Below are 65,423 nucleotides of genomic sequence, written 5' to 3' on the forward strand. Positions count from 1 at the left end.
TGGGCATCTACCTTTCCGTCTGTTTTCAAATCTCTTCAAATACTTCAGAATAAAGCAATGAGGATTCTTTTTAATGTTGATTGCAGAACTTCAGTTAGACACCTATATGGGACTTCAGGAATTTTCTCTTTGGACCAACTTCATTTAATTTCTATCTCTAGTATTTGTCATGATTATCAATATAGTAATTTACCTGTAAATTTCTGCGCTATATTTTCAGCGCTAAAGTATGCCACCAGGCATGTGCGCTGTTTTGTGACATTTATTTATGTACGTGTTATAAATAAAAATATTCTACTCTATATATATATATATATATATATATATATATATATATATATATATATATATATATATATATATATATATATATATATATATATATATATATATATATATATATGTATTTATGTATATATATATATAAATATATAAATATAAATATAAATATAAATATATATATATATATATATATATATATATATATATATATATATATATATATATATATATATATATATATATATATGTTGGATTTGAATTTTATTTTAAAATGTAATATATAGAGGGGGGCCCGCAAAAAATTTCCGTTTGGGTCCCACACTTAGTCTACCTGGCCCTGGAGGTTGCCCTGGCCCAACAGCTTAAAAATATAAGTATCAAGCTCATTAGAAAAAATATCTTTTTTTTGCGATTGAAACATTCTCTTTAACAATCAATGTTGTACATTAGTTTTGTATTGGCCCGAAGACTTAGGCTATAAGTTGAAAACTATATATTGCATTTTCATGTAGCCTTTAGCAAAGCCGTTTTTTGTCTCACAATATTTCTTCCAAGAGATCTATTGGGTTACAACTGATTTAATGATTTAAAAGATCTCCATTCGGGTCTGAAAAGTACATTTGGCCATATGAATATGGCTCAAAATCACCTTCAGGGGTCTGTCATGGGTGTGCTGCTAAATTAATTTTGTGATAAATTTGTCCAGCTGTTTTGAAGCTTAAAAAATTACAACTGTTTTGCTTTGATCATTGCTTATGTTGAATAAAGTTAAAGCAAAACATGAGTTCCAGTTTTGTATTTGTAAGTGGAACTCTTTAGAGAGCAAGTGATGCCCTATAACATGCCAAACAAATTCATTTGGGAATTGTTGTTGCAGGAATACAATTAGACTAAGCAGGAAGCAGTCCCCAAGTAACCCATCTTTGTTGACTACTTTTACTGCAGGATAATAGAGGACTCCATAGTGAATACATACAGAGTTGAAGGGCCCTAAAATTTGTAAATAACACATGCGTAATTTACGGCATCTTTATAGGTTTTTACTGGGTTTAACGCAACAGTTAGTTAGCATCGAAGATGGTGATGGTGCTGTTCTTCTAACATAATATTTCTTTCTTCTGCACTTTCATTTTTGACACTTTCTGATACTCATTTTAGCATGTCTACTAAGCATACAATTCTTTGTTCTTCCCTTTCCTTTTGACATGTTCTGTTGCTTGTAATTCTTGCTGCTGACTATCTTCTAAATGCAAATTTCTTGGTTCATGCAGTTGTATATCTTCTGACCACACATTTCTCTGTTCTTTATTTTCATTTTCATTTGTTCTGATCCTCATTGTCATATGTCTAGTAACTGCATATTTTGTTGTTCTTTACTTTTGTTTTTGTGTTATTGAGATTCTTCCTGCCACTTATCTTTTAACTGCATATTTGTATGCTCTTCAATTTCGTTTTTGACTTGTTTTAATTGTTGGTTTTGCTAATATTCTAACTACATATCTCTTTGATCTTTATTTTCGTTTATCATTGCTTTGGACATTTTTTGGTGCCTTTTGCCTTAGCTGCTTGGATTGGTATTGTCACTTTTGATGGTCTAAGCTTTTCATTATTGCCTGTCATAAATTTACATTTCTAAGGTTGTTCTCTGGATCTTGTCTCACTTGACAGTCTAAGTTGTTCATTTTGAGATTATGATTTTGTCCTCCTTTCTTCTTTTGTGCTTAGCTTAATTTACATTTATGTCCCCTAGATATTATGAAAATGCCTTTTGAAATTTACATCAGTAAATATGGGCAAGTGAATTTACAAATAAATTTTGGTTTTGCAAATGTGCCTTCACTTTTAATCAACATAATTCCTTAACTATTTAGTCTATCCTGATTATTGTTGATATCAGGAAGTTTTTTTTTATTATTGGTTTTAGCCTGGAAAATGATCTCATTTTGTGCTTACTTTAATTTACATTTGTGTCCCCTAAATAATATGAAAATGCCTTTTAAAATTTACATAAGTGAATATGGGCATGTGAATGTACATAAAAATCCTTCTAAAAAAAATTTTAAAATCTATTTTCCTTGTGTCCTCACTTTTAATCCTTGTAATTGCTCGACTATTTAGTCTATCTTAATTATTGTTGATATCAGGTATTTTTTTCATTGGTTTTAGCCTGAAAAATGATCTAATTTTGTGCTTACCTTAATTTACATTTGTGTCCCCTAGATATTATGAAAATGCCTTTTGAAATTTACATCAGCAAATATGGGGATGTAAATGAACATATTTCAAATTTTTGTTCTGCAAATGCTTCTAAAACTTTTATTAAATCTATTTTCCTTGTGCCTTCCCTTTTAATCAACATAATTGCTTAACTATGTAGTCTATCCTGATTATTGTTGATATCAGGTAGTTTTTTTTATTGGTTTTAGCCTGGAGAATGATCTCATTTAGCAATTACCTTAATTTACGTTTGTGTCCCCTACATATTATGAAAATGCCTTTTGAAATTTACATCAGGAGATATGGGCATGTGAATGTACACATTTTTAAATTTTTGTTCTGCAGATGCTTCAAAAACTTTAGTAAAATCTATTTTCCTTGTGTCTTCACTTTTCATCAACATAATTGCTTAACAATTTAGTCTATCCTGATTATTGTTGATATCAGGTAGTTTTTTTTATTGGTTTGAGCCTGGAAAACGATCTCATTTTGTGCTTACCTTAATTTACATTTGTGTCCCTAGATGTTATGAAAATGCCTTTTGAAATTTATATCAGCAAATATGGGCATGTGAATGTAAATATTTCTAAACTTTTGTTCTGCAAATGTTTCTAAAACTTTTTTAAAATCTATTTTCTGTGTCTTTACTTTTAATCAACATAATTGCTTAACTATTTAGTTCTATCCAGATTATTGTTGATATCAGGTAGTTTTTTTATGGGTTTTAGCCTGGAAATGATCTCTCTCCAGAAGCAATGCTTACTGGAATTGTTAAGAACATTTCACAATATCAAAAATCAATTGTTTGTTTTGATGGCAGTGTGGGGTCCCTTCAAACGTGGGGCCCAATTGCTACAATCACCCATTCCCTCAAAACAGCACACAAAACAAGGGCCTGATGAAGGCCCAAAAAACTTTTTTCCAGGGGTCCTTCATACAAAAGGGGTGGTAGCAGATGCTTAGGATGAGGCTCATCCAACTGGAAATTGAAAGTTCTAGTGGCCTTTTTAAGGACTGAAAGTAATTGGAGGGCAACCAGCCTCCCTCTTATACCATATTCTTCTAACTGGTTTGTTCCCACAATATCAAATCAAAATTTTGGGATAGCCATTTTGATCAGAAATGTTAACATCCTACCATAGCCCCATAATTTAAGCCATAGCCATAATTTAAGATAACTGTTCAGTTATCTTAAATTATGTAAATAACCTATTATTCATTTATAGGTTTTAGTAGAAAAGGTGATTTTCCAACCAGCTAAAAGCTCTTAGGGACCATTAATAACACCAAGGCCCTGGAGCTGGGAAATGACATGCATACAACTGGAAATGACACAAAACTTATAGCAAGTCAGTTATTACCTTTAAAGCTGAAGAAGCTAATCTTGTGTCTTAGCTAATCTGTTGGGTAATAGGCTAAATATACTTTGTCTCTGGACAACCTGAACTTTTTTGCCCTTTAAGCTGCTATGGGACTTAAAATCTATAGAAAGTTGTAGCAATGTAAATCAAAAGACACTAGGCCTATGTTCTCCCAGGCAATCTAAACAGTTCATCTACAATATCTTGGGAATGGCTTTGGTGATTAAGAGTGGGGATTAAGATGGGGCAGAGGGTGAGATTCCAGATTTTCTTGTAACTCATCTGTTTTAAAATTTTGGAACTGTGAGTCCTTGTTAGATATCAATCTATTGCCATGGAAGTAGCAATGTAGACTGAAAGAAACCATGTGTACCTGGTAAAGTTCTACCAAATCATATTATTGAGTTAGGACAAAAGTGAATACACCATTTGATGCCTTTTTTTTATGCTGATATCAAATATAAAAACCATTTCTCGTAGAAATTACTTTTCGCCCCCCTCCCCTATATCGGCCAAGTCAGGGTTAGGTGGGGTTAGGTAGATATAGGGGGGGGGGAGGGGCTGAAATTCATTTCCGATAGAAATGATTATTATATTTATAATCAGCATAAAAAAAAAGGCATCAAATGGTGTATTCACTTTATTTTTAACTCAATAATATGATTTGGTAGAACTTTACCGTGTACCCAGCTTATTAAAACAGTGTATCTACATTGCATTATCTTAAGAAGAGCCAGAGAGATTGATTTAAAGTTTTCAAAGGGGGTGGGGGTAGAGGGACAGTACCTGTAATTTTAATTTCACTTGGGGTTTGTGAAATGAATTGAATTTAGTTTAATAGAAAAGTTACTTCATATAAATGTGAAGTAAATATAGCAGTCATCATACCTTGTGTTTGGTTGTGTGAATTATTATAGTGGACTTGTTTAAAAGCAACAACCATACTTCATGAAATTAGAGTTTTTTTCTCAATGTTTTTGCATAGCACTTGTGTTTTTTCTCATTTTTTTCTGTATTTATGCATCTGTTTAAGCTAGATTTTGTTTCCTTTCCCTTTTTTTCCTGTTGATAAGGGCTTCTATATGTTAAGTTAAAATATTTGAACTTTTATTATTATTTGCATAAAAAATTTCAGTTGTTTTTATTTGAAAGTTCACTGTCTTCTTAAAAGTTTTACCCATTTTCCATTATTTTCATTTCACTTCAAGCATAAATGGAAAGCCATTGTGGTCTAAGACATTATCTATGAATCTATACAGACCAAGAAGACCTTAACAAAGATAATGCGTTGTGGAAGAAATAATTCTGATTATATTGATCCTTAACATTAAAAATTTGGAATTTTTATGGTCATCTGCCTTAAAATTTCAGGTCATTAACTTCATATGAATAAGTAGCCTACTGCAGGAAATTTTTAACAAAATCAACTTGAGCAAGAAACAAGTGATATATATATATTTATACAGATATCCCAAAATTACAAGTAAATGGTCATGGCACCCAAAAAGAATCAGGGTTTTTATCAGTCTTATAGTCTGTGGAGATTTTATTTGTATAAGCAGGTCACTGTTAAGTCTCAAAATGAACAACAGATTTTTTAATTAACCTGGAAAATAGCACAATTTTTGTGGAACTTTATAAGACATACTACAAGTTTTTGGGTAAAGTTCTACAAAATCATATTATTGAGTTAGGACTAAAGTGAATACACTATTCAATGCCTTCTTTTATGCTGATTACGAATATAATAAGCATTTCTATCGGAAATGAATTTCAGCCCCCCCCCCTATATAGGCCTATGCCAATTCAGGGTTAGGTTAGGTATAGCCTATATAAGGGGGGGGGGGGGCTGAAATTCATTTCCGATAGAAATGCTTATTATATTTGTAATAAGCAAAAAAAAAATGCAACGAATGGTTTATTCACTTTAGTCCTAACTCAATAATATGATTTCGTAGAACTTAACCAGTTTTTGCATGCGACCAAAATTGTTTTGTTTCTATTCTAACTTTTATTGCAGTTGGCTTGAAATATAAAAAATCTCATCCCTTAAGTCATGTTTCAATTAAATCAAATGTTATTAAAATATATCTTGCATGGTACCCAAGAAAATTGTAATCACAGCACAAAATTGGCAGTCAAAATTTAGGCTCTGCATTATGCTGCCAATTTCCCCTACCTTTGCAGAATGTTATTGCAAAAACAAAATTCCCTGAAGCTTATTTAGTTAAATAAAATTTCTTACAGAGCTGAGCTACTGAAATGTAGTCGTACCTCTCTTTTCCAGCTAATCCATCTCAAATCCACAAGACATCAGTAGTCAGTACTAGTCAGTAGGACAAAACTTATTCATATAGAAAAAAAATCTTAGATAAGTCAGTGTTGCCGCTCTGGCCAAGAAGAATTTAATAAAACTGAGAGCAAAAATTTACTAAGTCGCATCTGTTTTTACTAAATGCGCAGAAAAAAGTTTTGCGCATGCGGCTACCGCCGCACGTGCACCATCAAGCATCGATTTTTACTATAGGAAGATAATCAATAGGATTTCAAGAATCTTTTTTAATTTTTTTTTCTTTTTTCACTTTTCCTCTTTTCTTTCGTTTTCATATTATCATTGAAAATTCCGGAAACCTAAAAGTTCAAAAATCCTTTTTTTTTATTATTTGGATGGACTACTGGATAGGCTTCATATTCCAGATGTTGTGTATCCAAGACGTCAACCAATAGTCTGGAATCTTAGATTCTGGAAATCCTGCTGGTGAAGCCCGGCTTTAATTTAGTAATGGTCTTCAGGTCTTAAAATTCAAATATATTGAAAAATTAAAAAACAATCAAACAGCTTCAACTCATATTCACGAAGCAATACAGGCAATGGAGTGCTTAGAATCTGAAGTGTGTTTGAAAGCGACGGCTTTTGAAATTTGTCCCCCAGTCTCCGTTTTTAGGTTTTAAATCTAAACCCTTCAATTTTCCATTTTTAAGAGGAAATTTCCCACTTTTAAGATACTAATTGGGTTGGTCTTTAAACAAGGGATAAGATGATTACAAGGATTTCTGGCAAATTTGAAAGAAACTAATTTAGGATTTTTTTTAAAACTGATTTTTTCTGGATTCTCTCTCGTTCGTATTCAAGGGAATCAAAAACCAGTAAAATCTATGTCACTTCAAAACGGAAATGACGTAATCGGCTACCGGTTTAGTTGTAAAAATATGTAAATTAGAAAGTGATCCTCAAATTGGACTAGGGCTGCCAAGAAAAAGAAAACTTATATAACATACAATAATTAATTTTTATAACATTGTGTCAATATAAAACGAAAGGTAAATCATACAAATTGAAAAGTAAGAAGAAAAGTATGTAGTCACATTTAAAAAAAAGTCACCCTTATAAGGCTTTGATCATCCTCAGCCTCATCCGAATTTAAAGTAGCCACTAGTGTCAAATTCTGACTGAAGGGATCTACTTGTTTCCATTTCTTGATAGCCCGAGTTAAATTCCTGGGGATCACCCAATCCTATACTCCACTTGACGACATGAGAACAAGTTGCTTCGTTTTTATCAGGGACAAACACTCGAGACATTTAGTCTATTCGGGTTTTTTAGTTTTGATGACCGACAAAATCAAGAACTATCTTTCTGATCCAGCACTTGAATGGAGCAAGCTGCAAAGAGTCAGAAAGAACTTGAGCCGGTATGGAAAAAGTTCGTTTCCAGCAGCGTCTATAAAAAGTTACAAGGCTAACTAACAAACGAAGGAACTGTTATAAGCCAGTCTCCATTTGGCAGATTCTGCGATTCTGCCATCTTGCAGAAAAAGCAACGTCGAAGGTTGCAGTATCTGCAAATTTCCAATAAGGATCCGCAAAAGAAGTCTCTATTGAAATGAAATATGCAGATTGGCGCTGCAGATTGGCCGAATCTGCCAAATGGAGACTGACTTTTATGAGAGTCTGGGAAAATTTTCTGAAAAAATTAAGCCGGCATACCAGTCCTGATTTCAAACAGTTTGCCTTTCAAAGCGAGTATCAAGAAGAAGCCGAGAGAATAGTAGAGATTTTTTAGCGCTAGGGTTGACGCTAAATCGCAAAAATGAGAGCAACAGTAGCTATAATATCTAACGTAATCGAAATCAGATTTTGTAATGAATGGATCCTAATTTTTTCCCTGAGTTCATGGAAAATAACAAAAGTTTTGTTTACTACAAATCATGACTTTTTACTAGATTTCGGGAAATTTACTACATCCTATAAATTTACTAGATTTTTATTTTTACCAGATCTAGTAAAATCCTATTGACAGTGGCAACCTTGGCTGAGATTCATATTTTGTTTCTGGTGATGAGTTTTTATGTAACCGTTGCAAAAAAAAAATCCAAAAAGAAGAAGAAGAAAGGAGAAAACACTAGTGGTCCTGTAATGGCGCAATGACATTAATTTTGCTTGGCAATACAGAACCCAGAGCTTCCATTCTGCTGCAGCTACCCACTTAAGGTCCGGATTTGATTCCAGTGAGTAAATAAGGAGTTAAGCAGGGTTGTGTTCTGTCCCCCTTTATGTGGATCATTTTGAGGGACTTTGCCTTAAGGAGCAGAGGAAAGGCAAAGGGAGATCACGGAATCAATTGGGGAGGGAAACTTCTCCTGGACTTAATCATGCTGATGATTTTAGCATCCTAGATGAAAGCGTGAGCAAAATGAATGAACTTTTAGATGTTTTGCGAGTTTAGGGTGCTAGAATAGATCTAAAAATTAATGTTAAGAAGACTAAGTCGCCAAGGCTAAGAATAAGTGAAGATGAAAAGGTGGCATTGGGTAACGAAAAGATTGATCAGGTGGACACCTTCACTTACCTTAGTAGTATTATTAGTAAAGACGGTGAGAGCAGTGAAGATGTTAAAAGTAGAATAGCCAAGGCTCAGGGTGTTTTATAACAGTTAAAAAAAGTTTGGAAGAATAGGAAGATAAGTCTGCAAACCAAGATCATAATACTGGAAGCTACAGTGATGACAGTGGTCAAATATGGTTCTGAAGCATGGGCCTTGCGAAAAGCGGATGAAGATTTGCTAGATGTTTTTCAGAGAAATTACCTACGGATTGTTCTGGGTACCCAGCTCACTTACTGTATTTCAAACAGTAGGCTGTAAGAAAAGTGCGGTTCAATCCCGCTTTCTTAGGCTATAATGAGAGAAAGGTTGAGATAGCTAGGGCACGTTCTGTGGATTAAGGATGACAGATTGCCGAAAATTGTCCTTTTTGGCCAACCGTCTAGGGCTAAATAGAAAGCGGGTTGTCTGTGGTTGGGGTGGGAGAATATCATAAAGAAATATTTAAAGGAAATGGGAACTTCATGAGAGGGTATAAAGAGGGAGGCTTTGATAAATTGGGATGGAGGAGGAGCGTGCGTAGCTAGGTTGGCCTCAGGTGGCTTGGTGCTGCGTTGACTTGTTAGTAGCAGTAGTAGATTTCACAAAATCATCTTTATACTAATCCAAACAAGAAGATGACGAAATAATATGATGACGTGTCGGGAAGGCCGTTTCAAGTAGTAATCCTCGTTACAATATAGATGCCTCGGCGAATAACAACACTTGTCAAGTGTTATCCAATGTAAACATAGCTTGTTTGAAAATCCCTGAAGGTGTGCAAAATTTCACAATTACTGTCTCGTTGTGTTCCCTGCATTTAACTTCCTAAAATTTTGTCATTTTAGAAATGGTAGGATTGTTTGTTTGCATGTAACAACTCCATTTATTTTTGTTAACTCCAGCTATTCTAAGTTATCCTTCATTTTCAGTGGTCACAAGATGTGACTTAACCGGCAGCTGATACAGACCGTTTCAAGTAGTAATCTTCTTAATCTCTGATCTCATTTACATATAGTGAAACACTAAAGATAAGTGATCACGCTTGCCAGATCAGTAGTCGTGGAATGTTTGAACGCGCTGTAAAGTATAACTGCACATGTATAAGAACGCACTATGATGCTTATTCAAGTTATAGTTAGTTCACACGGATGGGATTCCCATCATCCTCAAAGGAATTCCTTTCAGGATTGATCGTTTCCCCTTCATGTCTTTATGTTGGATTTTTTTTCAATTGTTCTCCTTGGAACCCGATGGGTTTCATGGGAATTCCAAGACAAAATATTCAAAAGTTAGAATCATGCCGAGGTTAAATCATCCGCAGACCCATAATCTTATAGCCATGGTGGAGAATTATCAGTTTTTATTTGACACTTGTCACAAAGAATATAAAAACATAAAGAAAAAACGACAAACATGGCAGGAAACCTCCTGAAATTGGAAATTATGAAAGGAAAATGATGGACAGACATGCCATCTTCTTTTATTTTTTCTTGATTAATTAATTCCTCAGATTTTAGCAAACTGGAGCTAACTAAAACTACTGAAAACGCTGCCAAGGCTAAAGCGTCTGAGTCTGAATCGTTCATGCTGTATTGATTTAAAATGTTTGCTTCCCTTCATGACGTTTGGTACATTCTGAACACCATCCCATGAGTGTGAGCAGTTTCCCATACATCCTTGATTTCAGCGCTTAGGAAGTGTAACTTATCTGATATCTATATCTGTTACTTACAGACCGTTTTAAAGTAGTAATCCTCTTAGCCTATGACGTCATGTGCGTCTTGTGAAACACTAAGGATAGGTAATCGAGATTTCGGGATAAAAATTTTTGATATTCTCGAAAGCACTATATAATTAAATTGGTGTTTGCGTGGTCATTGCTGTTATTCGCATTTTTGTCAAAAAGTACTTAAGCTGGCATTTGGCTGGATAGGTAATTGTTGTTATCTTTGACAGATTAAATCCATGAAAGTTAATTTTAGCCAAGATAGATACGGAATGCTTGAACGCAAATCAAATCGGTTATTTTCGTGATAAACAGAGGGTCAGTCGTAAAAGTACCTGGTTAATGAACAAACACTCGTTAAGTGCAAGAGTTTTTCTTACTCTCATAACCGAAGAGTGTATGTAAGAAAACATCCGTGAGATATATATTCTAACCTTCAACAGGAAATGTTGCTTTTAGTATTTTCCATAGCATGTTGAATTGGATTTCTATATTACGGTACCTTTACCATTATAAACTTTGTCTAAAGACTGCCAAATCAGAACATAATTAGGGCGTATACCACACATATTGCTTTGTCTCTGCTTTGTACTTTGCCACGTTGGGGTTTGTTCGTAGGTTTTATTTCCCTTTTTCTTTGTGGTTAAGAGGTTGGAAATAAGTTACAGAAAATTATAAATAGGATTTTTGAAAAAAGGAAGTACCTAGCGATTTTAAGAAAGTCCTAATTAAACCCCTTTATAAGAAAGGTGAAAAAAGTGAGTGTGGTAATTATAGAGGCATTAGTCTGGTCTCTGTAGGTAGGAGATTACTTAGTATGATGATACTTTTTAGACTTAAAGATACTGTAGACAAAGTTTTGAGAGAAGAACAGGGCAGTTTTAGGAAGGGCAGAGGATGTGTCAACCAAATTTTCACTCTTAGATTAATAATTGAGACGTGCCTGAGTCGTCAAACACCTTTAGTCCTCAATTTTATAGATTATTAGCAAGCGTTTAATTCAGCGGATAGAAGAGCTTTGACGAAGGTCTTACTTTTATGGTATACCATACAAATACATTAAAGTGATCAGTGCAAGCGTTTAATTCAGCGGATAGAAGAGCTTTGACGAATGTCATACTTTTATGGTATACCATACAAATACATTAAAGTGATCAGCGCTATGTACGAGGTTAACACTGCTGTGGCTAAAGTAGGAAATGAGGCTAGTAGCTGATTTTGTATTAAATCAAGAGTTAAGCAGGATTGCGTTCTACTCCCATTTATATGGATCATTTTGATGAACTTGTCTTAAGGAACACAAGAAAGGCAATGGGAGAACACGGAATCAAATGGGAAAGTAAAACTTTCGTGGACTTAGATTATGCTGGGGATTTAAGCATCCTACATAAAAGTATGAGTAAAATGAATGAACCTTTAGAGGTTCTGCGACTTCAGGGTGCTAGAAAAGGTTTGAAAATTATGGTTAAGAAGACTATGTCGCTAAGACTAGGAATAAGAGAAGATTGAAAGATGACTTTGTGTAGCAAAAAGATAGATAAAGTGGACAACTTCACCTACCTTGGTAGTATATAATATTATTAGAAAAGTTGGCGGGTGCAGTGCAAATTTTAAAATTAGAATAACCAAAGCCCAAGATGTTCTTCACAGATGAGAAAAGTTTGGAAGAATTGGATGATAATTCTGCGAAATAAAATTAGATTATTGGAAGCTACAGTAATGACAGTGGTCAAATTTGGTTCTGAAGAATGGGTGCTCCGAAAAATGGAGGAAGATTTGCCAAATGTTTTCCAGAGAAATTGCCTACGGATTGTTTTGAGTACCCAACTGACTGAGCGGATTTCAAACAGTAGGCTTTACGAAAAGTGTGGTTCAATATCGTGTTTAGGGCTGTAATGAGAGAAAAGTTGAGACGGCTAGGGTAAGTTTTGCTGATGAAGGATGACTGATTGTCAAAGATTGTCTTTTTTGGCCAACCGTCTAGGGCTAAACAGAAAGCAGGTCCTCCTTTTTGGGGTGGGAGGATGTCATATGAAAAGATTTGAGGGAAATAGGAACTTCCTGGAAGGGCATAAAGAGGGAGGCTTTACATATATTGGGATGGAGGAGGAGCGTGCGTAGCTGTATTGGCTTCAGGTGGCTTGGTTCTGCAGTGAGCTGTTAGTAGTTGTAGCAGTCGATCGTCAAATGGACACCTGTGCAATATCCCAGGAACGCATAACGTTATGGCGTTAGAACTTTTCATGCGTGTTGTGTGGGATGATAAGCTAAATCAAATGACACTATGGGAATTCAAGTTTATCAAAGGGATATATCTGCAATATTTCAGGAACGGCTAAGGGTATTAAGATAAAACTTTTTGGCATATTGATGATTTAAGAAACAAAGTAGATACATCGAATAAAAAATTGTTTTCAGTAACGTCCAAATAAAATTTTGGTCTTTTGGAGGGATAGGGGGTGGTATCTCATCTGTTAATTGCATTAATTTCTGTTTGTTTTAGATTTCATTTATTCACTGACAATGTTTTATGGTCGTTTTACGCTTGAATCATTTGTTTAATTTATTTCTGCTTGTATCTTTTTTAATGTATTGTTTAAATTTCTTTGGAAAGCTTTTCTTTGTGGAAAAAGTTTCTTTGCACTAAACTATTGTAAACAATAATACAGTAAAAAAGTTGCATTACTATTGAAAAAAATCTATGAAGCAGGGCCGCAAGAAACTTTCGTTCAACGCTATAGAAACAAGTAATGGTTCGTTTACACATTGTGGAAATTCATTGTGGAAATTCGCGGATTTAGCAATCCGTGCGGAAATTCCGTCCATTTTTATGCTAGAAAAAATCTCTAGCTTTCCGCAACGTTTTGGTCAAATCAGGACGGAATCTTGGCAAGATTTTTAAATGAATAAAATCATGAGTATGGATTATCGAAAACTACACGATCTTGTAACTTTGGTTCAAGGCTACACCCGGTTTCTATGATCCTGCGCACTCAGGCTATAAGAAAACTAAGAAAAACGGTGTCATTTGGCTCTATTACTCAACAGGTTTCAGAAGAGGGTAAGAGCACAGGTCATGCTGTTGCAATAATTTGAAATCTTTGCCTTAAAACGCAGCGTTATTTTAGCCATAGTTCGAACAGAAACGGACGGATTTCCGCAATGTGTAAACGAACCATAAACTAAGAAAAACGGTGTCATTTGGCTCTCTATTGTTCAACAGCTTTCAGAAGAGGGTAAGAACAGAGGTCATGCTGTTGCAATAATTTGAAATCTTTGCCTTAAAACGCAGCGTTATTTTAGCCATAGTTCGAACAGATACGGACGGATTTCCGCATGGATTTCCGCAATGTGTAAACGAACCATAAAGGTGGCGCAAATTTGAAGCAAAATTTGAATTAATTTCATGAAGTCTGCTTAAAAAGCTAGGATCTGCTGGATGCTCATTAAAATCTAGTATATTGGTACTGAGGTAATGTAAACCCACATAACGTTATCTAAAAATAAACTTGTATATGTTTCTTTTAGTTGTCAATCCTTTGACCTATGTTCATTTTGTGAAAAGATTTTAGTATATGGTAACCTAGTAGAGCCTATAGGCCTACTTGATCAATTTTTAATCTGATCAAATCTGAAATTGTTTCTTGGTATTCTACTTTAGCTACTTTTGGCTATCTTGGAAAGGGGATAGGTTAGGAAAATGAAACTTTCAGGGATGGGTCTACAGACTAAACCTGTCATGTAGGCACATTCCAGGACCCTCTAGAGAGAGAAGGAGTGGAGGTAGGTACTTCAGAATATTTGGTAAAATTCTACTTTAGCTACTTTTGACTATCTTGGAAAGGGGTTAGGTTAAGAAAATGAAACTTTCAGGGATGGGTCTACAGGCTAAAGTATGTCCTGGGAAGATATTTTGAAGTATCCACCTCCACTCCTTCTCCCTCTAGAGGGTCCTGACCTTTGATGACCTTTAAAAATATCTGAGTTATAGAAGTGAAACCTTGCAAAATAGATCTTCTGCTTAAATGAAGTACAACAAAATTGTTTTCAGCTTCACAACTTTGCTCAATCCCAATTTATAAGGTTTTAAATATATGCAAATTTGTTTCCTAAATTTTGGAAATAAACTATTTATATGTCTTAAAATTCTGCTCAAATAACTGAAATTGCATTTTCACAGCTAAAGCCAGAGAAAAAGAAACTGATAATTGAAAATTCAGGTAAAACGTCGTTTTTTCAAAATTTCAATGGGTAGGCTATGCACCTGTCATGTAGGCAAATTGCAGGACCCTCTAGAGGGAGAAGGAGTGGAGGTAGGCACTTCAAAATACCTTCCCGGGACTTGCTTTAGCCTGTAGACCTATCCCTGAAAGTTTGCTTTTCTTAACCTAACCCTTTTCCAAGATAGCAAAAAGTAGCTAAAGTAGAATTTTACCGAATATTTTTCTAGGACATAATTTAGCCTGTAGACACATCCCTGAAAGTTTCATTTTCTTAACCTAACCCCTTTCCAAGATAGCCAAAAGTTGCTAAGGTAGAATTTTACCATTATTTTTAACATCAGTTGTTGAACCATTACAGGTTTAAAATAGCAAATGCAAGGGCTTTTGCGGTAAATATTTACCAAATCATATTATTGAGTTAGGAATAAAGTGAATGCACTGTTTGATGCCTTTTTTTATGCTGATTACAAATATAATAATTATTTCTATCAGAAATGAATTTCAGCCCCCCCCCCCCGACCTAACCCCCACCCCCATATGTGCAAATATATATCCTGAATTGACATATATAGGGGGGGTCTAAAATTCATTTCCTATAGAAATGATTGTTATATTCATAATCAGCATAAAAAAAGGCATCAAATGGTGTATTCACTTTAGTTGTTACTCAATAATATGATTTGGTAAATATTTACTGGCTTTTGCTTGAAAAGCCTATGGCTACAGACCTTTTATTGTCAATTTCCAATTCTATCAGCCGCCATCATATATTATTAGTGTTCTACCTTTTGCTGGTAGGCTATTATTCAGTTGTAACTCAGGAATCAAATAGCTTAGGCAAGGTCTGGCAAAGAAAAAATATAACATTTCATTTTTCATTCAGTAAACTTTCAGTGGTTGACCTGTTCTAAAGGAAACATGTTAACCAAACAAGAGTAGACTAAACTACTACTATTTGATTCCTGATTTTATGATCTATCCAAATACTATGTTTGTCCAAGTACTGTTGCTGTTTGTATTTTCAAATTGTCAGATTAGGCTACTAGCCTAATTAGATTATCCACATTCTTAAGTATGGTAATGTTTTTATCAAACATTCCTCTTGCAATCACTTAACTGGAGTAGTTTTCATGGGTCAAGAATGCAAGAAACAAGTATAAGGAGATATGACTCATCACGAGATGAAAACCAACAAAGAAATATCTGATGTTTGAGCTCTGTCTGAAACCATTGAGGGGGGTAGGGTGAATTATCAGAAAAGCAAACATTTAAAAGAATTTTTTCAGTAGAGTACAAATTATATTCTTGATTTTGTCTATTAATAAGGGCACTAGCCCTCTCAATTCCCAGTTGAATAAGCCCTTTTTGAAGTTTCTATGACAACACTTTCTATAAAAACCTTATATGCCCTTATATCCTCAAAGACACAATTTCTGGACCTTTGAATTATGTTAAAATGGCTATCTCAAAGTTTGATTGATTGTGTTCAGGAAAATAGTGGGCATGAGAGGGGGTAGTTGCCCTCAAATCACTTTTGACTATTAAAAAGGGCACTAGCCCTTTCAATTTCTAATTGAATGAGCCCTTTTTGAAATTTCTACCGCAACACTTCATATAAAAACCTTATATGCCCCCAGGACATAACTTACAATCCTTGCCCTGAGGGTGGGGGGGGTTGTCATCCTTAAAGACCTAATTTTGAGAACTTTAAACTACTTTGAACAAAATGGTTATCTCAAAATTTTGATTGGATGTGTTTGGGGAAATGGTGGGCATAAGGGGGGGGGGGTTTGCCATTGCCCTTCTTTGCCAATCTTTTTGAATATTAAAAAAAGCACTAGCTCTCTCAATTTCCAATCAAATGTGCCCTTTTTTAAGTTTCTACAACACTGCTTTCTGTAAAAAACATTATGCCCCCAGGGCATAATTTACAACCCCTACCCTGAGGGCTGTGGAAGGGGGGGGGGGTGTCATCCTTTATGACCTAATTTCTTTAACTCTCAACTACATTAAAAAAATGGCTATCTCAAAATTCTGATTGAATGAGTTGGCTGGTTGCTGTGAGAGGGGGGTTTCTTGCCCTCCAATTACTTTCTACTATTAAAAAGGGCACTAGCCCTTTCAATTTCAAATCAACTGAGCCTCTTTTGAAGTTTCTATGACAATCCTTTCTATAAAAAAAAAAAACTTATATGCCCCAACGGCATAACTTACAACCCTTGTCCTGAAGGGTGTGGGGTTATCATCCTCTAAGACCTAATTTCCTAAACTTTCAACTGTGTTGAACAAAATGGATGTCTCAAAATTTTAATTGCATGTATTTGGGGAAATGGTGGGCATGAGAGAGGGGTTGTTGTTGCCCTTCAATCTTTTTTGAATATTAAAAAGAGCACTAGCTCTCTCAATTTCCAATAAAATGTGCCATTTTTTAAGTTTCTACAACACTGCTTTCTGTAAAAAACCTTATGCTCCCAGGGCATAATTTACAACCCTTACCCTGAAGACTGTGGAAGGGGGGGGGGGTGTCATCCTTTATGACCTAATTTCTTTAACTCTCAACTACATTCAAAAAAAAGGCTATCTCAAAATTCTGATTGAATGTGTTGGTTGGTGTGAGAGGGGGGGTACACTTGCCCTCCAATTACTTTCTACTATTAAAAAGGGCACTAGCCCTTTCAATTTTGTATCAAATGAGCCTGTTTTGAAGTTTCTATGACAATGCTTTCTATCAAAAATCTTATATGCCCAAGGGCATAGCTTACAACCCTTGCCCTGAGGGGTGTGGGGTTATCATCCTCAAAGACCTAATTTCCAAAACTTTCAACTATATTGAACAAAATGGATATCTCAAAATTTTAATTGTATATTTTGGGGCAATGGTGGGCGTGAGAGGGGTGGGTTATTTGACCTCCAATGACTTGACTGTTAAAAAGGGCACTAGCCCTTTCAATTTCCAATTGCATGAGCCCTTTTTGAAGTTTCTACAACAATGCTTTCTATAAAAACCTTATATGCCCTAAGGGCATAACTTACAACCCTTGCCCTTAGGGGTTGGGGGGGTTGTCATCCTCAAAGACATAATTTTTAGAACTTTCAACTATGTTGAACAAAATGGGTACCGTATCTCAAAATTATTATTACATGTGTTTGGGAAAATGGTGGGTGTGAGGGGGGACCTTAGCTGCCCTCCAATCACTTTTGACTATTGAAAAGGGCACTAGCCCTTTCAATTTCCAATCAAATGAGCCCTGTTTGAAATTTCTATGACAATGTTTTCTATAAAAACCTTATATGCCCCCAGGGCATAACTTACAAGCCTTGCCTTGATGGCTCTGAGGGAGTTATCATCCTCAAAGACCTAATTTCCAAAACTTTCAACTGTATTGAACAAAATGCGTATCTGAAAATTTTGATTGCATGTGTCTGGGGAAATGGTGGGTGTGAGAGGGGGTTAGTTGCCCTCCAATAACTTCCAAGTATTAAAAAGGGCACTTGCCATTTGAATTTCCAATTGAATGAGCCCTTTTTGAAGTTTTTACAACAACACTTTCTATAAAACCTTATATGCCCACAGGGCATAACTTACAACCCTTGCCCTGAGGGCTGTGGGGGGTTGTCATCCTCAATGGCCTAATTTCCAGAACTTTCAACTACATTGAACAAAATGGCTATCTCAAAATTTTGATTGGATGTGTTTTGGAAAATGATGGGCATAACAGTGCGGTTTGTTGCCTTCCAATCACTTTTGACTATTTAAAAGGGCACAGGTCCTTCTAATTTCCAATCAAATGAGCCCTTTTCCAAGTTTCTATGACAACTTCTTCAATATGAGGTGCCCTGGTCTAAGACCAACCAAAAAAAAAAATAATACATCATGCCAACATTATTCTTTACTTAGGCAGTTCTATTGTGCTGCCTATGATATGATAAATCACTTAAAACTTACCTTTCATTCAGTTCTTTATCCAAATATTGTAATTGCTCCTGTCAAAAATGTTTTCCTAGGCTACCTACAAAAGTTCTGGTTAAGGTTAGCTACAGGACAGACGTCAGTTGTGCTTAGGAAAAAAGAAAGTCACATTCTAGATTGGTGTATCCACAGAAAAAAATATCTTAACAAAATAAAAGTAGTGCAATTAAATTCCTTATTTAATACTTTTTTCAAATACAATATTTGTATTTCTGATAATACACCCCACCCCTGCTGGTAGTCCCAGTCATAGCACTAGAATTTTTACAAAACGGTAAGAAAAAAATATGTAATTCTTGCTTTAGAATATGTAGAATGTTTCTATTAATCACATTTTGATGTTTCCTGTCATTATTATCCCAATTTTAATGTCAGTTTTAAACAATATTTGGTATTCAATAATCTTAATTTTGATATTTAAAGATCATAATATATTATACCCAAAGATCTTAATTTTTTTTAATCAAGAGGCTTAATGCTATTCCAAGTCGAGAAGCCTGTTTACCAAGAAATACAAAGCACCAGAGATTTAAAACAAAGGAGAAATATGTTATTTAGGCTTATATGTAGGACCATTGGGGGGAGGGTGTACTGTCAGGAACACAAATATGATATTCAGAAACAGAATAAAATGGCATCTATTGGTACTACTTTCATTTTGTTAAAAAGCTTCCTTCTGTGGAGATGCCAATCTAGAATGTTAAAAATATACCATTTGATTCTCTATCAGCAGTCTTTTTAAATATAACAGTGACTGCCAACACAATTGCAAGATATACCCCTTGGCCATCTACAAAATTTGCCAGGTTTGTGGCCATGCCATAATTTTTATGCTCATTTATCATTAACATTTGATTCATACTATCAAATCACAGGCAGCACATTATTGCTGCCTAAGTAAAGAGCAATGTGGGTACAATTTGTTATTTTTTTTATTTTTTTTTGGTCTTAGGCCAGGGCACTTTGTATCAAAGGACTTGTTGTAGAAACTTCAAAAAGGGCTCATTCAACTGGAAATTGAAATGGCTAGTGCCCTTTTAGTAGTTGAAAGTGATTGGAGGACAATTAACCCCCCTACCACACCCACCATTTCCTCAACACACATTCAATTAAAATTTTAAGATAACCATTTTGTTCAACATAGGTAAAAGGTCCAGAGATCATGTATTTGAAGATGAAAAGTCCCCCCCCCCCACAGACCCAGGGCAAGGGTTGTAAGTTTTGCCCTGGGAGCATTTAAGGATTATATAGAAAGGGTGATTGTAAAAACTTTGGAGAGGACTCATTGGATTGCTAATAAGAAGTTGTAGTGCCCTTTTTGAGATTCAGAGTGATTGGAGGGTGGATACCTGCATCACCCCTTCACACACCTCATATTTTCCTGAAATGAATCTGATAGAAATTTGGAGATGGCCATTTGTTGCCATAGAAACTTCGAAAAAGGCTCATTTGATTGGAAATTGAAAGGGCTAGTACCCTCTTCAATAGTCAAAAGTGGTTGGAGGGCACCTAACCCCCTCCCACGCCCACCAGTTCCCCAAACACATCAACTCAAAATTTTGAGATAGCCATTTTGTTCAATGTAATTGAAAGGTCGGGAAATTATGTTTTGAGGATGACAACCCCCCCCCCGCACCGCCCTCAGGGCAAGGGTTATAAGTTATTCCCTGGGGGGATATAAGGTATCATAGGGAGTGCAATAGCACTGTCTACGTAAAGAACAAGGTTGATACAATGTATTATTTATTATTTTTGGTTGGTTGTAGACCAGGGCACTTTGTATTGAAGGAGTCGTCATAGAAACTTCGAAAAGGGCTCATCTGATTGGAAATTGGAATGGCTTGTGCCCTTTTTAATAGCCAAAAGGAATTGGAAGGCAACTAACACCCCTTTTACACCCACCATTTCCACAGAAATAGCCAATCAAAATTTTGAGATAGCCATTCTGTTCAACATAGCTGAAAGTTCTGGAAATTAGGTCTTTAAGGATGACAAACCCCCTACAGCCCTCAGGGAAAGAGTTGTAAGTTATGCCCTGGGGCATATAAGGTTCTTATAGACAGCGTTTTTGTAAAAACTTCAAAAAGGGCTCATTCGATTGGAAATTGAAAGGGCTAGTGCCCTTTTTAATAGCTGGAAGTGATTGGAGGGCAACTACCTGCCCCCTCACACCCACCATTTCCCCAAACACATCCAATCGAAATTTTGAGATAGCTATTTTGTTCAGCATAGTTGAAAGGTCCAGAAATTATGCCTTTGAGGATGACACTTCACCCACAGTCCTCAGGGCAAGGGTTGTAAGTTATGTCCTTTGGGAATTTAAGGTTTTTACAGAAATTGTTGTCATAGAAACTTCAAAAAGGGCTCATTCAGTTGGAAACTGAAAGGGCTAGTGCATTTTTTTTATAGTCAAAAGTGATTGAAGGGCAACTAATCCCTCTCCCCACGCCCACCATTTCTCCAAACACATCCAATCAGAATTTGAGATAGCTATTTTTTTCAACGTAGTTGAAAGTTTTGGAAATTAGGTCTTTTAGGATGACAAACCCCCCACAGCCCTTAGGGCAAGGGTTGTAAGTTATGCCCTGGGGGCTTATAAGGTTTTTTATAGAAAGCATTGTAATAGAAACTTTAAAAAGGGCTCATTTGATTGGAATTTGAAAGGGCTAGTGCCCTTTTTAATAGTAAAAAGTGATTTTAGGGCAACTAACCCCCCTCTCACACCCACCATTTCCCCAAACACATACAATAATAATTTTGAGATAGCCTTTTTGTTCTGCATAGTTGCAAGTTTTGTAAATTATGTCTTTGAGGATGACACTTCCCCCACGGCTCTCAGGGCAAGGGTTGTAAGTTAGGCCATTCCATAAGGTTTTTATTGAAGGCGTTGTCAAAGAAACTTCAAAAAGCGTTCATTTGATTCGAAATTGAAAGGGCTTGTGCCCTTTTTAATAGTCGAAAGTAATTGGATGGCAACTAACCCCCCTCTCATTCCCACCATTACCCCAAACACATCCAATCAAAATTTTGAAATAGGCATTTTGTTCAACTTAGTTGAAAGTTCCGTAAATTATTTCTTTGAGGATGACACTCCCCCTACAACCCTAGGAGCAAGGGTCGTAAGTTATACTCTGGGGGCATATAAGGTTTTTAGAGAAAGCGCTGGAGTAGAAACTTCAAAAATGGCTCATTTGAATGGAAATTGAAAGGGCTAGTGCCCTATTTAATAGTCAAAAGTGATTGAAGGGCACCTAACCCCCCTCTCACACCCACCAGTTCCCCAAACACATCCTTTCAAAATTTTGAGATAGCCGGTTAGTTCATCATAGTTGAAAAGTCCAGAAATTATGTCTTTGAGGATGACACTCCCCCCACAGCCCTCAGGCAAGGTTTGTAAGTTATGCCCTTGGGGCATATAAGGTTTTTTATAGAAATGTTGTCGTAGAAACTTCAAAAATGGCTCATTCGATTGGAAACTGAGAGGACTAGTGCCTAATTTGTTAGTCAAAAGTGATCAGAGTGATCAGGCAAAAGCCCCCTCCCCCCGCCCATCATTTCCCCAAACACTTCCAATCAAAATTTTGAGATAGCCAATTTGTTCAACGTATTTTAAAGGTCTGGAAAACTATGTCTTTGAGGATAAAAATCCCACCAGCCCTCAGGGCAAGGGATGTAAGTTATGCCCTGGGGACATATTAGATTTTTATAGAAAGCTTGGTCATATAAACTTCAAAGGGAGCTCATTGGATTGGTAATCAGATGCTCTGGTGCTCCTTTTAAGAGTAAAAATAATCGTAGTACAGCCCCCCCCCCCTCACACACCCATGTCATATTGTCCCAAAATGCATCTAATAGAAATTTTGAAATAGCCATTCTATTCAAAATATTCTAAATATCATGTAACAAGGCTTTGGGGGTTGAAACAAACCCCAGAGATTAGGGTTAAGGGTTGTAAGTTATGCCCAGGGGGTATTTAAGGTTTTTATGGAAGGGATGGTTGTTTAAATTTAGAAGAGGCTCAGTCTTTGAAATGTTTTCATTTTTATAACTTTAAGAAATCAAAAATTAATTAAGATTTTAAGGAATTAATATCAGGATATATATATTCAATTGACAATGCATTTTTTTTCAGTAAATTCATTTGAATTTTTTTTCTGTAAAGTACAAATTATATTATAGCTTTTAGAAAGCATAGGCTTTTAGAACCCTACTCATATTAATTTCTGCTTGTTTTGAGTTTGACTCTGATATTTATTTTAATTTCTGTTTTTTTTTTTTGGGTGTCATTTATTTATTGATACTTATTTGTAGTAGTTGTATGCTTGGTAGATTATTTGATTCTATTTTTGTTAATTTTTGGTTTAATGGAGTTCTTTACTTTAAAAAAAAAAAACTTATTTTGTGGAAAAGGTTTTTTAAAATTAATATACAGAAGGGGTGATTGTGAAAACTCTGGAATGGGCTCATTAGATTAGAAATCACATGTTCTAGTGCACTCTTTAAGATTCAGAATAATCAGAGGGTGGATACCTCTCCTCCACACACACCTCATATTTTCCTGAAATGAATCTGATAGAAATTTCGATATGGCCATTTGTTGTCATAGAAACTTCAAAAAAAGCTCATTCAATTGAAAATTTAAAGGGCTAGTGCTTTTTTTAACAGTCGAAAGTGATGGGACTGCTGCTAACCACCCCCCCCGCCCCACACCCACCATTTCATCAAACATATCCAATCAAAATTTTGAGATAGTCATTTTGTTTAACATAGTTTAAAGGTCATGAAATTATGTCTTTGAGGATGACAACCCCCCCCCCAGAGCTTTCAGGGCAAAGGTTATAAGTTATGCCCTGGGGATATATAAGGTATATATTGAAAGGGTGATATAAACTTCGGAGGGGCTCATTGTATTGGTAATCAGAAGTTCTAGTCCCCTTTCTAAGATTCAGACTAATCAGAGGGTGGATACCTCCCCCCACACCTCATATTTTCCCAAAATGCATCTGATGGAAATTTTGAGATGACCATTTGTTGTCTTGGAAACTTCGAGAAGAGCTCATTCAATTGGAAATTGGAAGAGGCAGTGTCCATTTTAATAGTCAAAAGTGATTGGAGGGCTACTAACCCCCTCCCACTCCCACCATTTCCCCAAACACATCCAATAAAAATTTTGAGATAGCTATTTTGTTCAACAGAATTGGAAGGTCTGAAATTACGTCTTTGAGGATAACAACCCCCCACAGCCCTCAGGGCAAAGGTTGTAAGTTATGCCCTTGGGATATATAGGGTATATATAGAAAGAGTGATTGTATAACCTTTGGAGGATGCAAATTAGATTGGTAATCAGAAGTTATAGTGCTCTTTTTAAGATTCGGAGGGTGGATACCCCCTCTCCCATACCTTGTATTTTTCCAAAATATGACTGAATTCAATTTTGAGATGGTAATTTTTTGTCATAGAAACTTCAAAAAAAGCTCATTCAATTGAAAATTTAAAGGGCTAGTGCTTTTTTTAACAGTCAAAAGTGATGGGACTACTGCTAACTCCCCCCTCCCACACCCACCATTTCCTCAAACATATCCAATCAAAATTTTGAGATAGCCATTTTGTTCGACATAGTTGAAAGGTCATGAAATTATGTCTTTGAGGATGACAACCCCTCCACAGCTTTCAGGGCAAAGGTTATAAGTTATGCGCTGGGGATATATAAGGTATATATTGAAAGGGTGATAATATAAACTTCGGAGGGGGCTCATCGTATTGGTAATCAGAAGTTCTAGTCCCCTTTCTAAGATTCAGAGTAATCAGAGGGTGGATACCTCCCCCCACATCTCATATTTTCCCAAAATGTATCTGATGGAAATTTTGAGATGACCATTTGTTGTCTTAGAAACTTCGAGAAGAGCTTATTCAATTGGAAATTGGAAGACGCAGTGTCCATTTTAATAGTCCAAAGTGATTGGAGGGCAATTAACCCCCTCCCACTCCCACCATTTCCCCAAACACATCCAATAAAAATTTTGAGATAGCCATTTTATTCAACAGTATTGGAAGGTCTGAAATTACGTCTTTGAGGATAACAACCCCCCACAGCCCTCAGGGCAAGGGTTGTAAGTTATACCCTGGGGATATATAAGGTATATATAGAAAGAGTGATTGTATAACCTTTGGAGGGGGCAAATTTGATTGGTAATCAGAAGTTTTAGTGCTCTTTTTAAGATTCGGAGGGTGGATACCCCCCTCTCCCATACCTTGTATTTTTCTAAAATGTGCCTGAATTAAATTTTGAGATGGTCATTTGTTGTTGTAGAAACTTCAAAAATAGCTAATTCGATTGGAAATTCAAAGGACAAGTGCCCTTTACAATAGTCAAAAGTGATTGGAGGGCGACTAACCCCCTCCCACGTCCACTATTTTCCCAAACACATCCAGCAAAAATTTTGAGATAGCCATTTTGTTTAACGTAATTGTAAGTTCCAGAAATTATCTCTTTGAGGATGGCCCCCCCAGCCTTCAGGGCAAGAGTTGTAAATTAAGCCCTGGGTGCATATAAGGTATATATAAAAAGGATGACCATATAAACTTCGAGGGGGCTCATTGGATTCGTAATCAAAAGTTCTAGTGCCTTTTTTTTAAGACCCAGAGTGATCGGAGGTTGGAAACCCCTCCGCACCTTCTATTTTCCTGAAATGCATCTGATATAAATTTTTAGATGGCCATTTGTTGTCGTAGAAACTTCGAAAACAGCTCATTCAAAAATGGCTCATTTGAATGGAAATTGAAAGGGCTAGTGCCCTATTTAATAGTCAAAAGTGATTGAAGGGCACCTAACCCCCCTCTCACACCCACCATTTCCCCAAACACATCCTTTCAAAATTTTGAGATAGCCGGTTAGTTCATCATAGTTGAAAAGTCCAGAAATTATGTCTTTGAGGATGACACTCCCCCCACAGCCCTCAGGCAAGGTTTGTAAGTTATGCCCTTGGGGCATATAAGGTTTTTTATAGAAATGTTGTCGTAGAAACTTCAAAAATGGCTCATTCGATTGGAAACTGAGAGGACTAGTGCCTAATTTGTTAGTCAAAAGTGATCAGAGGGCAAAAGCCCCCTCCCCCCGCCCATCATTTCCCCAAACACTTCCAATCAAAATTTTGAGATAGCCAATTTGTTCAACGTATTTTAAAGGTCTGGAAAACTATGTCTTTGAGGATAACAAATCCCACCAGCCCTCAGGGCAAGGGATGTAAGTTATGCCCTGGGGACATATTAGATTTTTATAGAAAGCTTGGTCATATAAACTTCAAAGGGAGCTCATTGGATTGGTAATCAGATGCTCTGGTGCTCCTTTTAAGAGTAAAAATAATCGTAGTACAGCCCCCCCCCTCACACACCCATGTCATATTGTCCCAAAATGCATCTAATAGAAATTTTGAAATAGCCATTCTATTCAAAATAGTCTAAATATCATGTAACAAGGCTTTGGGGGTTGAAACAAACCCCAGAGATTAGGGTAAAGGGTTGTAAGTTATACCCAGGGGGTACTTAAGGCTTTTATGGAAGGGGTGGCTGTTTAACTTTAGAAGAGGCTCAGTCTTTGAAATGTTTTCATTTTTATAACTTTAAGAAATCAAAAATTAATTAAGATTTTAAGGAATTAATATCAGGATATATATATTCAATTGACAATGCATTTTTTTTCAGTAAATTCATTTGAATTTTTTTTATGTAAAGTACAAATTATATTATAGCTTTTAGAAAGCATAGGCTTTTAGAACCCTACTCATATTAATTTCTGCTTGTTTTGAGTTTGACTCTGATATTTATTTTAATTTCTGTTTTTTTTTTTTGGGTGTCATTTATTTATTGATACTTATTTGTAGTAGTTGTATGCTTGGTAGATTATTTGATTCTATTTTTGTTAATTTTTGGTTTAATGGAGTTCTTTACTTTAAAAAAAAACAACTTATTTTGTGGAAAAGGTTTTTTAAAATTAATATACAGAAGGGGTGATTGTGAAAACTCTGGAATGGGCTCATTAGATTAGAAATCACATGTTCTAGTGCACTCTTTAAGATTCAGAATAATCAGAGGGTGGATACCTCTCCTCCACACACACCTCATATTTTCCTGAAATGAATCTGATAGAAATTTCGATATGGCCATTTGTTGTCATAGAAACTTCAAAAAAAGCTCATTCAATTGAAAATTTAAAGGGCTAGTGCTTTTTTTAACAGTCGAAAGTGATGGGACTGCTGCTAACCACCCCCCCCCCCCCCGCCCCACACCCACCATTTCATCAAACATATCCAATCAAAATTTTGAGATAGTCATTTTGTTTAACATAGTTGAAAGGTCATGAAATTATGTCTTTGAGGATGACAACCCCCCCCCCAGAGCTTTCAGGGCAAAGGTTATAAGTTATGCCCTGGGGATATATAAGGTATATATTGAAAGGGTGATATAAACTTCGGAGGGGCTCATTGTATTGGTAATCAGAAGTTCTAGTCCCCTTTCTAAGATTCAGACTAATCAGAGGGTGGATACCTCCCCCCACACCTCATATTTTCCAAAATGCATCTGATGGAAATTTTGAGATGACCATTTGTTGTCTTGGAAACTTCGAGAAGAGCTCATTCAATTGGAAATTGGAAGAGGCAGTGTCCATTTTAATAGTCAAAAGTGATTGGAGGGCTACTAACCCCCTCCCACTCCCACCATTTCCCCAAACACATCCAATAAAAATTTTGAGATAGCTATTTTGTTCAACAGAATTGGAAGGTCTGAAATTAAGGCTTTGAGGATAACAACCCCCCACAGCTCTCAGGGCAAGGGTTTTAAGTTATACCCTGGGGATATATAAGGTATATATAGAAAGAGTGATTGTATAACCTTTGGAGGATGCAAATTTGATTGGTAATCAGAAGTTTTAGTGCTCTTTTTAAGATTCGGAGGGTGGATACCCCCTCTCCCATACCTTGTATTTTTCCAAAATATGACTGAATTCAATTTTGAGATGGTAATTTTTTGTCATAGAAACTTCAAAAAAAGCTCATTCAATTGAAAATTTAAAGGGCTAGTGCTTTTTTTAACAGTCAAAAGTGATGGGACTACTGCTAACTCCCCCCTCCCACACCCACCATTTCCTCAAACATATCCAATCAAAATTTTGAGATAGCCATTTTGTTCGACATAGTTGAAAGGTCATGAAATTATGTCTTTGAGGATGACAACCCCTCCACAGCTTTCAGGGCAAAGGTTATAAGTTATGCGCTGGGGATATATAAGGTATATATTGAAAGGGTGATAATATAAACTTCGGAGGGGGCTCATCGTATTGGTAATCAGAAGTTCTAGTCCCCTTTCTAAGATTCAGAGTAATCAGAGGGTGGATACCTCCCCCACACCTCATATTTTCCCAAAATGTATCTGATGGAAATTTTGAGATGACCATTTGTTGTCTTAGAAACTTCGAGAAGAGCTTATTCAATTGGAAATTGGAAGACGCAGTGTCCATTTTAATAGTCCAAAGTGATTGGAGGGCAATTAACCCCCTCCCACTCCCACCATTTCCCCAAACACATCCAATAAAAATTTTGAGATAGCCATTTTATTCAACAGTATTGGAAGGTCTGAAATTACGTCTTTGAGGATAACAACCCCCCACAGCCCTCAGGGCAAAGGTTGTAAGTTATACCCTGGGGATATATAAGGTATATATAGAAAGAGTGATTGTATAACCTTTGGAGGGGGCAAATTTGATTGGTAATCAGAAGTTTTAGTGCTCTTTTTAAGATTCGGAGGGTGGATACCCCCTCTCCCATACCTTGTATTTTTCTAAAATGTGCCTGAATTAAATTTTGAGATGGTCATTTGTTGTTGTAGAAACTTCAAAAATAGCTAATTCGATTGGAAATTGAAAGGACAAGTGCCCTTTACAATAGTCAAAAGTGATTGGAGGGCGACTAACCCCCCTCCCACGTCCACTATTTTCCCAAACACATCCAGCAAAAATTTTGAGATAGCCATTTTGTTTAACGTAATTGCAAGTTCCAGAAATTATCTCTTTGAGGATGGCCCCCCCCAGCCTTCAGGGCAAGAGTTGTAAATTAAGCCCTGGGTGCATATAAGGTATATATAAAAAGGATGACCATATAAACTTCGAGGGGGCTCATTGGATTCGTAATCAAAAGTTCTAGTGCCTTTTTTTTAAGACCCAGAGTGATCGGAGGTTGGAAACCCCTCCGCACCTTCTATTTTCCTGAAATGCATCTGATATAAATTTTTAGATGGCCATTTGTTGTCGTAGAAACTTCGAAAACAGCTCATTCGATTGGAAATTGAAAGGGCCAATGCTCAATTTAATAATAAAAAAAGATTGGACGGCAACTAACCGCCCTCCCTTGCCCACCATTTCCCCAAACACATCCAATCAAAATTTTGATATAGTCATTTTGTTCAACGTAATTGAAAGGGCCGGAAATTATGTCTTTGAGGATGACCCCCTCCAGCAACCCTCAGGGCAAGGTAAGTTATGCCCTGGAGGCATATAAGGTATATATAGAGAGGGTGATTGTATAAACGTTGGAGGCGGCTCGTTGGGTTTTGAATCAGAAGTTCTAGTGCCCTTTTTGAGATTCAGAGTGATCAGAGAGTGGATAACCCCAAGGCTTGTATTTTCCCGTGATGCATCCGATAGAAATTTTGAGATGACCATTTGTTGTCGTAGAAACTTCGAAAAAGGCTCATTTCATTGGAAATTGAAAGAGCTAATGCCCTTTTTATTAGTCAAAAGTGATTGGAGGGCAACAAGCCACCCCCCCCCCGCCACGCCTATCAGTTCCCAAACCACATTTAATCAAAATTTTGAGACAACCATTTTGTTCAGTGTAGTTGAAAGGTCTGGATATTATGTTTTTGATAACCCCCCTACCTTCTCAAGACCAGAACATAGTTTGCACTTTACTGAAAAAAATGGCTGTGGATGGTTAGTTTAGCATACATATACTTATATATATATATTCCTTAAAGTTTCAATAATTTTTAATTTATTAAAGTTAAAAAATTTATAACATTTTAATTGTATTTTTTTATTTAAACCATACAATAAATAACGAAGACAAACTCAAAATGAACCAAAATTAACATGAGTAGGGCTGACAACTCCCATGCCTTCTCAAGAACAGGACATAATTTGCACTTTACTGAAAACAAATATGTTTAAAATGTTTCTACTAGATATATGAAGGGGGAGTCCTCCCCCTTGCACTCCAATTACAGCGCAAGTGTCTGACACCCTTTTTAAGAGTGACAAGGGATTGGAGGGCAAGCAGCCCTTCTCGCAAGCCCTTTCATTTTCCAAACGCATACAGTTAACATTTTGAGACAGCCATTTTGTTCAGATTAGTAGAATGGTCCAGAAAATATGTCTAGGGATATTAGGCACGTCAACCCCCCACAATTATGCAATTGGCCCATTATGCTTTAAAAATAAATGTTGCTTCAAAATAAATCCAAAGGCATTGTGTTAAATGGTTGCCAATAAGACACCTCAGCAATATATTTAGAACAACTGGGAGATTAAGTTGAAATTTTTAAATAAATAAAAAGAGTGTAAGTGTATCAAGGCTGTCAAAGAGCATATATAGAATCTTTTGGGAATAATATTAAGTTTTATTTTTCAGGTCAACTTCAGAAACTATAAAATTAAATTAAAATATACTGTTTGTGCCAGGATGAGCAAAAATAAAGTCAAATAATCTTCCAAGCATAAAACTACCACAAATCACTGTCAATAAATAAATGAAACTTAAAACGAACAGAAATTACAACAAATAGTCAAACTCAAAACAAGCAAAAATTAACATGAGTAAGGCTGATAACCTCTATGCCTTCCCAAGACCAGAACACAATTTGCACTTTACTGAAAAGAAAATATGTTTGAAATGTTTCCACCTTTTTTACTTTCATAAATGAAAAATTATCAAAACCTTAACAAAGAAATGTGAGTATATGTCAATTTAACTGACACTCCGTGGTAATTTGTTTGTTTGCTGTTTTTTTCCGTAAAGCGCAAATTATGTTCTGGTCTTGAGAAGACATAGGGGTTATCAGCCCTACTCATGTTAATTTTTACTCGTTTTGAGTCTGACTCGACTATTTATTGTAATTTATGATCGTTTTGAGTTTCATTTATTTATTGGTAGTGATTTGTGGTAGTTTTACGCATGTAAGATTATTTGACTTTATTTTGTCTCATTCTCGGCTTAATGGAGCTCTTTACTTTTCCTTGAAAAACTTATCTTGTGGAAAAAGTTTTTAAATTAATTTCTGTTCGTTTTTTATTGACAGTCGTTTTCATGGGAAAAAAAATATTGTATATCTTTTCAGTTTTCTTCTATAAGAACCCATAGTATGGGTTGCTATTTGTATGGTGGAGAAACTTTTTCCACAATTTTTAATCCTGACACAAGCAGTATTTTCTAATTTAATTAAAAAAAAACAGCTTACTTTTGTAAATTGCCTTGAACTATGTCTTGGCCCATTAGAGGGTAGGAGGCTGGGATGCAATCCCAGCCTTATCTTTCCTATCTCATTTCTGTCTTATAAGTAACCTCAACAAGAGTTTACTGAGTTTTTTTTTCAAATTGGGATTATAAACCGATTGATGAGAAATAAATACAAACAATAATGCAAACCAACAAACTTTCATGTATGGCCCAGGGCTATATTGAAGCATTAGGGGAGAGGGCTGGCATATAGGCCTAATTACAATGATAGCAATTATTATGTTTTGAAAGAGTTTTAAATAGGAAATCAACTGGTATTTTCTTTTATACCTTTTTGTTATCCTCTTTTTTGGCTTTTCCCCAGTTTATTTCTTTGTTTATCTGTTATTAGTTCTAGAATTTAATATGTTCCTTCTAGCATAAATACTTTTGACTTTTTATAGGCTATTAATTAGAAAAAAAACTTTCTGAGAAGAAGCTTTTTAAAGATAAATAAAGAGGCATATTAAAACTAAGACCAGCAGAAATAAATTTCTATAATAATTCAGACTAAAAACAATTGGAAATTACTATTAAAGAACAAATTAAACCCAAAACAAACAGAAATTAAAATAAACAATCATAGTAAACATAGAGATAACAGGTGCTCATATTAATATGGATGAATAAATAAATCTTGAAACAAGTAAAAATTAAATTAATATTCAAGGAAAACCTAAAACAAACAAAAATTACAACAAACTTGAGTTTGTCTATTGCCCCTCTCCCCCTTCCTAACCACAAAAGTCTAAAGCGTATTGCATCATTTGTGTCTTATTGAAAACTTTATGTATCTTGAAAACTATGCTTTTGTTGTTCAAAGCATTGACAAAAAAAAAATAAAAAATCATGATGACTAGAAACTATAACAACAAAAAAAACTGTAATAATCAACATGACTGGAAAGAACCAATGAAAATAAACTGAACATATAATATATAATGATATTAATTCCTGTAAATCTCAGCAATTCAGGATTTTATTTTACTGTAGATTCTATTTTATCTTTCAAGGTTGTAAATATAAAGGAAAATATTAGTAATATATTTTATACCTAAAAAGGGTAAGGCGTGGGAGGGGAACTGGTTGTCCTCCAATCTCTTCAACATTCCCTCAATATACCTTGAAAGTTTCAGCCAAATACCTTCAGCTGTTCCTTAGATATTACTGACATTCAATTTTCACAACCAGCAAGCACATCATCATTAGGGGCGTCGTTTTTTTTTTTTTTTTGTGGGGGGGGCGAGTTAAGGGGGCAGTTGCCCCCCCCAATCATTTGGAGAGAAAGTTTATTATATAGCCCATGCCCTTTGACTATCCGGATATGGACCCCTCTTGCCCCCCCCCCCAATAAAAATTTTCACAACCAGCAAGCACATCATCATCAGGGGCGTCGTTTCGAGGGAGGCAAGGGGGCAGTTACCCCGCCTCCCCCCAATAATTTTGAGAGAAAAATTATTATACAGCCCATGTCCCTTGACTTTCTGCAAATGGATCCTTCTTGCTCCCCTCCCCCCCCCCCCAATAAAAATGCTGCAGATTCGCCCCTGATCATCATCATCCTGATGGTTTTATTGATGACCCATTACAAAAAAAAATTTGGGTAAGGCCCAGGAAAGACAGAGTAAAAATCAAGAAAAACAAAAAAGAAACAACAGAAAGAAAAATATACTTTAACAACCACAAACATAGGACAAATAGAAATTACCAAAGATGGGAAGACTACTGGCATTCAGTAGAAAAATTGCAAATAGGCTTCTCAGTAATCCCAGTTGGGTTTACCAGCTGATACATTCTCTGCAGAAAAGAAAGAAGTCCGAAGTCCAGATGGGGGGAATGGAAAGCATGGTCTTGAGGGAGAAACCAACCCCTCCCAAATCAACTATGGGCTTTGCTGGTCCGAGCATTTCCGGGAAGTTTGAGAAGAAGCTGTATAAACATAAATTCGCATTTTGGAAAAAAGGGACGCGAAATGGAAGAAAATAAACATAACGAAAAAAGGATGGCAATATTTGTGTACACAGACAATTTTTCACCCCTTTATTAGAAACAATGCACTTTTTTGCGGGAAAAAAAAACGCTGTAAAAGTACTACTACTACTAACTACTAACAACTCATCGTAGCATCAAGCTGCCTGAGGCTAACACAGCTACGCACGCTCCTCCTCCACCACATTCTATTCAAAGCCTCCTTTTTTACACCCGCCCGCAAAATTCCCATTTCCTTTAAATCTTTTTTTATGACGTCCTCCCAACCCAGACGGGGACGACCTGCTGTCCGTTTAGCCCTAGATGGTTGGCCGAAAAGAACGAGAAAACGCTGTAAAAGTACTGGGTTTTCTCAAAAGTGTTATCGCCAGAGAAAATTACCACCCGTGGCAAGTGACAATCTTGACGAAAAGTTAATGGGAGACTAAAAAGTTAATGTTTTCATATTGGAGACCCATTCATTTTCTAGACTAAAAATGAAGAGATCTTTTCGGAGCTGTCAGAAACCGCTCTAAAGCATCTTAGCGGCCTACTACTAGTGTCGAGCGAACAGGCATTTTTGATCTCAGAGCATTTCATGCAAAAGCAGTATGCCCTGGACAATGCACAATTTTCAAGTGATAAGCTTTAAGGTTTGAACAACTGATGCTATAATTAACTCTCTGATAATGAGCCAAAACTTATCATTTACATTTTTTTCTTTAACCTTTAAGTATTCGAAAAACAGCTGTTTTATGTTTTTATCAAATAACAGAACAGAAACAGGAACAGGTCTTCTTTTTTTTGTTGGTCTGTTCTGTTTCATTCAAGCCCTGTTTATTTTTTTTCTGTTTCTTCAGAAAAACAGAACAGAGCCCATGCTTATTCAGAAGTAACTCAGCAAGGAATTATACTTATTTTGCAATATCAGTATTTGTGGTATGACTAATTTGTGTATTTGTGCTGAATCCAGTATTATTTTTTTTCTATTCCTGGCACACCCCTAGGACAACTTGCTTTTGCAAGTTCATCTTGTTTTTTTATGTATTGTGTATGTGTTTTGTTATGTTTTATTCTTATTAATAAACGTAACTAACCCTGCAAAAGTTCTTCACAGCCATTAACAAGTAAAAAAAAACAACATTTAAGCGTGAAAAGGGGAAGCGTCTGAATTCCCTTTAAATCCTCCTATTGGATACGAAACTGGAACCAATTCTAATAGCTCAAGATACAGGGCTGCCAGGCTTAAATGACCAGCGTAAAATTACTTATTCTACGTCATTGTTTCACTAGAACAACAAACAAGAACCATCAATTTGCACTGATAAGCAAGGTATGGTGACTTTCTGATCTGTTACCACCTGGCAAAAAAAAAATTTACTAGATTCTAGTGATTTTTCGGTTGACTTAGTGATTATTTTGTTCATCACTAGGGGTGGCAAACCCCTATCAATGTTGTCAGTCCCATAAAATACTTTGCAAATTTCAAAAAAAGGTGGTGAACTAGCTTTCTCTTACTACAGTTAAATAAGATTAAACATGAGCAAGTAGGCGAGGAACCACTAGGCTATTATATAACTGAGAAAAGTGAACTCTACCCGGATACAAAACGTTTGAAGCAAGGTATGCATACACAGCATAAATCTTGCAAGCTTCATTTTTCAGTGCGAGGTTTGCAACTTCTTTCAGATTTACTCCAATTGGCATACCCTGGTAAGTAAGGCTGCTAGCAAAAGGAACTTCTGAGTCAGATAGACTTACTGAACTTCCAATTCCTTGATAATAAAATGATAGAGACAACTGTTTTATCCATGCTAAAACTCAAACTAATGTACTCATACTCTTCTTGGAGAACCTCAAAAGTTGAAGAGCATCCTCGGAAAGTGCAGGGAAAGTTTAGCAAATCATCTGCAAATGTAACTAGCAAGAGATCAACTTCTTTTAAGATAAAGACTACCGTCTTTAATTCTAGCTTTCAGATGTCTATACATTTATTTTAGACAGAGAATTACTATGGCATCAACACCTTTCATATGAGCCTCACGCAAAACCTGCGCAAATATACACAAGTCAAAAGCTCTTGCAACATCAAGTGCACATAAATTCAAGTAATCAACTTGGCCTTCAATGTCCTTTAGCACATTTAGAAGTAGGTAGAGAACATGTTCTCTACCTAAACCTTGCTGGTACCTGAACTACCAAGGAGGAGCAGAACATTTTTCTTCAATGTCTCTTATTACAAATGACTCAAAGAGCTCAAATGTAGTACAGGAGACGGTAATGGGCTATAAGAACTGCACATGGAAGTGTTGTTTTTCCCTTTTTAAGGATGGGAGTTATTTGTCTGACACAAAATTGCACACAGTAGAGCTAGATGTTGCTCAATTGAATGACCTTCAAGTTGCAGGTGCCTTACTGAAATAGAATCAACTTCAGAAGGAGATTTTTTTTTCTTTAATTTTGGAATTAAAGAGTGAACAACACTTTGCAACGCAAACAAGTAAGATTTTATCTTGTTTGAAAGAGCAAGGTGTAGCTGTTTTTCATAAAACTCCTCTGTGCTTTTGTTGGGTAAACTGTCCTTGCCATCGAAAAATTCAACCCACTTTTTTTCAGGCACACTGGTACTCTTGGCTTTGGTAGGCTTGCTACACTTCCAGAGTTTGGAGGGGTCTTCAGCAATATGGAACACATTTTTCTTGATCAGCATTAACTTATGGTTTTTCAGTTCCTTATTGGATTTCCGTTTTGTATGGAATCTCAAGTCATTTACTAAACCATTTCAGGAGGGATCACAATCATTCCAAACCAAAAGCCAGAGCTTAGCCAAATTACACGCATTTACTAGAGCTCTGTTGTTGTTTTTTTAACAGTCTTCAATCTGTGACTTTTTACAAACTCGTCGAAGATGAACAGCACTTGATTTAGCGCGTGATTTATTTGTGCCAAGTAGGATGTGAGCTGAATTGAGGTACTCTTTTCACTTTGTGGCAGCACAGTACAATCGCATACAAGATTGAAAGGCACTTTGATTTTGCTCAGCGTCTCATCACAGACTTTATTGGAAGTCTCATTTAGTAGATTTTTTCAGTCTTGGCATGAAAACCAATTCGATTTTTTATTTTCAGCCCTAGGTGGAGAGGAGTAAAAGCAAATAGAGTTGGGAAGGTGGTCCGAATGGAATCCTTCTTTTACAACTTTGACCTTGTGACTGCTGAATTAAGTCTCTGCTAATAGCTTGCAAGGGAACCAGGATAGGATAGCAAGAGCACCAGATGGTCTGTCTCTCTGTCTCACAATTGCATTACAAAAGAGAAGATGAAAGTTAGAAAATAGTGGTAGCAGGCTTTTGCGGTTTTCTGACAGGAAATGCTCCTGAATCAGCACTAGGTCATGGGACTGTAATAACTGCAAAAGAACAGAGACTCGATTCGTATTTTTTCCATTAATGTTCCACAACAGAAGTCAGTAGCTAGATCTCATTTTGAACCAGATTTACCTTTCAGCAGAACAGTTTGTTTTGAGTGACAAAACAAACATAGTTTGTTTTGATTGTGTTTGGCTTCTCTCTCAACATTTCCTTAATATTTCACCTTAATGCTCTCAGCTTTTTTGAGATCCAGGATCAAACATGCCCTCTTTTCTTAATAAAGACCTTAAATGTTAACAATGGGCAACTTGTATGACTTACAGACCTTGCCCTGGGAGCTGCAGAATTTTTTGTCAACCTCTGAATTATAGTTATTTAACTTTTGGACTATTTTCAACAAAATTGCTATCTCAAAAATTTTGATTGGATGCATTTGGGGAAAAGGGGGCATGAGGGGGGGGGGGTGTTTATCCTGGCTCTTAGAAAGGGAGTAGAACTTCTGATTTCCAATCAAATGAGCCCACTCCAAAGTTTATATGACCAGCCCTTCCATAAATATTTTAAAAATGGGCAACTTGCATAACTTACGACCCTTGACTGCGGGGGAGGGGGGTCTTAAGCCTGGAGGCATAGTTATTTGACCTTTGGACTATTTGAATAAAATGGCTGTCTCAAAATTTTCATCATATACATTTGGAGAACAAAGGTCAAGGGAAGGGATTGTCCCCTGGTCACTTTCTACTCTTCAAAAGAGAACTAGAACTTTCAAGTTGTTACTTCTAATGAAGGTAACTATCTTTTACTTGAGTTCAAATTTATGTTTTCCTAGGCTGATATCTTGTATTTTTACCTTAAATCACGCTTATTATTACATCCCACTAAATTTGATTTAGAATTGACGGTGTGTTCTGGTAAGGCTTAAATGGAAAGAATTGAAAGACATCCCCTCAGATATCGAAATGGTTACAGACTCAAATGGTTGCTTACTTGCCAAACTCTTACTTCCCACCAAGATTGGTTGAAATCTGGTGACCTGTTTTGGTGGATGTTGGGATGACAGAAATTTAAAGACCTCCCCCCTCCACTAGAGAGGTCAGAATGGCTACAAAACACCGAATTAAAACATGGGTTAAGGCTAAAATGTAAATTTCAGGTACGATGAGATAAAGCACACCAAAAAAAAAAGAAGAAACCTAGAAGCAATTCATTAGCTGACTAGTTGGCTAATGTATGTAGACAATGTAAGTCATTTTTGGGAACAACTGTGAAAGGTATGTTCTCATTGCCCAGGAAAAATGTTTAAACTATCTAAATTCAAATTTAGAATCAACTCAGATGTCAACTCCTGAAAATTTGTAGAAGTTTTGCTCATCTAGGTCCAGTACTTTCTTCTGAAATATTGACAACAGTTTCTAGAAAGTGATTGTCTATCCTAGGTAGTTTTTTTGGAAAAGTGATTGCTAACCCTACTATGTAAGTATTTGATTTAACTCAAACCGCGCTGATATAAGTAACACCTCTTGAGTCTATTAAATCAAGCACTTCCTTCTAGATATTCCATCTTCTGCTTACATATCCTTATCCCTGCTTATTTGGAGCATCCTATCTTCCCAATGACCAAGCCTATCACCAAAATTAGCCCACGTATATGAAAGAAATACTTTCGTTTCATCTAAAAAGGGAGCCCCCATTGATAAATATAAAGAACTAACAGAGCAAAGTTTAAACAACTATGTTTATTTACCCAAACTAAATTGCATCAGACTCGTGGTTCAAATTGGACTTGCTGGTCCAGTTTCTGAGACTGATGGTTCGAGCGGTATTTTTTTAGATTCATGGTGAAAAACGGTCAGACTTGTGTGTTTGCAAATGAGACTGGTGAACCACATTTGCCACCCTGCAAATGCACAGCTATAATTATTTGATTTTGTTGGGAGTTTCTGTTTAGGTACTGGCTGCTGTATCTAATAGCCTTCACACTGTTGTAGGGTTTTATTTTGGGTGCTCTGTAATTTATTCTTTATAATCTAGTTCTATCAAATATTTTCCCTTTTAGCAACAGCTTCAGTGCATGAGTTAATTTTTTTTTTTCAAATTAAGAAAAATTCCTCCTACTTTTTATGATTACTTTTTTACTGTGTTGACTTAAGTTTGACAGCAAATTTTATGGGAATATAGTGTATTCACTGTTAACTATTTTGTTAAGTACAGTTGGAACACTGTTAACTATTGATATAACCTTATCAAATTGTTTGCTTAGATAATCTTTGAGGACAGCCATTGTCTTTGTTAGAATCATAACCCATGTAAAAACATTGCCTCCTAAATACGAAATACTCCGAATTAACTATCAATCTTGTGTATTTCCGTAAAAAAAGAGTTTTCTTTGAAATTTAGCTACAATTCTTTGTTTTTTAAAACCAGTCATTGTAAAGAAAGCAAGAAAAAAAGTGTCATGTTAGCCATTAATAATCACAACCTTCCCTGCAAAGAAACAAATTTTAATCAGTTATATTTTTACCAGGCTGCATGGAAAACAACTGTAAATATTCTGGGCTAATAAGAGTGCATTAAGGATATAAAGCTGAGTTTTAGTTTTGCCTGTTATGTTAGATATGCATACCAGCTAATATTCTGAAGTTCAGCTTCAGGCATGTCAATTGAAACAATTAGGAATAGTTTTACAAAACATGGAGCGACTCATCAAATAGCATGGGCAACCCTGATGTTGCTGAAGATGTGGTTTACCTCTGTGAAAATTCGAGAAATATGCATATGAAAGACTGTAACTTAAGTTCCTATTTCGTCCTAAAATGAAAAAACTAAGAAACTTGAATTTAAGCAACTGACTGTATTGAATATGTTTCAATGTTTTGCTTTGCAGTTCTACTTTCTTTCAGTTTCATTTCTTAACAGTGTACCACTTCTTCTTTGTTTACTGTCTAGCAGAGGGAGAGTGGTCTATGCTTACCATGACTAGTCAAAAGAGCTGCTTCAACCCTTGAGAAAGTGGGAATCTCCAGCAAAAACTTGACTTTTTGTGTTTTCTAAAGAGAAGACATGGTATCCCGAAACAAGTTCAGCATCTGTTGTGACTTATCCTTCTTTTCAGGCATATGATGGAAGCCATGGCATCAATTCAAATTGACGAATCTGAAATTGACATAAAAGAAGCTTACAATATAAAAGGACCCCCATGTACTACAAAAACATGCAAATCAAAGTAATTTTAGTGTTATTTTACTTTTTTCTTGTATACTTAGCATGTTTTCTTTGATCTTTTTGATTATTTTGGTAACCACTGGTATTGCACATGAATATTACACTCTTGAATAATGCTATTTTGTGTCATAAACGCAGCACTCAGTTCAGTTCACATTTCTTCACAACCAAAAAAGACATTGCACTAAACTGCCAGTTGTTTTTAGTTTTTTAAGACATTTTAGTTTTTTCAAAGCATAAAAAATTAATGTCTTGAAGTTTTGAAGTGATGTTAAGAATAATTTTTTTAATTAAAAACATAATTACAGCTTCAAGTGCATCTTCATTAATCTGTGTAAATTATGATGAAGGACATTAACATTTTTCTCAAACCAAATCATTAAATATGTTTTTAATTTGAGCATTATAGTTTCAAGGGAAATTTCCAAAATAACCGATTTTCTTGAATCTAAGTTTCCAAGATTTATGAAACAATTTATAAGGTAAAAGCTAGCCTAACTAAAAAGTGCCAATGATTATCGTGTAAGAAGTCACTTGTGTATTTTTACTTTTAAATGTGATGAATTTTATCTAAAAAGATAAAACTAGGACATCTTGGATAGGCCTGAATGGTATACTAAAAATGAAAATAAACTAAGTTGAAAATACAATTTGTTTTAGAATAAAAGTAAGGAGTGACTTTAAAATTACAGATGACAGAATTTATCGTGTATTTGAGGGGGCTACCACCCCTGCTCTTTACGCTCTAATGTTTAGTCATCAGTTGGTTATGGTTTTAGCTCTATAGTGCTTTCAGGTAAGTGGTAGTTAAATCGTATGTGTAAAGTTGGCGGGTTGAGAGTGGCAGCATCCCTCTTATAAACAGGATAATTTCTGTCCGTTTTGAGCTTTAATGTTTTAAAATGGTGTCTACTCTTTACTTTTATTTGGATATAAAAACTGTTTTCTAAAAACTTAGCAAAAGCCAATAACCAGGTGAAGTATTTAGAAACACATACGTTTTAATTGGAAATGCTCTAAGGATCCTGGGATTTACGGAAGGCACGGGACCAAAGTCACACCCTTCTCTCCCTGCATATTTGTCTGGTAGAGAATTGGGTTTCATTACGTCTTTGTATCTTTTTTAGGAAAACTAACTGTCGAAACAATCCATTGTGTTTGATAAATCTTGGGGAAAAGAAGTGGCTTAATGGTGGAGCTCAAGGACCTGATCAGCTATTACAAGGCATTGAAAGGGAGTCAAACGAACACCCAGGATTAACCAATCTTGGTGCAACATGCTATGTAAATAGTCTGCTTCAACTGTGGTTTCATAATCTAGAATTTAGGTAAGCTTCGGACAACTTAAATTATATACCAAAGCCAAATGAATATGCTGCAAGTTCTACCATTGGAAATGGGGCTCGACTAGAGCATCACCAATACTAAATTATGAACTCTACTAACATGCCATATTCGTGATACACTAAGTGTTTTCAATCGTATTTATGCCGCTGATGTTGCACGGTCACCATTTGTCAGCATTGCTCCGTCAGTATTTAATCTCACAAATCTTTGCCTTTAGTGCTTTACCTGATCTGTAAATCTTGTTTGAGAAATTTGATGAATAGCAATAATATAAGAGTTTTCAATCAAATCAACTGAATAGGGCCAATAACGACTGATGTTTTTCACCAATGTTCATTGCCTGTTCTCTCTGCTAAAAGAGACAGGAGAAAACGACGACGAAAATAGTACACCGAAGCGAAAACGACAAGAGAGTAGGGTAAAAGCCCATAAGTTAAAAAAACAAAGACTTAAAGACCAAGAAACTGCTCAATACCTTATCTTTGCAGTATAGGGCATTTACAATTATGTAACCTTCTGACTGCAGTTGAACTAAAAAGAAACTGCAAGTGCTTCTTCTTAGGTACATAAACTATTCTTTGTTCCCAATGCCAGTGGCGTCAATTCAAGAAAATGTAGTATTTGTGTGTTTGTGTGTGTGGGGAGGGGGCAATTGTGATTTAAAAGTCTAAAGCGGGAGTTTTTTATTCAATAAAAATCCAAAAGGAGTAGTTTCAAAATCCATCGACGAAAAGCAAATTCCCTAACCCACTTTCTCCCCCAATTGACGCTCCTGCTCAAGGCCTATTGCTTCCAACACATTTTATCTGGACTAAATATCACTTGTAATAAATTAATAATAGGAACCTTAACATATAGATATTTTGGTTTTCGATATATATTTTGACATTTTTCTCTTAAGCATTTTGAAATACTTGAAATTTTTAATTAGCTCCAATTTCCCTTTGCAGAAAGCAATAGGCTGTTGCAGTTTAGAGTAAACCTAAGCAGGTTTTGGTTTATATTTTTTTTATAGCATGAAAAGGGTTTACCACTGTATGTTTTATACTCCCTTTTCTTCTGACTAGTTCTATTTTGGCAAAAAAGTTTTTTTTTTTTTTTTCAAATTAACCATCCCTTGATGACATACAAAAAAATTTATATTTAATATTTCTTCGGTTGTATTCTACACCTGAAAGAACATAGTTGAATACATTTATGTTAAAAAGTAAATAATTATTTATATTGATAATAAATTAATGAATGATAAATAAATTGATTATAATCAACGAAAATATGTTTTGAGAACAAAATATATAAAAAAATTGGTTTAAGAACTCTGACAGATTCAATGAGCAATAAGATTCAATCTTGGGATCATTGCAACATCCTTTCAATTTTACTAGTGGTTTGTGGTACTATGAAGTAAAAACCTAATTTGTGTATGTTCTTTTTTGTTGTACTAATTTAAGAAGTTCTGGACAGCACTTCTTGTAGCATTTTACCAGATTAACATAAGTAAATTTTGTAATTTCATGTTCTCCTTTTGTTTTCTCTTAAGGAATGCTGTATATAAATGGAATGCATATGAAGATCCACAGGAAAAAGCCAATGAAACATTAGGAACCAGTGAATATAGTCCAGTGAGTCCCCTTGGCCATCTCCAGAAGATATTTGCTTCCCTTCAATTTGGCCGTAAAAAGTAAGCTGGTCCTATACGTCTTTCACGCCAATGTTTAGATAGCGGACTTATTTGTAAATATTTACCATGGGTTTCTAATAAGTTTGTAGGACTTATAATAAGATTGTGTTACGTTTTAGTTGGTGGTATTGGACGAATCGTGTCTCAGACGATGGCTTGGTTCTTTTAGTTTTGGCATGTAAAACGTGTAGACCGCATGCTATCCTTGGGTACCCTTTTCATGTTATTCACCACTCACAGTATGACATACGGAGATCAGAATATAGAGAGATTAGTCCGCTTCAAATAGTTTCACAGCATCATCCGGAACACTGGACAACATCGAAAGAAGGACTCGGAGGAGATGAGCAAGAAACTGAAGTTTCTAATGGACTCCGCAGAGTCTGGAGGTAACAGAGCTTCTTGCTATGATTGAGACTCCGTCTTTTCAGCCAGAACGTTGTACCAGCTCAACTTATGCAGGTGTAACTTAGTATCTGAACCAGGACATGGATTTTGCTGCGAAGAGTCTTGAATATTCACTGGCTGCAAAGGACACAAAAAAAAAAAAAAAAAAAAAAAAAAAAAAAAAAAAAAAAAAAAAAAGTGAGAAAACAGGCTAATTTCTCGTGAAAAATGTCGCAAGAATTCACCGGCACTTTGGTTTAAGGATGGATGACCACAGTCAACCACTACATTGTCAACCACTGGAGTCATTTCGCAGAGGTAAACGGAGACCCCCCCCCCCCCCAGGTGCTCCTACCATGCTAATTTGGGAAACCTCCACATCACCTTCCAGTCACAATGAGAGGGTATCTTAGCAGTAACCAATTGGAGGAATAACTGGAGGCCTTTCTTGGTAACCTGAGTGCCTGTAAGGTATGATCCAGGGTAATTTTAGTAAACAGATAACTATAAACTTATCTTGAAGTGCAAATTATTAATCGATAATATAGCAAGGAATCTAAAGAGCCATTTTCAAGTTACAATATTCCGGGCAGTTCCATTAAGCATGGCTCTCGCTGAATTTAATGTGTACTTGCTTGCTGTTCAAGTGGTATTTTGGGCTAAAATTTATGCATCAAATGTGCTGAGTTTTCTAGCTCGCACCCATTTCTTTTCAAAAAATTGTGGGTTCTACCTATTATAATGAGTAATATTTTTTGAGCCAACTGCCATACAATCTGAAAAATTATGCAAGTGAGACTGCCGGTGTGCAAAAATCGCAGTATGACCAGGCTTCCAAAACCTAAAAGATCTAGCCAAGTGAATGCAAAAGTTATCATTTTTGCGGAATTTATATATTTTTAAGGAAAGTATAAGAGTGATAAATAATTGGCTGAATAAACCCTGAAAAGAGTTTAAATCTAAAACAATTAGTCGAAGAAAAGGGTATTCATGTTCTTTGCCCCGAGATGGATTTAGGTAATTCACCTTTGTCTTATTCCAAGATGTGCAAGGATTAGTCTAGTAGCTATGTTGTGTTCATTTCATACACACTTGCTTAGATATCCGTTGACTTGAAAATTTAATTTGATCGAAAAAATGTTTCTCGTTCTTTCTTCTTAGGTTCTGGCGGCTCTTAATTATATTCACAAATTAGTTTAAAGGTACGATGTTCTCTGTCATTTTCAAGATCCTGATGACGCCGATAGATTTCTGTGTTATACTTGCAGTTAGTGTAAATTTAAACATATCTAGGTTACCGTTTTTCAGTTGTTTATTTTACTAAGTTCACTTTGAAATTGTTTTTCAGGATCGTCGATACTACGATGTTTGTCTCTAGTTTGGGTTTAGATTCAAGCATTCAGCAGGATGCTCAAGAATTTTCGAAGTTATTTGTTACTATGCTTGAGGAGAATTTTAGTCAGCAGTCAAACTCTTACGTGAATTCCTTCAAGAGAAAACTTCAAGGAACTTATGAATATGTTACCACGTAATATTTTAGCATTGTTATTATTTGCAGTAACTTTTGTAAGTTTAGAAAATTAACTACCTATCCATAACTAAAAAAAAATCAGTAAAAATTGTGGCAAGATAATTTAAGTAAATGCTTTCTATGCAATGATATGGTATTAAAAACAGCAAATTTAAAAACAGCAAAAACAGCACATCCAGGTCCATTGCAATAAAGGAAGCAATAAAACTGAACATTAAAAACAATTGGTAAAGGAACATCCAATCAGCATAACCAAATTTCAATACAGCTTTGGTTATAATAACTTAAATTGTCAGCGTAGCTCCTCTCTATCCTGAGGGATCTCCCCAGTCGTCTACATCATGATAATAACTTCATCATGTCTGAGCTGTTCTATCAATATATTGAGACTGTCTTTAATCGCCAAAAAGCACATAATATGTATAGAGCCTAAAATTAGCCCTTACAGTTCACGTGGGATTTTCTAAAAAAACACGGATGTTGGATAAACGCATGAGATTTTTGTTTGGATTGATTGTTGATATTTGTTTTATGCTCAGGTGATCTTCCAGCCATGTGTACTTGTTGTTTGTTTACAGGAGGAATTTGAAAAAAAAACGAAACAAAAAGAAATAAGTTAATTCACTGTACAACTTTTATTGACCGCTTAATAAGGCGGTTGTCCCTTAGGCCGGTTATGTGTTCCCAATGGGGCTCTCTCTCCCTGGTTTCAAATAAATGCTCTTGATCTACCTTTAGTATAATTTATTATAAGGATTTCTGTTGAAATTTCGGCTAACAAGTATAGAGTAGAAAAATCAGCAAAAAATTCTTGACATTTTTTCTCTTACCACAAAATCAACAAATTTTGTTACTTGAATGACTGTTGAGAAACCTCCTTTATGCCATTGCAAGAGATTTTTTTCTGTTTTGAGATGTATTTTGCAACTTTTCTATACTTAAAGCAGTGGTGTGGTGGGGGAGGGGGATAAGTTTTGTTCGAAATCTGCCAAGAGTAGGACTCAAATCGATGACCTAAATACCGATTGTGGAATTCAGATTCGTAATCCTGTTTTGACAGACTCTTTATATCCATCCTTAGTACTGTTGTGAAGGTTTTTATACTAATTATATGTATCAGCATCATACTCAGTTATGACTGTTGATGTGGCAGTGCTCGTTTTGTGTATAAATTCTTGAAAAAAGCCTGTTGACCAAAATTCCTTTGTTTTTCGTAGGAGATGGGACAGGCACAACTGCTTCTATATAAAAAATTTATTTTAAATTTGCCTGAAGAGGATATGACATCATGAGAAAACTCATTAATGGAGAAAGGTGGCATTATTGTCTTCACTTTGCTATATATTTCTATTGTTGAAACCGTTGTCAAAATTTCAAAATAAAAAGTTACTGTTCAGCCGGAAAAGTGTCAGCTTCAAATAAAATGTCAAATATATGAATAATTTGAATACAAAGGAATTAATATTAATACCAGTAGATAACTAGACTTCTGATTCCAAAGCCTCATGGAGTATTGCTGCACCTGATATCCAGGGGTCACAGTTGTGGAGCAATACATGCAACTATATCTCACAGGTAACAAATGTTAATGCTCCCGTGTCATGTTTGCAGATGCGTCATGGTTATTGTATATTGTTATTTTTAAAATCACCGCGTAATTAGAGAACTTTTAAAATGGGCTCTGTGTGTACGTAGTAGTTGTCAAACTCTGTATCCGCATTATTTTTTTTTTTTTTTGTATTAAGACTCTGTACTATTTAGTGCGGATTATGAACATCCGTGAAACAGATCATTGTGTAAACTTCTATTTCGTACTGTACGGTTGACTTTCGGGTATAGAAGAAACCATGTCTTCTTGCTTCTTTTAATGGCATTAAGCATCGAAAATATAATAAACATCGACATCTCTATCATCATTCAAAGTTATTTGATCTCTAAAATGCTAATCTTTTAAGCTAGGGTATTTTACTTCGACAACATGCAGGAATTTGCAGAATCCAAACTTCAAAGTAGAAAAAGTCTCTGAAAAGACTTATCTTTAGGACACCTATTTCAATTTCAGGTCTTAGAAGATCAAGATCTATCTATCTGCGTTGACATTTTTTTTTTCTCTGTCTAAAAAAAAGTTACCTCTAGGATATCAAAATATTTGATGAGTCATCACATCTTTGGGAATTATTTCTGAATGAACGAAGCATTTTTGTTTATATGGCAGTTCATGTCTTCTTGTGTGCTTTTCATATTACTTCTCGAATAAAATACTAGAGATATTGAACCAAAAATTTCAGAAGCAACCCAAAAAATTGGAATTTGGCATCAGAACTATGTCCAAGAAATATAGAAGGGATATGGAATTTTGTTCTCCGTTTCTCAGAGAGATAATACTAATGTTTTGCAAAAGTACGACATAAAATTGTTCTGAGGATGTTTACTTTCCCAACTAGGACATTTTTGTTTTGACATCAAATAATTTAAGGGAAAAAATAGTTTGTATTATTTTTCTGGAAAACTGCTGGCAATTTCACAATCTTCACTGAAACTTTTCTGAAAGATTTTGAGTTTATATCTCGTAACACTTTCGAGCTACACACTGCTGATCACTAGAAAAAAAAACAGACTGCTGATTGCGGAGGGTTGCTCCGCAACCCAATTAACTCGAGGTTAGTTTTCGGAAGTAATATTCACAATTTGAAACACCTTGTTATCTTAATACAAAAAAAAGAAAGATTAAACGGAAAGTTTTGCATATTCTAGTAAAGAAAGAAATCATCTCATACTTGATTATTATTAAGAGAATGGGTGGATTTGATAAATTCGTCAAATCAACTGAATTATGTTAACTTATTGACTTTATGGCACGGATCCACTGCTCGTGAAAATGACGTCAAAAAACAAAATTGAAATGGTAAATTGTCTATCAAGTTTCAGAACAAAATTAATTTACTTTACCAGTAAAATACTCACAAGGCATCAAATAAATATTCAGCTAACAAGACGCTACGGATGATGCGATACCAATGCTCTTTGGTATTGATGCAAATATTTTCCCATCTGGAGGCCATGGATTTTTGTTGCCATTCATTAGTGATTGCGGAGTCGGTGGCGATGTTTTATAACACTAATCTTTTAGGTGTCTAAGTTGTAAATCCGAATCCTGCTCGAACACTCCTTTTTCCGAGTTGGATTTGAATGTTGGAGGCTCTAGCCGTCGAACTTTCGAAGAGAGTCTTGGTGAACTCCTTGGAGAGGAAGTTCTGGAAGGAGAAAATCAATATCTGTGTTGCATTTGCTGCTCTTTCCAAAATGCAGTTCGTAGGATTCGACTTGTTGAACTCCCTCCGATATTGAATTTTCAAGTTATACGTTTTGTTTATGATCGGTAAGTTATTTTGTTTTTGGTGCATCAAAAAAAAAAGAATATTTCAGCATTCCGATAAATCGTGTTTTAAGCTTTAGAATAAGGTTTGTGACTTAATTCAGGTTTATAACCATGCAAGACCAACAGTGTCTCTATTTCGAGTATAAGTGAGTAGAACCAAGACCTTTAGATAAGGAGATCCAAAGAAAGAAGAATAAAGCCTAGCATCAGTAGTACTTATGCCACGGTATTTACTTAAATTGTGTCTTTTTATTCTTTCTTTTTTTTTTATTCTTTCTTATTATTTTATATTTTATTTATTTATTATTTTATATTTATTTACTTATTTATTTCCAATTTATATTTATATTTTTTATATCTATATTTAATTTATATTTATATTTATTTATTTATTATTTATTAATTTATTTATTTATTTTATATTTTATTTATTATTCCTTTATTATTCTTCAGGGTAGATCAGGAGGACCCCCTAAACAAGAGAGATTTAGTAGACACTAAACAAGAATTGATTTTTATCAATGAACTTGGCTTGATTTATTCGAATAAACCAACAGTCACAAAAAATAGAGCATTAAAAGGCTCTTTTAATAAAGTACAGGATTAAGATGCCCTTATATTTAAGCCTTATAAAAGACCAAAAATAGATTATTCGTTTTCATTTCTGTTTGTTTTAGAATTCATCTATTCATCCATAGTTACCCTTATGTATGATGTGAATGTTCACTTTACTATCTTTTCCTTTTTGGTTTCATTAATACCTGAATAGTGGTTTCTGTTCTTTATAAGTTTGAATTATTCTATGACTTTATTTCTGCTCGTTTTAGGTTTTAATTTCCTCTCTACTGTTCTTCAAAAAACATATTTTTTCGACAGCGTTTTTTTTTCTAAATAACTTATTTAAAATGCCAAGTTTAACTTTTCTGAGGAGGTTGGAGTAAGAAGTTTTACCAACTTTAAAGATGATTCTTTTGAAATTAAACAACTTCGAAGACTTCTTTTGAATGGATTCGTTCTACACTTGCATCGTTGCTGCTCTTATAGAAGACACGAGGGCCAAATAGGTCAAGTGAACAAAGATATCTAAATCTACAAGGAATGGGAGCCCGGTGTTTGAATATGTATTGAAACTATACTAGGGAAATGGTAGTTTTCTCTTTACGGGAAGACAGCTTTCAGATTCGAAACTTTGGCATCGAGGAAACTAAATTCAGGATGGTTGTTGGGATGCTACTTAAAATTTTTATAGCAGGTTTTCATGACCGATGGCAAATGTCCATCTTTTAGAGAGTAAAATAGCCCAGAATGTTTATGGTGACGGAGGAAAGAAGAGAGAGTAAAACTAAAATAAAACAATTTAAAACAAAAGTTTATATACGAAATCAAATAAATCTACATATTATTTAAATTTCTAATTCTTTTCAAAGCAAAGGCGGAAGCTAGCCTCTTTGACCTTCTTGGATTCGGTTCATTAGCGTTCAATGATATAACATTTGGACAAAGGTCAACTACATTGGGTGAATTGAACTTTACTCTGTCAGATTTTAATAAATTATCATAGATAGAGTTCAGCCCAAATTCACCTGTATCCTGATTCAAAACAATATTCTTGAATAAGAATATAATATATATTCTTGATACCCCGATCCCTAGAAATCAAAGAGACATTCTCGAGCAAAATAAAATGGTCTAGAAAATTTAAAATGTGTTCCGAAATGGCTGAAGTAAATTCTCCAGACATAGAACCTTGCTTCACAGCCGAAGAAATAGAATTTTTATCCGGTAACAATATAATTTCCCAATTCTGGTTAGTACGTCCTACATATGAGCTTCCTCACGTACTAGGCATCTAATATATCCTATCTTGTTGCCCTAATAAGATTAGTTCCTTCCCAAAATTTAGAAAACTACCCAAAATATTATTACTGTTTAAAACTACCCTTAAACCAATGCTTTGTAAAATTCTTTTAAGTTTTTAACTTAGCCCGGGTAGATATGGTAAGGAACAAAAAAAATCCTTCTCCCGAGTTGTCTCCAAGACTTCCTTAGAAATCTCTAGAAACCTTTTTCTTCTTTTTGAAAAAGTCTGGTTAATTAACCATTCTGGATACATGTTGCTTATTAGTATTTTCCTTAGAAAAGACATCTTCTCCTCAAAAAATTTTGGAGAGCAAATACTAAAGACACGGTCAGTTAAAAAAAAATGATCAAACCAATTTTTACTTGGCGAGCGTGAACGGAACTATAAGACAAAAGTCTATTGTTATTTGTTGGTTTTCTGTAAATTTTTAAATCCAGACTATTTTGATTTTTCAAAAGAAAAACATCAAGGAAAGGAAGTTTCCCATTCTCTTCCAATTCAACAGTAAACTTTAAATCCCCCCCCCAACCAATTGTTCTTCCCCAAAAAATGTTCCAAAATCCTTTTATTTCCTCCTCCCCATAATCCCATACTGAAATAATGTCATCCATATACCGGCCCCAGAAAATATGTTTTAAAAAATATGAATCCAACGCAATTGTTTCAATATTCTCCACAAAAATATTAGCTAATAAAGGGGATAAAGGGGCCCCCATAGGTAAACCATTTATTTGTTCGAAATACTCCCCTCTGAATTGAAAAAAATAAGAAAACTTATTGCACAACCTTACTAAATACATAATTACAGAAACTTCCAAATCTGTTTTGCCACTAATCAAATCCAAATTTCTTAACAGCTTTCCTTCTAGAAGAGTTTCGGCTGCTTCTACATCAATATTTGTGTACATTGATATAATGTCGAAGCTTGAAAGCAAAGAACTTGAAGAAATTTCTACTTTTATCAGTTTTTCAACCAAATTCGAAGAATTCTTAATATACGAAATTTGTGTAGACAAAAGTGGTTTACAGATTGAAACTAACCACTTGCTCAAAACAGTTGTTGGTGACCTGGTACTTGACACAATTGGTCGTAGTTGTAGGTTAGGCTTATGAATTTTGGGAAGTCCATATAAACCGAAACATCTGGTATTTTTTGTGAATTTTCTATACACTGTCTATTAAAAAGGATTTTATCCCTATTTTGAACTTTTATTTTATCGTCATGGAAAGGCAATGTGGTCTCCGAAATTATCTATATTATTTGTACACAATTTCAAAATCCTGATGTGATAAATGCTTCATTTTTGTTTGTTACTTAAATTATTTTTATCATCTACACTGTGATTCAAGTGAAAATTGTATCGAAAGAAGGATGTCTTTTACAGTTTTAATGTCAAAAGTTGTTGTCAAATTGCAGAAATGCTGGTCATAAGAAGAAAGTGCATACGTCCTTCCAGTTTCCAGACACTATGGATATGACTCATTTTCTGGAAAGTTCCTCGGATCCTCTTACATACGAGTTGAGAGGTGTTCTTATGCACCAAGGATCAAGTGCCTACTCTGGTCATTATATAGGTTTGTTGCTTTTCAACACTTTCTTTAAATATCCCTTTTAAAGTGTAAAGATGTATTTATTTACTTTGGAGGTTCAATTGTTCACGTACAAAAAAATAACCTACCTGAGGGTGTTGTCAGTTTTCTTGCGATTGACCATATTCAATCGCAAGTCATGTGGGTTCATTTTTTTTCTAAAAATCGGAGCTTTTTGGTGAGGTACTACCAGGGACATTACTATATAATCTTTTGTTTTTCGTTGGGGGGGGGGTGTTTTACTGGCTTACTGGTCATTTTTACTGACTGCTATTGTTTCCTCAAAAATTAAAATAAAGACCGTTTCTTTTATGTCTTATAATCTGGGGAAGGGGTGCTTCTTGTATTGTTTTAGTATGAGAAGTAGTGGTACAAATAATTAGTCACCTAGCTAGAGGGCTTTGAACAGTGTTGGGTAGTTTTTGGCCCTTGAATGGTATTGGGTAGCAGACTTTACGCTTGTAGATGGATTAAGGGAAAAGACAACAATATTAGTGTTTTTATGCTTGTGTGTTTTGTTTTGTAAAGGTAATTCTAGACACGATCAGTGCCAGTTGTGGAAAAGTTGGGACTAGTTTCGGGATTTAGTTTTGCATAAGAAGTATTTGTACAGCTAATTAGTCATCTAGCAGGTCATCTAACACTGTATTGATATGTATATGTATTGATGGCCTATTTGCTTCATTTCCTGCGTCACAAAGTATGAAAAACCGTCACATTGGAATTTTAAGAACAATAAAAATTATCTTTGTGATGGAAATGGGTTGATCTGATTCAGCATGTGATTTGTTGAAGATAGAATTAGGGGACTTGGTTCTGTCCTATGAATAGACAATAATATTTTTCAAAGAGTACTTTTGCTGAATAGACTGTAAGAAGTGGTTAGCACAAGGGGCAATATCCTATAGATTAGGTATCTTAAATTAGACTGGGATAAGATCATGAAAAGTAACTTGAGCTCTTTTGGAATTACTTGGAAGGTGATCGAAGGAATAACCTTTAGCAGATTGGGATGAGGAAGTCTTCGCCCGTGCATCAGGGGGGTTAATGCTGAGACGAGTTTGTTGTGTTAGTAGTACATTGTTTCGAATAAATAGGTAATCGCTAAGGCTTGTCAATTAAATTACCATGTTCGTTTTTTTTTTTTTTTTTTTTTTTTTTTTTTTTTTTTTTTTTTTACCTAGAACGGGTTTTGTCACCAGTAAAAAGAAAATTCAGCTAAATTACTCAACAAAACTTACAACACAAAACAAAACTAAAAATTGCTTTAGTCAAATGGGATTTCTTGGCTTTTGAAACGTTGGACATTTAAAGACAAAAAAATGAAAAAATTTTTTGGCTGATGCTTGTAATATTTGTTGTTATATACTTGAGCTCTGTGAGATGCGATTTGTACCGAAGGCAAAATTGTGTGAAAAATGGGAGTCACTTACAATTTTTGCAAACAGGAAGTGAAATAGCCAGATGATGTCTCTATCGGCTTTCTATTTGAGCATTTCAATAGGCAAAATTTCTAATGGGGCAATCTGGGTGAGCTCAGCATCTTAGTGAAAAAGAGCCCAGTCGAGATCGGGACCCTCAGGAAAAGGTATGGGGCGTAGAATGAATTATTATTGAAGACTAAATCGAGCAAAAATTACGTCATTAGATCAGTGCTTATTATTATGTGCTATTCCGGTCCTATCTGAGATTTTTTAAAATTTTATAACAGCAATTAAAAGTTCATTGTTACATTACCGCATTTTTTCTCAGAGAGCTCCACAGAAAACAAAATTCAAATACATTTTACAACCAAAACGTTTACAAGAAACAATAAGGTGAAGTCTCCGTCGTGAATCACTTCTTTGCACAAATTTCCCGATTTCTTAATTTAGGCTAAAAGCTAAATATTTTTAGGAAGAAAATACCAAGCAAAAAATTTATTAGTAGCCGAGCCTTTGCACCTACTGTCACTTATTCCGATTACTTTTGTAATCGAGGAAAAAGTTGTTGCACTTCTGACGCAAAAGGGAATGCTCTAAAATGGATAGTTACTTCCTTAGTTCAGAAACCACCGCTTAGAACATACGCCTCTGAAAATTATCATTCTCATGCCAATTGGCCCAGGTACTTGCCTCATGAATTTCAAACAGATCAGTAAAAAACAACGAAAAACTGCCTACTTCAACAGAAAAGTTGAGTCAATAGTTGATCTTGGAGAATTGAAGGGACCAAAGGCCCACTTTGTACCTCCGATGATATATATAAAATTCTTTGGGTAAAGAGAGAGGTTTTTCCGAGGGGCTAGAGAACCATTTTGTGCCTGAAATCATGCAAGGGTTTCGTCTTCTATTGACAAAAATTCTGAGCAACTTGCTCAGAACATTCAAAGCGAGTGCACATTTCTGGCCAAAAACATGCAGAAGGGATAATGAACACATTTTACCTTTGTTTTCGATTCAAAAAATATGCAACATTCGTTAAAAGTTAACCTTCTCTTTTAAAAGTTGGAGGTGGGAAGGGTGGGTCTAGGGGTTGAGGGCCAAATGTACCACTTTAGTTCTCCGATCATTAAATCAAACGTCCTTGTGGAATTCCTAAGAGGCAACACACCTACTGTTTTACAAAAAGATGGGCATTGCTAGGGGTGAGAAGGGTCTAATCGAATGGTCTAAGGGATCAGTCTGTGCCTCAATCAGTATGGATTAAACATTTTTGTGTGATTCTGTTTCAAACTAGGTGCAATATGTCTATCTTTCGGCTAAAAACTTGGCTGGAAGAAGGAGGGGGTGTTGGAAGGGATATGGTTAATTTGTGGCTCAAATCACGCAGATTGAAAATCATTGCACTTTTTTTTTAGGCATGGTGTTATATACCTATCTTTCTGCTAGAGAAATTATAGATGGGAGGGACCGTGGATCTAATTTGGTGCTCTATTCGTAAAAACTTGAATTCCTTCGATGATTCTGTTTTAAAAATGTGCACCATGCTTACCTAAAAATTGATGCAAGGAGGGATGAGACGAAATTAGAAGGGATATTGCCCACTTTTATTCTCTTATTATACAAATTGCGTAATACTGGTTTACGTAAAATCCTAAAGTAAAGTCCAACATGCCAATTGTTCACTAAGAAGTTGGAGGGGGGCTGGGAGAGGGTGAGAGGTATTGAAGACGTCACCAGCAAACTTGGTGTTGTCTAATAACACTAACTGAAAATCATTGCATGATTTAGGTTAAAACAAGCTGTAGCATACCTACCTTTTTCTTTCTTTTTTTTACTAAAGTTTGTGGCTAAAGACTTTGAGGTTTTTCGTTGGAGGGGGGGGGGGTCAAAAGCCAATGGCCCTCTGTGGTCCTTCAGTGATACCAGTTGATAATTCTTTCGAAACTTCGCATCAAACATGGTGCAATATGGTTACCTTTCTGATAAAAAGTTAGCATAAGAACGGGCCTCGGGTAGGGGGGGGGGGCATTGGCCAACTTTGGCTCTTTTGTAATACAAATTGGGAATGCTTATGTAATTATGGTTTAGACAGCTGCCTCATGCTTACGCTTCCGTGAAAGAATCGAGATATTTATGAAGCACATGCGGTATGGTTTGTCTAACTCCCAAGCACAAAAATGAAGTAAAATCTCAAATTGAACGGAATAACAACATAGAAATTGCTTGTAAAAGTATATGGCAGCACTTTCAAACCCTTGGAAAATTCTCCTTTTTTGAACCTCCAGCAATTTTCTATTTATAAAATTATCCTTAGAAAATATTTTCGTAATGGGGTAGGACCAAATGGTTGACTGTGGGAGAGGTAAAGAAAATTGATGCACCAATGGCCGAAAATATTTTTGTTTTACGCTAGGTTCCTCTTGGCCAAAGAATTTGCGGCTGTAGGGTTCAAACTGATCAAGGACGACGAGTTTTTCACCATTTCTAGGGTCACTAAAACCCACCACCTCCCAGCAAAAATACTCGCTCCCCTTAGCCCAATTACATATCCTTGGAAGTTTCAAGACAATGGTGAAAAAGTTTTGGGGCCTGTATTTGGGCCACTGCTTCGTACTTTTCTTGTACATCCTTGTTCACTTGTCCATGGACTTATAGTAAAAAGGTTTATTGCCCTTATTTGGGCCTAAATTTTCATACGAACCTAAATCTTAAGCATTTTTTAATGAATTGGGGACCCCTTAACCCAAGAAATTTCAGATGTAAATTGCAAGCCAATTGGAACAAAATTGCCTTTTTGGTAGTAATTTTGAGAGACCTCCAAGCTAAAAGGTTTCTTTTACAATATGGTCCACTTGGCCAAGGACTTGTGGTTTTAAATTTCGGGCCGTTTAGAAAAAAAGTGTGTTGGCCCTTTTTGGGATCACATTTTCAGATGAACCTCTATTGTTTTCTTATTTCATTTTTACAAATTGGGGTCCCCTGCCCCAAGGACTAAGATATAAGCGTCAATTCAATCTAAGAAGACGTTATTGGGCTCCAGTTGTGGGGGCCCGTACCTCCAACTCTTTTTTTTTTACATAAGGGCTCTCTCGGTCCAGGAAAACACGGTTGTAAGTGTCAAGTTGTTCCTAGAAAAACTTTCTTGGCCAATTTTAGCCTTTTTTTGGAAACCATTATTTTTTTCTCTTTCTTTCTTGTGAATTGGGATCCTTTTGGTTCAAGGGCTTGAGGATATAAGTTTTCAGTCGATCGGAAAAAATTTCTTGGGCCCCTATTTTTTTTGGGGGGGTGGGGTGGGGCATGGCTCCAAATATTTTTTTATTTGCATTAAGCTCTTCTTGGCTCCAGGACTTACGGCTGTAAGTTTTAAACTGATCCGGGGTAGCAAGTTTTTTTTTTTTTTATTAATCTCATAGCTCTCTAACACCCTCCTCGCTCCCAACAGAATATTTGGTCCAGTTTGTCCAGGCAACGATTCTTGAAAGTTTAAAGTTAATCGGAAAAAACAGAAAAGCGATTTGAAACAGTAAATCTAAAGTTAAAGTCGTAAATGTAACTAGTCTAAAAATGTTCTTTTCATGCAATCTTGATTATGGTCGTGATTTTCTTTTCTGTTGTTGGTGTTTTAATAAATAAAAACCACACCATTCAAAGTACTTGAGGTTTTCAGAAAAGCGCTATCAACACTCAAGCTTTTGAGGGGGTTTGTGAGGGGGGGGGGGTAGCCACATTGTTTATTTGAGCTAGCTCTCATGTCTAAGCGTTTACGAGATTTGTGATTTAATAATTGTGTTGTTAATGATGTTAGGACGAATATAAACACACTGCTCAAAGTAAAATCTGGCCTTTAGAGGGTTTAAGGAGGCGGTATCCCTACCTTTATATGTGGTAATTTTTGTTCGTTTTAAGTTTGAGTTGATTGTTCATTTTATTTCTGTTCGTTTTAGGGTTCACTTATACATCTGTAGCAGTGTCTGGTAATTTCTGTTAGTTTCAGGTTTCATTAATTCATTCATAATAATCTCTGTTTTGAGTTTGAGTTATTATATAACTTTGTTTCTATTTATTTTAGGTTTGAATATGGATCTTTGCTGTTTTTTGAAAAATGCCTTTTTTGTAAATATTTGGTTTTTAGTTAATTCTTATAAAATATAGGTATTTTAGTAGAAACTGGACTAGACTGGTGAGATCCATGAAGAACAAAACATTTTAAGTATGGGACTGGATCCCATTAATTAGAAATTGTCTAAACCTATTTTTTACTTCTCTTCTTTATGCTTTCTAGCACATATTTATGACAAGGAGAGTAAACATTGGTATGAGTTCGACGATGAAGTTGTTCAAAAACTTGAAGGGAAAAGATTGATATTCGGAAATGATGACAGTGAGTTTTACTTTTTAATAATTTAAATTTTTAGTCTTAAATCACAATGGAATTTTAAGGAGATGAAGAGTTATAGGGTAGCCTTGACGCGATGGAAAAGTTAACAAAGGAGACGCTGAAAAATTATAAGAGTGAACAGATTGTGTGAATCATTGGTTAGGAAATGGAGAAGGCCTTATATCCTCTTGCAGCTTTGGGTAGTGGGACTACTATAGGTTGTTGTAGTATCCCTGGAATTGCCTTTCTAATGTTAGATATTGGTACATGTTTTTAAGCCATTGTTTTTTTATTGAATATATTTTCTCTTCTTGTTTTTTTAGAAAGCCTGCTGTTAAAATCATTTTATAAATTAAGTTCAAGTTGTTGTTTATGCTTTTCGCCCTTTCTGATCTGTTCTTTTTGTTTACTTGCAACTTATAAATTTAATTAGCTTTAATATTTTAATCCGTTCAATTTTAGCTGTGGTTTATATCTTAAAAAAAAAAAAAAAAAAAAAAAAAAAAAAAAAATGTGGACCTCTAAATCAAGGAATGCTAACTATTGCTGCATAGACCCTTTTAGGTACGAGAAAACACATATGGAATAGTTTTGGCGAGCGATTTCCATAAGATATAACATGAAACATTTTTACTCTAAAAGAGGTACAAGATCGCACAATGATTTAAAGCTGAGCAGATGGGAAACTGCTCTAAATATTTGTTTGACCGCACGAGAGTCGTTGGAAAAAGAAGGGAAGGGGGAACCCTAACCCCTAGAAATTTTTGGTGCCTATCTGTTATTGAAGGATATTCTGATTGTCGAGTTAGATAAACCCGATAAGAAGAAAGTTCCAAAGATAAAGACTTGTGTCTGAAAGTGGGAAAAGATCAGGCACTTCTCAATTATTAACCGAAGAGTGAAAATTTGGTCGACACATCCTCTACCTTTCCTAAAACCGCACTCTTCTTCTCTTAAAACTTCGTCTACAGCATTTCTCAGTCTAAAGAGTATCATATAACTAAGTAATTTGCTACCTACTGAGACCAGACTATTGCCTCGATAATTACCACACTCACTTTTATCACCTTTCTTATAAAGTGGCTTAATTAAGGTTTTCCTAAAATCGTTAGGTACTTCCCCTTTTTTCAAAAACCATACTCATAATCTTCAGTAACTTATTTCTAACCTCAGAGTAGAAATAAGTTAAGGTAAAAGGTTTTCAACGGAAGTGAAGGGGGGGGGGGGAAGAATTGGATTATTGGACACAACTTTCAAAATTACACCTGTAAGAAACCTTAAGTAGATTTTGTATTTACGATGTGTTACTTACAATTACTGCCATATATGCAAATTTAAGACGGGGGACTTGGGTCTGGAGCTCCAAATGTGCGGGCAATAATCTTTGCATAATTTATTTTTACTCGAAAAAGGTATATCATTCCAGCTATTTACTAAAATATAGCTACGGGGCCTTTGTTTCAATAAAGCTAGTTTAAGCGCATCATGTCATTCCTGAATGTACATTTTTTAGTTCTTCGATCGTTCTGATAATAATAGCTATCTTAAAATTTTGTTCCAATGCCGGTTTGGCCATCGAATGCTTCTTACTTCTTGCGGTGGCTGTTAATACTGATGTTGTTTTTCTGTATAATAAATATATCTCTCTCGTGGGAGCCGACATCGTCTCTGGGTGCCTTCAAAATACTTTGCTATTACGGACTTATTTTTAAGTTTTGAATGGTTATTCATTTTGATTTCTTTTTTTAGGAGTCATTTGTTCCTTCATAGTAATTTCTGTCTCTTTTAAGTTCAATTTATTATATGATTTTATTTCTGCTCGTTTCAAGTTTTAATATCACTGAATTCTTTTGGAAAATGTCTTTATCCAGTTTAAGTTCTGCTCGTTTTCAAGGGCCTTTGTCTTTAATCTAAAATTACTTATGGAAATAAATTTCGAAGAGTCTCCCGGAAGTAAAATGGCTCCCCAAGTCGCTTTTCGGATATTGCAGATACGCTTTTTCGATAATCAGGGTACTCACAGTGTGTTTAAATTTACCTTGTTACTTTACTACGCGTAGATCTTTAGTTCTATAGGTGGTCCTAGCGGGAAACCTAGAGGAAATCGGAGAAAACAATTCTTAATCCCCCTCCCCCAATTCAAAATTTGAAGTCCATTTTTCAACCTCCTCCTCTGTTTTCGATATTTTTTAGATAAACTATTTTGATAACCTGGGGACATATTGTATCCTACGATTTATTTCCTTACTACTTTACTGTGAAAAAAAGTTCTGCATTGACCTAAGCAATTTTTAGTCGACTGTAAAATGTTTAGGTCAGTGAGCCCTAAGTATGCCAGTCTTTCTCAGTATTGATATTACCCGATTTGGGCATTGTGACGTCTTAACTGCAGCATCAAGAGCGCCGCTTTGCAGGTATGTAGTGTGTTATGTTGAAGAATTCACCTTTAAAAAGTAAATATCTATTGAAAATGGGTCTCCTTGGCTAAAGTATTACATATATTTATAATTAATCTTCGTGAGTGTTTCCCATTTAAAATCGTAAATACTAATAGTATGGCACCATAGGGTATAGTTTGAAAGGTGTTGGTCTAATATATTCTTAATACCAATTATATTCAACTTTAAAGACTTGGGCAATTAGTCGCACTATGCTTTCAAAGCAGGATTTTCCTTAACGAAGCTTTTTTTGTCTCTCTTAAGAGTTGGTTTTTGTAAAAATTCTTGAATGAAAAGATGTAAACTTTTTGGGAGCGAGATTGCCCTGATTTTAGATAAGGAAACTTAGGCTGAGTAGCAATTGTTATTAACATTTCCGTTTGTTTGGTAAAATCTACTGGTATCTGCGCACCAGTTACTTATGCCAATATTCAGTAGGAAAGAACCATCAACTTCTTACTCTTTTGTTTCATTGTAAGCATGATTCCTCCAAATGAATTTTAAAACATTTATCAATCCTAGAGGTGAGACTAAGTTAAGAATTAAGGACGGGGGGGCGGGGTAGGAAGGGGAGTTACTCCTGCTCCAAAATTGGCCGAAAGGCCCCGCCCCTTTCCTCGCTGGAGTAATATAAAAATAATAACAGTAATTTAACTTCTCTGATTTTGGCCCTTTACCTTTCGTATTGGTCATATTTGCGTTTGTCGTTTTCTTCGAGCTCACTGGTCGTGTAAGCAATAATATAAAAACTGGCCAAAATAAAACTGACATAAGCGACCTTGTGTGAATTTGGTGTCTCTAGGGTGAAAATGAGCAGTAAGAATCATTGCATCTGATTTCAAACTTGAAGTATATTGCTCATTCCTTCCAACCCTATAATAGTGGTAAAATTAGCTTGGTAATGAAAAAGTTATAAAAAAAAGCCTATGTAAAGATATCTTTGTTTAGTCTGCATTAAAAAGGCAAAACCTTCAAGTATGTATAAAGCTCTGCGTAACTCCTGATTAATAGCTCTGAAACCAAACAGGGAATATAAATTTTAGGAGATCATAAATACCATCTTGCTAGCAAGATGGAGCAAAAAAAGAGTATTAATAAAATATTTTTTTAGATAGCTGAAGTAAGTTGATGCAAAACGAAATGGTGGAGAAGAGGGTAAAGGGAATTAAGATCATTTTACATTAAAATTCTCTTTCTTTCTTTTTTCGAAAATGGTATTTTCAAAAATTCTGCGAAATGGCCATCTTAGTTTATCTTTATGAAATATCGCCACTTTGTCCTTGGTCCATTAATGGATCAGCTAGGTATTGCCAAGTCTATTATTTCCCATTCCTATCAACAGAATGAATTGAATTTCTTACTAATGTATATTTGAGAGTGATTGTCACGATATGACAAAATTTAAATAAAATTTAAAAAAGCAGTATCATTAAAATAGCTAGTCAATTTGACAGTAGAAAAAAACCCTTTCTCACAACTCTTTTTTTTAAACAATAAAAACTTTAGCGTAAAGAGCGAGGCGTTAAGGAGGGCACAGCCCCTTTCATATACGGAATAATTTCTGTTCGTTTTAAAATTTAATGTCGCTCCTTACTTTCATTTTAAAAAACTTTTTTATTTATTTAAAGGCTGCGAAAGCGGGGGGCTTGGGGGGCGGCAGCCCGTACGTTTTAAGGTTCGACCTTGTAACTCAACCTCTTTAACTCTTTAGAAAACGTAGTTTTTTTCAAATAATTTCTGCACGTTTTTGTACAGTTTATTACTTATTATTGCTTGACTAACTGTTAGCTGATCGTGTCAGGAGTTAAAGTTGGGGGGCTGCCGCCCCCAAACCCCCCGCTCTTGAACATTCTTGTGTTAAGGCTTTTAATTCCTGAATACTCAAATCACGTCGTACAGGGTGCCTCCTAATCCCTGTACGTTTTAAGGTTCGAACTTGTGACTCAGCCTCTTTAACAACCCCCCAACTGTGCCTCCTAATCCCTGTACGTTTTAAGGGTTGACCTTGTAACTCAGCCTCTTTAACTCTTTAAAAAACGTAATTTTTTTCAAATAATTAAAAAAAGAAACTGAGTTTCTTTTTTAAAGTTTAAATTTAGTATATAAAAAATTTGATCTGATCATGAACCGAACCTAGGTGGTCCATTTGGTAGTTTAGAGTATCAACCACAGGACCAAAGCGACACAATTATAATAGTTTTTTAGTAAATCGAACCGTATTTTTGCCGCACCCAATTTCTCAGAAATTTTTATATTTGACTTTCGGAAAACAGAGACAGAGTAATCATATTGAGCTGAAATTTCGAAGATAAGCTTCCATGCCCCAAGAAAGCTTATCTTATAAATTCTAGCCCGAACAGACAACGTTAAAGGAGGGTTCTGGTGAGAAAAATTAACATGGGCTCTTATAGGAAAACAAGGTTTTTCGTACATGTAAATTCGGGGGATATTTTTTTCGGTCTGAAAATATCAAAAGGCCCTAACAGGTCGAATTCTACTTCGAATGAGTTCTCTTTCACCCGGATCAGTTGCCAACTGTGGCCTATAGGCGTGGATAAGAAAAAAAAGAAATGATGATGAATTTTAAGTGGCTATATTTGTTTTTTTGAAAACGGAGTAATTGGTTTTAGATGAAGTTTCGAGAATAATCTCCCGAGCCCTAGGAAAGATTAACCTCTAAATTTCAGCCCAATCGGACAACGTTAAAGGGGGGCTGTGGTGGGAGGGTCGAAACTTCCGGCCCAGTTTACCCCATGAAGATAAAGTTGGATGAGGATGAAATTTTGCAAGTTTCTTAGTTTGAGCTTGGGCTACAAAATGCGATTACCGCCGTCTCTGTGTGACCTCTAGGACCTGAAATCGCTTAACATTGTGGTGGGTCGCCTCTTTATAGATGCACAAGTGTGCCTCCTTGATATTCGATAGGCCTAATAAGTATGCCTCTGTGGTCGATGTTGGACCTGCAGCCTTAGGGGCAATGGCTCTAAATTATATAAGTTAGTCGTTGCTTACAGATGTGCTTTAGTAGAATTAAATAAACAAAACAAGTTTTTTAAACTGAAAGTAAGGAGCGACATTAAAACTTAAAACGAACAGAAATTATTCCGTATATGAAAGGGGCTGTCCCCTCCTCAACGCCTCGCTCTTTACGCTAAAGTTTTTTATTGTTTTAAAAAATAAAGTTGTGAGACAGAGTCAAACTTTAGCGTAAAGAGCGAGGCGTTGAGGAGGGACAGCCCCTTTCATATACGGAATAATTTCTGTTCGTTTTAAGTTTTAATGTCGCTCCTTACTTTCAGTTTAAAAAACTTGTTTTTTTTATTTAATTTCTGATCTTTTTTTAGTTAATGCAGCTTTTATTTGCATAAAAATTTTAATTTTCTTTTGCTAAATGGATGTCTTTACAAATTAACTTACGTAAATAACTTATATATTCGTATATTTTTCTTCTGGCAAAAAATACAAAGTTGCAGATTTTTGCAGATATGAGCTTGAAACCTATGTAATAGGGTTTTCTGATACGCTGAATCTGACGGTGTGATTTTCATTAAAATTCTTTCACTTGTAGGGGATGTTTCCCCCCTCTTTACAAAATCGAGTAAATTTTCTCAGGCTCGTAGCCTTTGATGAGTAATACTAAACTTAATAAAATTTATATATTTAGAGTCAGCATTATAAACACATTCTTTCGATACATTTATTGAAATCAAAATTCTGTTTTTAAAAGTTTCGATTACTATTGAGCCGTATCGCTTGTTTTTTTTGTGTTTTTTTTTATTACGTATATGTTATTAAGTATATGAGGGGGTTCTCCCCTTATTCAATACGACGCTCTTTACGTTAAAATTAAAAAAAAAATTTGATTAACAAACACATTAATCACAAAGGCCGTTTAATTAGAATAGATATCTCTTTTGAAAGCACTAAAAAAAAACTGTAGCGTAAAGAGCGAGGTATTGACTTGGGGGAGAACCCCCTCACATACGTTATAATTTCTGTTCGTTTTAAGTTCTAATATTCCTTCTAACATTTCAGTTGAAAAAACTTGTTTTTTTTTATTTAATTTCTGATCGTTTTTTAAATTATTCTTGGAAAACCGGCGCCCCCTTCATAGAAATGTCCCTTACCCAAAAGAAACATCCTCCACGGACATCTTCTCCCGAGTAACCCCATCCTCTAGCCCCCCCCCTCCAGAAAAAATCCTTCCTGAAAATGGTTGTATACTTCCCAATAACCAATAACTAATGCTGGCAAGTCCGGCGCCCCCTTCATGGAAATTTCCCTTCCCCCATTAAAACTTCCTTCATTAACAGATCCTCCCACATAACCACCGACCCCCCCAAACCACACCTACAGCGAAAAAAAAACCACCAGAAAACTTATGGATAATTACCAAAAAACCATACTATATGTTAACAGTGGGTAAAGTTCATAACTTTTAGCCCTACCTCTGGGAGCTTTGGGGGATTAAATCATCCTAAAAGACAAATTTATCATATTTTCGACCATGCTGAACAAAATGGCTATCTCAAAATCTTGATCGGGTAACATTGGGAAAAAAATGAGCATGGGAGGGTGCCTAATTGCCCTACTTTTTTTTTGTCACTCAAAAAGGGCACTAGAACTTTTAATTTCCGTTCCAATGAGCCCTCCCACGATATTCTAGGACCACTGGGTCGATACGATCACCCCTGGGGTAAAAAAAAACAAAAAAAAAAAACCAAATAAACACGCATCCGTGATCTTTCTTCTCTCAAAAAATGTAAAATTCTACATTTTTGTAGATAGGAGCTTGAAACCTCTACAGTAGGGTTCTCTGATACGCTGAATATGATGGTGTGATTTTCATTAAGGTTCTATAACTTTTAGGGGGTCTTTCCCCCTTTTTTTGAAAATCAGCCAAATTTTCTCAGACGCATAACTTTTGATGGGTAGCACTAAATTTGATGAAAGATATATATTTGAAATCAGCATTGAAATCTGATTCTTTTGATATATCTATTGGTATCAAAAACCCGTTTTCTAGAGTTTCGGTTACCATTGAGCCGGGTCGCTCCTTACTTACAGTTCGTTACCACGAACTGTTTGAAAGGTGGGCATGTTTATTCTTCGTTGGAACTCTTGGGGATCGTTCGCTGGGGCAAGATTTCTCAGTTTCCTGATGCTATACTCTTGAAACGACATGCGTACCCGAGTATACAAAAAACGTTCTGTGTAGCCAAGTTTTCAAAACACGATATCAGGAATGTTTCGGGGGTGGCAGTAGAGGAGGGGGTACCAGCGCGACGATCACCACGTGGTTTATGGTTTTCTCAGTGAGAATGAAAAAACAGGAATTTTCTCACTTGAAAAAACATGAATTTTGTCACATTTATGGTTGTTTTCATGGATGTTTATGTGTGTTTTTCGATTTATTTGATGTTTTTCTTAGATGTCAACATCAAATTATGGATGTTTTTTTGTTTTTGTCAGTGAGAATTTGAAAAACAGGATCATTGTCACATTTATGGATGTCAACAGCAATTAATGTCTGTTTTATGGTTTTCTCAGTGAGAATGAAAAAACAGGAATTTTGTCACATTTATGAATGTCAACAGCAATTAATGTCTGTTTTATGTTTTTTGTCAGTGAGAATTTGAAAAACAGGAACTTTCTC

General features: G+C 35.5%; 2 protein-coding genes across 6 annotated transcripts in view; one reads left to right on the forward strand and one right to left on the reverse strand.

Moving 5' to 3' along the window:
* The window catches only part of LOC148949319 (retinol dehydrogenase 12-like), a 516,801-nt gene extending 510,542 nt beyond the window's left edge, over window positions 1-6,259 (reverse strand). For 3 of the 4 annotated variants that reach the window (XM_089093350.1, XM_089093353.1, XM_089093354.1), the window contains exon 1: window positions 6,135-6,259. The gene's annotated coding sequence lies outside the window, so the exon portion shown is untranslated. Of the gene's footprint in view, window positions 1-6,105 lie in introns of all 4 variants that reach the window. The other variant, XM_089093351.1, reaches the window with a different exon arrangement.
* Window positions 6,260-13,386: 7,127 nt separating this feature from the next.
* On the forward strand, window positions 13,387-59,730 carry LOC148949322 (ubiquitin carboxyl-terminal hydrolase 48-like). Of its 2 annotated transcripts, none has more exons than XM_089092922.1 (9): window positions 13,387-13,511; window positions 39,639-39,749; window positions 40,876-41,076; window positions 42,636-42,776; window positions 44,512-44,691; window positions 47,825-48,073; window positions 51,352-51,509; window positions 57,234-57,332; window positions 59,644-59,730. In XM_089092922.1, exons 2-9 carry the CDS (start codon window positions 39,643-39,645, stop codon window positions 59,649-59,651), a joined length of 1,143 nt encoding a protein of 380 aa, XP_088949048.1. In that variant the 5' UTR covers window positions 13,387-13,511; window positions 39,639-39,642; the 3' UTR covers window positions 59,652-59,730. The 2 variants fall into 2 exon arrangements, with proteins under 2 accessions (XP_088949048.1, XP_088949047.1); XM_089092921.1 differs by lacking the exon at window positions 13,387-13,511 and adding an exon at window positions 13,830-13,922 and having other exon boundaries at window positions 59,644-59,729.
* Window positions 59,731-65,423: the final 5,693 nt, after the last annotated feature.

This window comes from Artemia sp. Qi Xiang Cuo, chromosome 8 (genome assembly GCF_049724085.1).
Source record: "Artemia sp. Qi Xiang Cuo chromosome 8, ASM4972408v1, whole genome shotgun sequence".
In the NCBI taxonomy this organism is placed as follows: Eukaryota; Metazoa; Arthropoda; class Branchiopoda; order Anostraca; family Artemiidae; genus Artemia; species Artemia sp. Qi Xiang Cuo.

Coding starts and splice junctions, on each gene's coding strand:
- LOC148949322 (XM_089092922.1), top strand. CDS start 39,643: ATGATGGAAGCCATGGCATCAATTCAAATTGACGAATCTGAAATTGAC. Junction 48,074..51,351: donor ATACGTTTTGTTTATGATCG/GTAAGTTATTTT, acceptor GTCAAATTGCAG/AAATGCTGGTCATAAGAAGA. Junction 51,510..57,233: donor CTACTCTGGTCATTATATAG/GTTTGTTGCTTT, acceptor TATGCTTTCTAG/CACATATTTATGACAAGGAG.